At 45.2% G+C, this 64368-nt stretch overlaps 1 protein-coding gene across 1 annotated transcript; it reads right to left on the bottom strand.

Annotated features, from left to right (window-relative positions):
• Window positions 1–8977: 8977 nt before the first annotated feature.
• Window positions 8978–49289, bottom strand: Kcnk1 (potassium two pore domain channel subfamily K member 1). Its single transcript, XM_004640830.2, has 3 exons — window positions 48695–49289; window positions 12893–13288; window positions 8978–9377 (listed from the first exon to the last, which is right to left on the bottom strand). Exons 1-3 carry the CDS (start codon window positions 49047–49049, stop codon window positions 9118–9120), a joined length of 1011 nt encoding a protein of 336 aa, XP_004640887.1. The 5' UTR covers window positions 49050–49289; the 3' UTR covers window positions 8978–9117.
• Window positions 49290–64368: the final 15079 nt, after the last annotated feature.

The raw sequence follows: 64368 nt of genomic DNA, 5'->3' as shown, positions 1-64368 counted from the left end.
ACCTCCTATTTCACTAGTGATCATGTGCTCTTGTATTGAGGGAGGAGACTAGGACTGGGAAAAACTGGACAACCAATTGCACTGTCACAAACACCTATGCCTAACAGGTTGAGAGAGGACATGTTCACAACACCCAAGCCAAACATGACTCCAGGGTTCCTGGGCACTGTACAGGGAGTCAATTAGAAAGTAATATTGTTGATCTTTTATTTGAAATTGGCACTGCTCAAAGGACAGATTGGAAAATGCTCCTTTCAATCCCTCATTTGCACATGGGCATAACCAATCAAAAGCACTGAATGTTATCCTTTTTTTACCTTTGGCAAAAGTTAAATGGGCCTTTCCACAGGACCCTTTAAGTCTGCCTGGAGGCCAAGTGAGTTCTAAAGCCTTATTCGCCTGAAGGGGAAGCCAACCTGGGACTTTGGGATACAAAAGCCCTCTTCCTTCTTATCATCAAATTGCCGTGAGCCTTTCCATCCACCCATTTGCCTTGTAGAGAATAGCTCTTTTCATTTCCAATAAATGTATATACTACATTCACTTACCTTTTTCTTGTCCAATTCTTTGTTCAGGAAACCAAGAATCTAGAAAGAAACCCAGGGGACCCTATAATCGTGCTATGTACTAAGGGAAATAAGTGCCAAAAATCTGAACATTTTATGATGTGTGTAAGAGCTAATTTGTAGTTACATGACCAGGCACTTACCATAGAATCATAAAATACCTCTTTCTACCATAGATATAGTCATGAAAGTGAGAGATTTGTAGACTTAAGCACAGTACTCACCTGGAGAAAGACCTAGGAGTCTGGGTTACTTTGCTATCTCCCTCGACTTCTCTCATGGTGATCTATAAAGTGTTCTGAGTGGGACCCCTGGGGGCAGGACACCAACAGGGGCCATGCAGTGTCAGCACCTGACACTGTTTCACTGCCCCACAATAGAGGACTGAGGTCACCTTCAGCTTCTCTCTAAATTCATGGGGAAAAATGCTAGACCAACAAAAAGACAGCCTATTTTACCTTGTGACAGATTGCTGTTAGCTCTAGCTCAAACCATAAATCATACTGACCTTTAAATCTGGCTTGGCCACTGCAGAATGAATGGGTGGGAATGGGCTTAGTGCCAGAGTTTAGGGTCACACTGTCCTAAAAGACAATGCATCTCACCTAGCACTAAGTTGGTAACGACTGCTTAGAGGAAGGCCTTTGTTATGGACGTGAGCACGTGCAGCAGGGCACTTCATCCAAATGTAAGAACAATCCAAACAAAGGACAAGTGTAGAGTGAGGGCAGAGGGAGGCAGTTCACAGAGATGGCAGTGGCTTCCAGCCCCAGAACACCTTGCAAAACCTGAATCTCTGTTGGCTAAGGGCTCCATTTTGTGGTTGCAGCTGAGAAAGGAAAATTAAATGCTGATTACCTATGTGAAACAGATTTGTTCATATCTATCTATCTATCTATCTATCTATCTATCTATCTATCTATCTCTATCTATCTATCTATCTATCTATCTATCTATCTATCTATCTATATATCAGATGTAATACAAACACAGAGAGGAACCTTCAAAACTCAGTTAATTTCTTTATCTAAACTATGTATTTTATTACTTAGAGTTTGGTAGTCATTCATGTGTTTTTCACAAGTAAATAATATCTTGAAATATAAGCACTTTAATATGAGAAGCAGAGCCTCAGGGAACTTTCTAGAAAATGTCAATTACCATGCAAAAAGCAAGCCTTCCCACCTTACATTTTAATTCTTTTGTGGGGTACTGGAGTCTGCCCTTCGCTCCAGCTGCGCTTCCTGTGGTTTCAGTGATGTGTGATCAACAACCGTCTGAACATATCAAATGGAAAATTCCAGCTTTAAAAAAATGCATAGGTTTTAATGACTTTCATTGAGGCATATTGTCAAACTTGCTCTAGCTTATTCTTACAGTTGTCATTCTTAATGTCTTATTGTGCTTAACTTAGACATTAAACTTCATCAGAGGTATGTAAGTGCAAGCAGTGATCTATGAATGTTTAAAGTGTTTAAAAATGTATTGCAGTAAAGGACACATCGCCACTAATCCCCTTCAGAATACACCCCTCACTTGGAACACACCATTGTTCTTTCTAAAGCAGTTCTGCAATTTTTTTTTTCACACAGCTGTACTTGGTGGGATCAAAAATATGGTGACTGCGGCCGCCTGAGCGCCACCCGATGGAGAAGCGGCTCATAAAAACATACTTTGTTCACTGCTTCTGGCACTGTGGAATGTCTCCCCTTTCCCAAACTCAAAATGGCCATGAAAGGAAAACACTTTGAGTTGATTTAGGATATTGAGGCAGCCATAACAATGCAACTAAAGACACTCATGAAAGAGGACTTCCAGAACTGCTTCAGAAAATGGTAAGAATAACGGGATACACATGTTTGGAATAAGGGGGAGCATTGTGAGGGGGACTAATGATAATTTGCTGTAATTTTTTTTTCAATTCCAACATTTGCCATAGTCTCAATTACATAATGTACATTAGGGCTTGGCACTATCCAGGGTTTTAGGCATCCTCTAGGGTTCTTGGAATGTGTTTTCAGGTCAGGAGAGCTGTGATACACACTGGGTTTATAGCAGCTCCTTAAACAGTGCACGTAAACACAGTTTAACACCACTATGGAAATTGTGCTATTGAAATGACATCCAAAGAAATGTGTTTGCTGTGGGGCCACTCCTGGAAGCATTCTGCATCTTTTCCAGCAGGCTCTCTGGAAACTTCCCACCCTTCTGCCTGTTCCAGCAATCAGTGTGCTTCTCCACAGGGGTGGCAGAGGTCACTCAGATCTTGTAGACCACACAGCGGGCCAGAACAATTTACCAGGAGGAGAAGTCCATTATTGCCGCCAGTAATTATTCCTCTGCGTGCAACTGTAAATTGACGGGGTCTGTCCCACATGACTTAGGATGAACAAAACCTGCTGCAAGGGGCAGGTAGGTTGTCACATCCCTGGAGAGCAGGGTCATTGCTCCTTGTTGGTGCAGGAAGGGGTGTGAGGATGCTTTCCTGGGGTTCTAGTGCCACCAGACGCCAAGGAGATGCAGGAACATCTGCTGCTGCTACTTGTGCTGAGCGCAGGGGCACGCAGAGCTATCTCAGGGTCGCCCGAGCACCTGCCCAGAGCTACTGGCACTTTGCATCTTAAGACTTTCTTTTTCTTTTTCTTTTTTTTTTTTATTGTGCTCACTAATAACTATAACCTGAAAAACATGCTAACACAGAATGCCAGGATTCTTTTTTGTTTGTTTGTTTTAGATAGGATCTCACTATGCAGCTCAGGCTGGCTTTGAGCTCACTGTGTAGCCCAGGCTGGTGTTGAACTTGCAGTGACCCTCCTGCTTCAGCCTCCCCAGTGCGGGCATTACAGTCATGTGCCACCATCCCCAGCAAAACTCCAGAATTCTCTACGAGCATCTTTCCCCTTTATCTTCTGTGAGCTGGGAAATGAGAGGGAAGATTTTATCATCACTGCAGGCAAGTAAGTGAAAGCTCTGCGTGAAGCAGAGGGTGCACATACTTCCTAGCTGGTGTGCTTCACTGCTGTGCCATAAAAATATGATCTAAAAGTTCCTATTCACATCTGTGTTCTGCATTCTTTACTGCATTTTTGAAAACTATCTTCTCCTGACAGTACTTCCTAGATCAGTAATATGAAATGTCTTTAGGAATCTCATGGTTTGAATCACACAAAACACCAGGATAGAGCAAATTCCTACTAAGTAAAATGCTTACAGAATTAAATTTGCCATAGGGAAACCTTTAAGTGCCTTATGAAATATTTACAACCTTAGTAGGCATAGTCAAATAAAGGAATTAGCAAACACGGTGTCATTTTAATTTCAGCTATAAGTTTCCTTTCCTTCCTTTTTTTTGTATTTTTTAGTACAGGGCCTACAGGGTCTCACCACCCAGATGGACTCGTAGTGATCCTCCTGTTTTCAGCCTCCCAAGTGCTGGGATTACAATCACTCCCAATCTCAATCTCCATATCAGCATGCCCCGAGGGTGGGGCCAGCATGGCAGGCCGAGGATTGAACCTTGGTCCCTGTGTCTGCCGAGGCAGGTGCTTTAGTTCGCTGAGCTATCTGACAGGCCCTCAGTGGTAAATTTCTAATAATCTTTCATTTCTTAATCTGCCTCACATAATTCTGAAGTACAGTCTACATTGAGGACGTGTCTTTCACAGCTCTTCCCAAGCTGCTCAGCCTAGACTGTCGAGAACAAGGGACCCCAGGGCACCACAAATCCAAGCCACCTTCCAATGCATGCTCAGGTCAACTTAACATGAATTTTATCTGAAGCAAATATCAACTTGTTTAAAGGCAACGTTCCACCCTAACTTTAAAGGATACAGCACATTCATATTAACTCAATTATCTCTTGATTTACAAACACCTCCTCATTGTCCTAAAGGCTCATAATATACATTTCAAAAGATTTGTATAAAATATGAACACGACAGCTTTTGGGGAAGGGGGAAATGATTCTATAGCTTGATATTCGAATCATTCCCAGGTGTTTTTTCCTAAAGTCATTTGGTACTTACTTGTTCAGAAAGGTCCTGCTTTTTCATTTTGGTACCAAGAATTGAACCCACAACCTTGTGCTGCTGAGCTTCATCCCCAGGCCCTCATCTTCCTCTTGACCTCTGCATAGTTTCTTTCAAGCATGTCTCAGGCCTGGTGACTGGAGAGAAGCCAGTGCTGGGTCTGCACGTGGCCTCACCTCTGAGGGCTCACAGCGGGGGAGTGTGGTGCTTCTACTGCTATGGCTTGTGTCCAGATGCCTCCCCCCCCCCACTGCCTCGTGCAGTCAGGTGAGCCTTTTTCAGAGGTGGCTGGCTCTAGAGTGTGGGACCCTGGGGGTGCTTCATGGTGTAATGTAGGCTCAAGGGCACTCAGATCAAGGGTGTGAGCGATACCCTCTCTGACTAGCCTGGATAAAAGGGGAAAAAGACACTGGTAAGTTCCCTCTGTTGCTTTTGCTGTCTTGTGGGTGCCATAAACTGTTTCCTGTGATGCTCCTCTGCCAAGCCACCCTGCTTTGCAGCCAGCCGACTATGAGCTGAAACCCCTACAGTGAGCTAAACAACCCTCTCCTCCTTTTACTTTGGGTGTTGTTGGATATTGTGTCTTGGCCACAGAGAAGCTGCCTATGACATCCACCTACCCCGTTTTCCCTCTTCCAAGGCTCCCCTGCCAGGACCCTGCATCATGCTGTCTGGATCATGCAGGCAAATAATCCCAAGCCCCAACCTTGCACGTCTTGATACGGCAACATGAAACACATGAAGACGCTCTGCCTTCTGCAGCGATCTGGGCCAAGCCCCTCCCCTTCCCGCCCCGTGAAACTCTTCTCAGATCCTTGCAGACGGTAACCTCTCGTACTGTATTCCCATGCGTTTTTGGAGACTGAGACTCCCACTCTGATGTACCCCCTTCTCTCCTACCTGAGCATAACTGCTACTTTGAAATTCACGTGTAATCTTTGGATTCGCTCTGCAGCATCCTCTCCTTGAGGACAGTGGACCCACCACTCCATCCTCAGGGCAAGATGCGGGACTCCAGAACTCAGTCAGGACACTGGCGCTTGGCAGGGGGATCCTGACTCGAGCTCATCCTCACCATTCAGAGTGCCCCATCCCCATATTTAACTCGCACTCTACAACTCACCTCCAATCCCGGTCCCGTGTCAATTACGCAGCTGCGCTCTGACACTGCCCGCTCCTGCTTATGCCTCAGTGCTTCAGTGCTGGCTTCTGTTCTAGGAGAGGCAGGCCAGATCTTCTGCTTGATCCATCTTGTCTCTCCCTCAGGACCACAGGGCAGCATGTGTCTGGCCAGGAAGACATCTCTGAAGCATCTACTGTCTGACAGTCATGAGACAAACCTTGCCAATGTATATCTCACCCTTCACATTAAAAAGTCTGAAGGGCATTACGGTACTGTATAGCCTGCAGAATCGTGCCAACTTCTAAAGTCAAGTACCAGATTCTGGGGCTGCAGAGGCCTGGGTGCCAGGCCTTGCCCAAGATGGACAGCTGGATTCCTTATACTACCCAGTGGCTTTCCTGCTTGCCTATGAGAATTCCACAATATTCCACCCAGACTACAATGAGTTGACCCGGTTTCTACCCCAAATTGTTACACGTAAGAAGCCTCTTGGAGCTCCGATTTAACATGGGATTTAACATGCAGGAGAAAAGGCTTCCCAGCTAGGCACCTTCATTTCCAAGGTGATTCCTGATTCTGAGGTACATCGAGCAGGACTTCAGGAACAGGACCAAGGTCTGGCTGTGAATGCTGTGGATTTCCAAGATACTGAGCCCAGCCAGACTGCTGAGATCCTGAAGACAGCCCGTGAAATCAGCATGCGTGTGTGCTTCTTTCCCTACAATTATCGCCAAAGAGAGAAGACTGTAATCAGTCTGAAACTAGAGTTTCAGCTCGCTAACCAGGTGCAGCACCAGCTGGCTGGGCCCCAAGAAAGCCATGTGGGGAATTCTCTTCTCAGCCCCTTTCTGGCACAACGGGTGGGGAGGACGCAGAGACATGACAACCAAGCGTGTTACCCACACTGCACTGCCTTTGCAGTTCCCCAGTTTTCTAGATGAGCTTCATTGCCTGAAAGGAGAAGGATGATGAGGGCGAGGATAAGCCTAGCCTGTAGAGAACCCGCTAGAAAAGGTAACTGGCATTTACTAGCTACCACAGGCTAGGTGCTTACCCACGTTAACATTTTGATTATAGGAAAAAAAATGAATCTTCTATCTGATTTTCCAGCCATCTCATCCCATCCTTCTATAAGTTTCGTATATACTTTGGGGACTCCAATGACACACTTATTTTTGTCCCTTCTCTGTCCTTTCCCCTCACAAATTAAACACAACCTGAAATAAACATTGTGAATTTTCAAGAATTGAACATAAAATGCTCTTGAGGCAAGAAAAACTCTTCCAAAGAGAAAAGTCAGTGGGAAAAATAGCAGCACCTTACGATTTGTGTCAGATGTCCCCTGAGCCCTCGTGCAGCATGGGCCTTTTCACAGGTGGCAGAATCTGGAGTGTATGACGCTGGGATTAAGGGTATGTAATTAGTAAATCAGCCCACGGATTTCTTTGGCATAATTCCAGCTAGAACTAAGAGGGTGAGTGCTACACCGGCCCTGTGGCAGGTAGACTACATACAATATAAGGGACAGAAAGGGACTTGTCCCTTCCTCCCTTGTTGTTTTGCCACCTTCTGGCTACCATGAAAAGCTCCCTCTTTCTACTTTTGCTGTCTTCCACCATGCCATGAACCGTTGCCCCTCTGCCAATGTGCCACCCTGCCTTTTGCAGCCAGCCAATTATGGAATGGATCCTCTATAAACTGAGCTAAATCAACTTTTATTTTGTAAAAAAGAAATAATAAAATTAAATCAGGTACCACACAATCACTTATTAATGACAAAGATTGTCCTCTGTGTGCTTCCTCATTTAGTGGACTTTGTCCTCCTGTCCCTTACTACAGCCCAGCAGCTGTGGGAAGCCAGTCCTTTCCTCCCGAGTTGCACGAAAGGCAAGGGCCCTCTCCAAGTGAGACCCCTTTATAACCTGGTTTATGTTCCTTAGCCCCTGCTTTCACCACACCACACCAGCTACTAGGATCTGCAGTGCAGACCTGGCTGGGTCCACTGGTGCACGTCTGTTTCACATGGAGTCCTTGCTTGCCTCGGAGAACAGGCTTTCACAGTAGAGGTGAGCCCAGCACAGCCCAGGGGCTGCAGAATCAAGAGGACTCCTTCTCATGCTGCCCCCAAATAGGTTGCTTGGTTGCTCTGAGACAGGACAAGATTCTGTGCAACAAAGTCCAGGGACGCACTGCCTGATGGGTAACATGGGGTGAGCGGGGCAGGGTTGCAGTGCCTAGCAGAAGGCAGAGGGCCACTTCCGCAGTGCCTGCCAAGGGGAAGTTGCCCTGGATCTGAGTGGCCAGCTCCTCCTCAGGGCCTCAGGGACCAATCCCCAGGTGGTGTGAAAGGTCTTCCTAATGCTTCTTTCTGTCCCACATACATCAACTAAATGTTACCTTTTTGATTTCTATAAAGAAGTGCAACATATATATCCCCCCCCAAAATATTTGATATATTAATGCACAGGATTACAACCAACCATGATTTTTATTTATTTTAGCTTCTAATTTGGGGTTTTTAGATTAATGGAGCATAGTCTGTTCATTTGGGGCTCTTATGTCCAAGGTCTGTGCTTTAGTACTAAGTAGGTGTAATCACAATGTACTTTCTAAATAAAGTAGCTCAACATTTTTACAAATCCTGCTAATTCTTGCTTGTCCTCTTCCAAACCAAACTTTACAGATAGTTTAGACATCTGATATCATACTACTGCAAGAAGATAGAAATATTTATTGTACTAGAATACTATCGTTATTTACTCTTAAATTTATGATTCCCCTCCTTACTGTAGCAATTCTGGATTCCTTAGTAAAAAGAGAAATCAAAAGCAAAGATATCTACAATTTTGGGTTAAGAAGTACAGCCAGGTCTGGTAACCTAAACCATATGTACAGGATATAAACATATTTATACTTTATATACACATAGTTAATGGTAACCTATCCATTATAAATAGTAGGTTTAACTTAGATTCTACAAAAATAATCATTTTGAATGGGTACATGCAAACCAATACACATAAATCTATTTATAAAATACCATTTCAATTTTTTTTTGCTTTTAAATATAAATGTTCCTATTTAGCCATTAGCTAAATGATTTTAATGCAAACCCCAGCATCCCCAGGTAAAAATACAAAATCTGTTTCCATCCACCTGAGCACACGGCTGCAGGTGTGCTCCTCCTCCGAGCCCAGGTCATTGTATCACGTGTGAGTCACAGACACAGATCCCATCTCCCCAGACATCAGACATCCTTCCAAAGTCAATGATTCCTTTATTCAACTTTTAAAAATAATGTAAATAGTAGATATTTCTCAAAATAGCATCAGCCTGTCTTCTACATTCCTGTATAAATGGACACAGTGAGCCTGTTCCTCGCGCGGCAGCAAGCCCAGGCTCAGTGGCCGGCAGAGCCGTCCGCATAGGCAGCCCCCTGCGCAGCCACGAAGGGCTCGCTCTGCTTCTGCTCCTCCTTCACGCCAGCCGCCTGGTCTGTGATGGAGGAGAAGGATAGCTGGTCGTGTTCCACAATGTGCACCTGGTCTTCGTCCTTGTCCTTCTTCACGTAGAACATCTTCCGGAACTTCTTCAGCTCGTGGAGCTCACAGAAGGTCTCCAGAACGACCAGCATGGCAATGAGGCCCAGCAGCAGGTAACCTGTGTGAAGACACCACAGCATCTCAGCGCCATCATCGAAGTCACACAGGAGACTAATGAGCAGGCTTGACAGCCACCTTCCTAATTTCCAGGGAAGTCCAAAGGCCACAGGAAAGTCTACTGCCCCGAGAAAGACCATGAACAATGGCTTCATCCCCAGTGAACCTGGATGATTTACAACCACAGCTACACTGTGGTAAGCAAAGGAAAAAGCTTGGTGTGAGTGCCGCGCGGCCTGACTTGGCACAGAGCTCTCACGCAAGTGAGACTCACATCTGGAGGGCGTCTCACCTGGGCCTGAGGGCCCGGGGCTCGTGAAGAGCCAGCGACGTTGTGACACTGTGGGGAAGTCTTCAATTTATCATGGGCACCTTCCAAGCACTCTGTATTTTTATTGTTATTTCTGATTCAGAACAATAAGTTCAGTAACAGAAATTATAGTTTAAACTACATTAAAATTCCTTTAGGAATTGATGAGACTATTAAACGGGTCTTGGTGTACGACTGTTTACATTGTACCTAAATTCAGCAGCAAGAAGAAATGATAGTTTTTGGACACATGGGTCATTCACTGGCTAATTCTCCAATTTTTTTTTTTTTTTTTTTTTTAAATTCTGAAAAGACAACAGTGTTATTTCTTGGACTTTTTAAATGAGAAAATGGTGATTTTTTTTTTAACATAGTTCCAATATTTTAAAATCAATTTGAGGGGGGACAGTAATCATTATGAAAAGAAACAAAAAAAGTGAAAGTGAAACCCTCCACATAATAAAAATGTCAGTTCATGCTCTATCACTAAAAATGTTTCAGAAGACTTTCAGACCAGGCATGGACCACAAGAGCTAGCACAGGCAGTATAAGGGAGGAACAATTACCCTGAAGAATGCAAAGCTCTGAAACATTCAGAATTGGACTACAAGCTCTGCTAATCATACACCACACGCAACGTGCTCTCTTGAGTTTTAGAAGTGACAATGACACTCTGAGTCAGATTAATTGGTGAAGGTGCTACATGCCTTGATTATTAGTCAAACTCTTGAATGCTGACAGGAATAACCAATTTTCAGAATTTTATCCAACCTACAGTTAAAATACCTTTAGAACTTTCATTTGTTTGATACGCAAGTGCTTAACACTCAGAATATGAACTAGCCCTGGATAGACCAAATAAAAGAATGCATGATCTACATTGTATGAAGTGATGTTATTATGCAAGAATTTGGTATTATATGAAAAGCTCAGTAAGCTAAATTACTAGATAAAATAGAATAAAAATTGGCACAAACAAACAGTATCACCAGCAAACGTAACTACAGAAACATTTACTTCCCTAAGTCATGAAAAATTAAACTTTGGTACTATCCACTTATGAAGAGTTTAAATAATTTTTTTGTTATCAAATCCATACACAGAAAAAAAAAGGCTATAATTCTCGTAGCCAGCAGCACACAGGAGAACTAGTGGCCTGCTCAGGGCACACTGCTGGCCCTGCAGGCTCTGGACACCACAAGCGCTCTGGGCAATGTGGCCTGTGGATCACAGAGAGGCATGTTCACCTTGGACCAGCAAGTGTACTTCTTAGAAAAATACTAAAGTATAAAAAATATAAATACATAAGGGCCAGCCAGATAGCTCAGCAGCCTGAAGTGCCTCTTAGGCAGGCTCAGGGACCAGGGTTCGATCCCCGGCCTGCCATGCTGACCCTGACCCCAGGGCACACTGAGACAGCAATTGAGACTGGGCATAGTGGTGTGCGCCTGTAATCCCAGCTCTTAGGAGGCTGAAAACAGGAGGATCACTATGAGTCTGATCTAGTAGTGAAACCCTGTAGACCCTATACTAAAAATATTTAAAAAATACATATATATGTTATCCACTATAATATTATTTATAACACGCCCTAATTCGAAACCACCTAAATAATCATAGAGAGGCAGGTAGGGGTGGATAATGTGTAGCTATCTGGTAAAATATGACTAAAAATAATACTTAGGAACTATGGCGAATGTCCAGGGAACTTGTAGGTGAGCCAGGCACGGCTGAAAGCACTGGGGATTTAGGAGTGAAGGCTCTGCTCTTGGTAAGTCCTCAGTTTAATGAAAATGTTGGGCTGGGGAGATAGTTCAATAGAATAAGTGCTTGCCTAGCAAGCACAGGGTCCTGAGTTCAATCCCCAGTACTGAAAAAAAAAAAAAAAAAAAAGAAAAAAAAAAGAGAGAAAGAAAGAAAGAAAGAAAGAAAGAAAGAAAGAAGAAAATTAAAAAAAGAGAAAAAGAAAATGTTCAACTGGGCATTGGATGGGATTAAGATAACAACACAGGGCGAGCACTAAGCACCTGTCTGCCTGGGTGTCTACTCGGATTTCCTAGAAGATACTGAACTCTTCTCGGGACAGCAGACTAGAAACTGCATGTATATTATGACAGAGCACCAAAATCTGCAAAACAGGGGAGACTCCCTTGAAAATAAGTGTTTTCTAGAAAATGAAAGGCTAAGATTTTTCAGTAATTATACTGAATTTAAAATAAACATTCTTTGTAAATTAGATATGATTGGCCATCTGATTTTTAAATCCTATTTTATTTTCTGCATATAAAATTCTGAAAATATTGAATCTCTTCTTAAAAAAGAACGATATGCACTAAATTAAACCTCTTCTCCTTAAAAAGAAGAAAAGAAAAAAGGAAAAGAACCAGATGGACAAGTGAGATACAAGTCTGCTTTTTTTCCCTCTTGGTACCAGAAATCAAGCTCAGGACCCTGCACTTGCCAGGCAGGCACTGTGCCACTGAGGTACATCCCTGGCACAAGACTGTTTCAAGAATTTTCTGGTTAATTAAAAAACATAATTGTTAGTTATAGAATCTATGTCTGAGACCTCACTTTCTTACATTTATAATATTTAATAGAATGGAAACAATTTACTTTATTAAAAGTTTGTCATCAGGTACATCCTCCATAGCCTATTTCTATACTGTAATAGAATGCCTATTACATCATTAGTAAGAAACTTATCAGTAGTTTCCAGGCAGGGCTGGAGAGATGGCTCAGTGGTCTAAGGCACCTACTTAGAACAAGCTTAGCAAAGCATCAGGGACCGCGGTTCAATCCCCCAGCACCACATGCCAGCCAGCCCCGCCCCCTGGTGGGCTGAGCTGGCCACACACACACACCACTCTCTCTCTCTCTCTCTCTCTCTCTCTCTCTCTCTCTCTCTCTCTCTCAAATAAATAAAAAAAACAATTAAAAAAAAAAAGTAGTTTCCAGGCACCTCGGAAAAATAACTGGGTACTAAGGTTTCCGCATAAAGATTTTTGATGGGAATCAGGAAACCAAATAGCTGTGAGCAGGTGGCAAAACCAAAAGGCTTTAGTGGCAAGGACAAAAGGCTTTCATGGCAAGGACAAAAGGCTTGCGTGGCAAAGGCAACCAGGATGTCTATGCCTCCTTACTCTTCAGAATGCAAAGTACAGCAAGCAGCCACACAAGTGGGGCCCGAGGGCCCAGATACTCACATGTGATCCCGATCTTGTAGAGCTCTCTGAATTTTTGATTGTAGCCTTCCCCAGGAACATAATCCCCCAGGCCAATGGTGCTCAGGGAGATAAAACAAAAGTAAAAGGATTCGAGGAAGTTCCAGTCATCCTCCAGGACTGAGAACACAGCAGCTGGGATGAAGAAGAAGCAGGACACGGTGACAAACCCGAGGACAACGGCGTGGACAATGGCCACCATCTGCTTGGAGAAGCCCCAGCGGATGTGGAAGTAGAGGACTGGTCTGCGGGTGACATGCACGGTGATGCGCTGGACCACGGCGGTCAGGAACAGGAGGGTGAAGGGGATGCCAATGACCGAGTAGATGATGCAGAAGGCCTTGCCTCCATCCGAGAGGGGCACGGTGTGGCCATAACCTGCAAGGACAGGAGGCTGACTGAGAGAGGAGTGCTAGGGACAAAGACACGAACAAGCTTTTAAGCCAAGTAAGTCAGCCGGCTGCCTGTATTACTCTCGAACTGCATGAGACTTCAGCTCTGACCTTTAAGAAGAATCCAGCATGTGGTTGCACTGGTAAAACTCACCTGTAGATGCCACGCATTGGAAGGCCACCAGTCTACAAAATCTGACGAGCTCTAGTTCTCACACAACGTGCTCTAGTTTAAGAGCTACCTTCAAGCTGAGCAGGAAGAAGTTCTGTGGGTTACAGTGCTGGCCCGTATCACCTCAGACCAAGAAGAAAAGCCTACGATGGGACAAGTGCCTGTCAGAGCTGACACATGGCATCCAGGAGGGTCTAAACACAGCTACGCCCCCAGTCAAAACAGACTAACAGAATGTTTTAACCTCAGTATCTGACAAATAAAGGTGTGTGAACAGAAACAAGCTCCTAAAGGGAACTGGGAGGTTGGAGTGGCATCATTTAAGATGTAGACAGCAAATGGGAGGATAAGAAATGAGCCAAAGTTGGGAGTGGCAGTGCCTTTAATCCCAGCACTCAGGAGACTGAGGCAGGAGGATCACTCTGAGTTCGAGACAGCCCGGGCTACAAAGTGAGCTCAAGGCCAGCCTGAACTACATAGAGAGATCCTGTCTCAACAAAATAAAACAAAATAAGAGTCAGAAGCTTATTAACTCCAAGACTGCCCAAGTCTTTTACCCAATTATTGTATTCAGTGGAATGACACATTAAAAAAAAACCAAACCTATACGTTTCACCCCTTGTCTTTCAAATATTCAAGGATGCCATAAATTCCCCCCCAAAACACTGAAATAATTACATTAGGACCAGTGGTTACAACACATTACTTTCCACAAGATTTGAGTCATTTGCAAATTGCCAAACCAGGACAAATGCCAGCTTGAGGACCCAGTTAGGTAGGAGGACTGCTAGGTGACTTAAAAACATCTCAGGAGTCCTTTATCCCCAAAGGGTATGCAGGTCTGAACAGGTCAGTTCAAGGAAAAGCCAACTAAGCTCACTTTAAATTGGTCAGACCTCAAAAAACAGATTCTTGCATATAACTGAAAAGCATAACTCCTTCTAAGAAGCCCTCAGTTACAGATTCGAATTCTCTTCTTCACACTGAAGGCCCAGGGCTGTGAGTTAGAACAGAGCTTCCTCGGCTGTCCTTAGCTTGCCGTCCCAGGAGGCAGACGGCTGATGAATGAGCTACAGCACATCCCAGGAGTGCCCCGAAGTCATACGCAAATGCTCACATCCACTCACATATGTCTGGGTAGGTGGAGCTTCCGGAGTATTGGTTCTCCTAGCAGTGCATGCTCCCATGGGGCTGAGAACCATGCTCTGAGAGTCAGTTCCGGAATGCATCTGGTCCCCGTGTACCCAGCAGCTCCCAGGATGCAGTAGAGTTAATCTAAAGAGGGACATGGGCAGGTTGGAGCACTCACAAGTGACAAAGGATGGTGACAGTGTACACCGAGCAGTGTTCACGCGGCATGTGGAAGTGAGAAGGCTGAGATGTTTATTTTTATTTATTTATTTATTTATTTATTTATTTATTTTAGATTTTTATTTATTTATTTATTATTTATTTATTTAGTGTGTGTGTGGCCAGCTCAGCCCACCAGGGGGGAGGGCTGGCTGGCATGTGGTGCTGGGGGATTGAACCAAGGTCCCTGTGTTTTGCTTAGCTTAGCTTGTTCTAAGTAGGTGCCTTAGACCACTGAGCCATCTCACCAGCCCCCAAGATGTTTATTTTTGAGGGAAAAGAGTAGGACCTGTTGGAAGAAAAGCTACCTGTGTCATAAAAGCACAGGGACCGATGGCAGCTACACTTTTAGTCAGGCATGAGGAAGAGTATTCTGATAATCAGAGATACCTGGATATAAGCCCTAAGCATGAAATTTTACTTAACCAAAACAAAGCCAGATTTAGAATTTAGTTACAAGGCTATGTCTAAAGGCACTCAGGGAGGCAGAGATGGCAAGGTGTGGATCAACTTTCACAGGATCATGCTGAGGAAATACACATCAGTCAAGCCTGCTGCAAAAGCTGTAAATCCATAATTTCCTTTTTGGGGGGATATCTTAAAAACAGCTTTCTTAAAAGTGTGACACACCTATCCCACAGCCTATATTAGAGTGTTAAGTAAATTTCATGTTATCTTTGAGCAATAATCATTACAAGATCCTAAAATCTCATCATAAATGGTATTTTCATGGCAGCAAGAATCCCACTGAGGTAAAAAACCTCCAGCTCGTAGATTCTTACTGATAGCCATTAGTTTTCTTCTTTTGATGTTTACATAAATAATGTTAGTGGAAAGCAAATGTAAAATGTGGATCTCATCTGTATCCCTCACACACTCAGTGCGTGGCTCCCGAGGAAGTCATCCCCAGCAATCCTCCTGCAACCCACAGCTTCACACATCTGCGAGAGCTTTCAGCCCTGCTGAACACTAATGAGATGACCAAGAACTGGTCAGGTTCAATCCCCTCAGCCTCCAGACAAATCAAAAAATAAAACTCACATTTCCAAGCATGAAACAAAACTCGTATGAACATTCACTATAAATAATGACAAACTTAGCAAAACTCAGTGCAGTTAGCACATGTGGAGCCCTTTCCATTTTTCCTGAGTCTATTCACATACTGTAAGGCCCAGAAAGGCTGAGCTTATATACAAAACTGACTCCACTGGGATAAAACCACCTGCTCGCTGCTGCTGCGTTCCCTCTTGCAGCTCTCCCCTGCGGGCAGTGTAGGACGACGGCTAATCGGGTGGACGGCAGGCAGTCTGTTAGGAAATGCAGCTTCCCAGGTAGCTGCTCCACCTGCAGTGGCTGCAGCAGTGTGCTTACTAACAGCCACTTGGGCTACGCCACATTACACATGGGCCTTTAGGCTTTCTTGCAATTTAAATCCTCCTGAATGAGGTCTAAGACAGAGAAACTTTGGAGGCTACCTTGTGTATCAGAGCAAGTCATCACTGCCCCCCAAAACTTCTTCATTGGTACCTGATGCTTTTCAGAGAGCTACAGTCAGCCATGAACACACATTATAATCCTACCCTTATATAAAAAAAAGCATTCTCATTTACCTGCATTAATTAGTATGACATGGAACAATGTAGCTATGCTTCACTGATACAGGATTTTTAAAAAGACTACAAAACAGTCTTGGCCTCTGACATCAATCCCAGTGGAAACCTGTTACTCCCTGCAGTGTTTGGGGGCCTGGCCCTAGCTCAGTTCTTTAAGTGGCTGCTTCCACAGAGCTGTCAGCCTCAGGTGGTTGTAGTTCGATCCCCACAACCCTGCAGCCAGCCAAAAGTGCCCTGAAGGCATTTGAGGAGGAGGAGAAAAAAAAAAAATCCTTATTCCCTGCAGTGTTTCCTCTTATGAGAGTCCAACTTTCCTTCCCAGCCCTGGATTTCACCTTACTCATCAATTCTTTCTCAATGGACTGTGTGTCCTGGGAGGGAAGACCAGGTCCTCCTGCACTTTAAAGCCATCCAGCTCCCAAACCACAGCAAGCAGTACCCTGGAGCTACAGGTCCTGGAATCCAAAGGCCCAAAAACACTGAGCTCTGATGTCCAAGGGCGGGGGACAATGGACTTCCCAGCTCCTAGCTGGGCCCTAAAGAGAGCGATGCTGCTCGGGCACTCCAGAGAGGGGTCTCTTCTTACCAAGCCCTGTGCTGTCTTCTGGAAACGCCCTCCCAGACACATGCAGAAATAATCAACAGTCTGGGCATCCCTGACCTCAAGCAATAAAAATGAACGGAAAAAATAAAATGAACCATTACCATTGGGGAAAGCGTTATAACGTGTAGATTCTACTGTTATCCAGGTACAGTGAGGCCCACAGATCAGGAGATGACTGGGCCTGGAATGACAGCTTGTTACAGGTGCCAAGAGTAGGGACACATCCCACTAGGGGAGATGGAACGGGGCCATCCCAAGGTGATTAGGAGACAAAGGAAGGAAGGGCCCCTGCTGTGGCCTCTGCAAGGACAGGGCAAAGCAGGGCACATGGCACTGGGATTGGCTAGTTTGAACAGTTTCTGTTAACTTGGAAGTGCAGGGATGTCTGCAGTCACCTGGTGTCTGCACTGGGGTGGCTACAGCAGAGCGACAACTGCCCCATGGTGAGAGCCTGAGAAAAGGGGTGGGACAGCGTGGTCTGGATGGTGTGATTGTGTCTACTTAACTTAGACAGCTAAGTTAGGTAGGAGTATTAGAGGCAGTCAGACAGGGCTAGGCCTTCAAAGGAGCCAAGGTAGACCAGATAGGATAGAACTGAGGTGGGGGGCAGGAGAGACACCTTAGCTGTGGACCAGACCTCAAGGCAAAAGATAAAACAAATGCACCCATTTACTTATCCTAAGGATAAACAACAATGATTCAAGTTCTAAGTAGGTATCAACCACCCTGAGGAAACCAACTAGAGCCACTGACCTTCTATCTTTGGGACAGAGGTTTTCTTCCCCCAATAAATATATTCTGCTCTTAACCTCTGTTGTTCCTAAAATTCATTCTTTGATTTTAGTGAAAATGAACTTGTACCAGATCTAGCAAGTGGGGAGTTTGTTTCTCCATATCAATGTGTGTGTGCAAAGCACACTCAAATGTGAATCCACTACTGTCCAGGACTGGGTAGCCCTGGGAGGGGCAGATCATTCTGGTCTCTCAAGCTCCAGGATGCCAACAAATCAAAACAACAAGACAGACTTTGCACCTATAATTGGTGGTACTGGGCCCAAGAGCTTGCTCTAGTAGCCAAGCCAGGGAGATTCCAGCAGAATAGAGGAACGGGAATAGGGAGGACACACTGGACAGTGCTGAAGAGAAGGTCAGGAAATCAGGCCCGTGAAGAGTATCATGTCCGTAGCTTGTTAATCCATGCTGAGGCTCCCAGGGCTAGGACAGCATTTGGATGAGAAAACGAAGGTGGTGCACTCATACATGAAGATCGAGGAATGGTGCTGTGGGCCATCTAAATCCCAGCATCGGCTCTTTGAGTTGGGCTGCCTGTCCCAACTACGTTGACGAAAGGACACAATTCTTTGGAGACCCAACAACAAGTGCAGGACAGAGCAAAACTGGAGTCATGTTTATCAGCCTTTCAAATCTGGCCAGGGAGAGGGGTGAAGTGTGGTGAAGAACAAATACAAAAATAAAAGAGGGTGATGGCCAACTTCACAGAAAATAAACTTATGTACTGCCACTGCAAAATGGAACTTTAACACTCAGATCTTCTTCTTTTAGAGATTAGCAAGTTCTGCAAATTTCCTCCTTCTGAGCACTTAACACCCCCCTACAGAGAGAGAGAGAGAGAGAGAGAGAGAGAGAGAGAGAGAGAGAGAAGCGACAGAGTATGCAGACACCTGCTCCAGGAGAAGAGGGGGGCAGCTACAGATGGCTGGAAGCTGAAGCAAGTGTGGAAGTCTATACCCTTGCTCTGTGCACCTCTCTGCTCTGCTCTAGACCCTTACAGCTGTCTGTAAATGGAAGACGGGGATTTGAGGCCAAGGGGCCACTTCTCTTCAGAGCACCCAAATAAATCTTTTTTGCTTTTTATCAAAATATATGGCCTCCTTTGATGTGGATGGGGGCAAGCAAAGAAACGTTAGCATATGAGCTTAAGTGATCAGAAACAATTACAGAAATCCCTGCATGTTTCCAGAATAAAGATATTCTGAGATGATCAGATGTAACACAATAACCAAACAGACTCAGCTAACCCAAACCTAGAGTAAAAGGTAGTTAGTGCTCAGCTTATAAGAGGCAGAAAGTCAGGGACAAGGCCTAAGATAGGGTCAGCTGGTTACAAATAAAACAGCATAGTAAGCTGCGTAGCTAGTTAAGCCTAGAAATGTGAAAACAGACACAGGAAAAAGGGTAAAGAATTAAGATAAAAACCCTAACTCTCAGGAAAAAAAAATTCTTAGGCAGTAGTTGGCTAACAACTCCTTCCTACCTCTGGGCTGGCCATGGAAGAACCTAGAAATACAGAGAACGCTTTTTCATAGAACTCAATTTTCTTTGAAGTCAGACAACTCAGTAACCCGATTTTCTTTAAATTCTGCATTACAAAGCACCAACTCCAACTGCTTATTCTAAACCTTCAGAGCCACCAGAGCCACCACTGTTAGGTTACCCACGGATCCGGACACAAGTTCCTGTGTTCTGCTTGTCCATAAAAGACAAAGACAACACCTGGGCACTCCACTTTCTGGACTCCTCCCGGCTGTTGCGAACCTTTTTGCTTCTTATATTTCCAATAAATACTTCCCCATTAACCTCCTTTCTGCCCACAGTTCCATTCTTTGCCTTGTGAGACAAAAGGCTCAATGTGGTGATAGCTATTTCACTAGGGCCCTGCCTGCCCCAGGCTTCTGGTTCTTGGTCCTTGCCAAGGACCCACCTACACTGCCAGAACACTGGCACATCCTGCCTTCACCAGACTGGAGTCAGAAGTCCTGAAGCCCAAACTGCTACCAACTCACTAAGGCCTTCACCTTGAGGTTATTCCCAGGATTGCTGTTCACCCTTTACCTAACCTGGAAAAGTATCCAGAACATCTCTGGCTCACTGATCCAAGCTCCATGACAATAGGATTTTTTTAAAAAAGAGTATGGAATCTGCTTAAGCTCAACAAATTCCACTTCACCTCTGTCATTTCTACACGGTGAAGGGGCTGTGAAGGTGCATGCATGAACCAAGCTACTCCCAGATCCTCCAGTCCTGAAGGTGAGACAGTCTCTGATTGCCTGCCAACAATCCTCTTACCAGATTTTATCTGCAGCCCAATCAGCCAACAGGTTTCAATAAGACCCAAACTCAGACCGCCTCTGTTCTGGGCTCCTTGAGAGGCCCTCTCCCCTGTCCTTTGTTGAATCACGCCTGTGTCACTCTAGGTGGCACATGATCTTCCTTACTGAGTAAGTACTTCTTTTACATGTAGTGTCATGATTCTTGGCATTAGACAAGGGTTTCCACCTCTTGGTTGAAATCCACATAAACCTTCTTTAGGCACTGGCAGCCTGGTGCAGAGACGATACTTTTCACACCAGTTACTGTCACCATCCATGAGCAGCACACAAGGCTCTTCTGGGGTCTTGTCATTGTCACACTTGGCCTATGCTCCATCTGTGTTTGTCACTTTCTTCCCTGGTCATGGGAAGTTAGGACTTGTCCCCAGGACTAATTCCTGCAGAAGACTGCAGAGCTGAGGAGGAACCATACTGCAAGGTCCAGTATTGTGTGCCCTTTTCTTATTTTTAAGAACATTTCACCCTCTTGTTCTTGACCATGTAGAAATGTTAGTACAGGAAAACAATGAAGAGATGAGTACTCAAGAAGCCCATAGAGACAGCAGATCAAGTTTCTCCTAAGGCTGCAAGATCTTGAAGTAGGCATTATGTCCTCTACCTGCCACTTTCCCTATTAGCCTTCAGATTTGATATAAGTACCCTGCAGCTATCACCACTCCTAGGTTTTATTCCATTGTAAATGCTTCCTTTGACAGCAGGCATTTACAATTTGTGCTGTAGGCATTTCCTCTAGGCATGGGTGCCGGGCAGACAAGTCAAGATTTCAACTCCTCTTTCTGCCCTGAGTCCTGAAGCCTGGCTCCTAAGATGCTGAATGACTTGGTGCTGAATTTGCAACACGCTCCCTACCCACAAATAATCAATATAGCTCTTGCTTGGTCTGTGTGTTCAACTGCAGACTAGAAAGCAGAGTGGTCCCCAGCCCTCAAGATGTGTGAAGGTGGAAGAGCAGTCTTGGCTCTAGCATTTTGTTTTATGCTGCCCTACTCAAGATCAGAGCTGCACTGTAAAACTGGCCCAATGAAAGCATTCTTTGTTTTGCCTTTTGCTCAGCACGACAGCTTCTGCAGAACCCTTTTAAATGGCTGGGATATTAACTACCAAAGCCAACTCTTCCAAGAAAAGGGTAAAATTTTATAATATTTGTCCCTAAGCCTCTACATTGGTAATCTTTCTTTAGTTTTTCTAATTAAAAGAACAATGTTTACTTTACATGAAAAATAGTGTATTTATCTAAAGAACTGGCCCAGAAGAATAGGGACAAATTATAATCACAGAAATAGTCCCATGCAAGAGAAGGGAAAGCATACAGAGTTCAAGTCCAAGGGCAGACATGCCACTTGCTGCACAGCTCTCGGGGTCTCTCTGGGCTCTAGCCCACCACTCTCCTTTCTTCCTCATAAGAACACAACCACATACACAAATTCTTTGAAAATGGTCATTATGAAAATTGGGCCATTTGCCCAATCAGCTTGCCTATCATAATGAAACCCGATTTCCTTCCCATCACATGTCTCTGGATATTGGCTGTCAAACATCGAGCAGAACCAGACTGCAATCAAGGTCGTCAGGGTTCCACTGAATCAAACCACAACCACACTCCTCCATTCACAGAGATGCAAAATAGTCACCTGTGAAGGTATCTGGTAACCCTGGGAAGAAAACGCAGCATCTACTGCACCTCGCTGGGACTCTGTATGTTTTAGAGGCAAATATTCACGTAATAAAGTATAATTTCTTTCTTTTCCATTAGTTTAAAAACTTTGGTAAGGGAATAAGCTGATGATAAAGGTCAAACTTGAGCACATTTAAATTTGAAAGAACTTATTTGGACACACAGCAATAAGTGAATCTGGGCAGCACCAGACAGCACAAGGGGAGACACCAGAGAAAACATATTTTGCAGAACCAAGACAAGGGAAACGACTTGAATTGGTTGGAGTAGAAAGTCTGTAGTTGGAGGCTAGTTGGTGGCATAAGAGGTAGTTTATTTTGTTCAAGTGGGCAGTTAACAAGGGACAGCATCTAAGATGGGGTCAGCGTGGTCAGTCTTACAAGAGAACAGCACAGAAACAGGGTTAATGCAAGCCATATAGATTACTAAGCACAGGAATATAAAAGCACACACATACAAGACACCACTATGACTGAGCCCTTTCTCCTTTGACTTTGTTCTCCCTAATTACATAGTAAGATTCCTAACTGGCTGAAGAGTGCTTGTTTATGGGTCAGAATTCCATTACCAAATTCTTTAGTCTAAGCACAACTTGACCTGTTATGGCCAGGGACTTGGCTACCTAGATATAAAAGATCCTAGTAAAGAACCCACTCTGGTGACTCTTTCTTGGACCCCTCCCAACTACTGGAGGCTTTCTTTCTTCTCATACTTTCAATATTCACTCCTCTTCTTCCTTTATCTGATTTTATTCTTTGACTTCATGAGACACCAGCCTAACAGCTGTTCCTAATTAGTATAGTTTCTCAGTTTGATTTACTCTTTACACTAAGCTTTCATTTGTTCAAGAAAGAATTTAAAGTGTTACAGCCACCCCAGTTTAATGGTTCCATGGTCAGTCACTAGCCTATCACCGTGATGAAGTACCCAAGAAGGATAACTTCAAAGAAGTATTTATTTTGGCGGAAGGTTTCAGCACTTACAGTCCATGGTCTGCTGCTGTTAGGCATGTAGCAAGGTGAAAAATTAACGGCAGAAAGAAACAGTGGAGAAAGTTGTTCACGACAGCCAAGGGGCAGAGGAAAAGCAAAGAGCACATGCTTCCTTGTGCCACTTTTGTCCAATTCAGGTCTCCAGCCAGTAGGCCAGTGACACCACATTCAAGGCAGTTCTCTCAGCTTGTTGTGCCACAGACCAGCTATCTCTGGAAACACCTGGACACACCCAGAAGTGTGCTTTACTAACACTAGTTCTAGGTGTTTCTCAGTCTATTCCAGTTGACAGTCAAGAGTAACTATTGTATCTCTCAAACAGAATTTGGAACAGTGAGGACTCTATTTCCTGACTTTCAGTTCTGGTTCTTCTTCTTAGTAGCTGTGTGGGGCTCTGGGCCCTAGTTTCACTGTCTGTCAAGATGAATACTACGTCTACCTCACACAGATGGAATCAGGACTAAGTAAAATGATCCGTGCACTACAATGCATGCAAATACAGCACATAAGAAACTCCAGAATGGTGAACTCTGCCACTGACATCAAAAGAAAAGACTCAGTGAATGACACCCACAATATATATGTTCTGTCAGCTGGACCATAGTTCCTAGCCTGACTAGTTAGAAATTATCTGCATGTTCCACTCTGTTTTCAGCAAGCAGTTTAACTGTTCCAAATCCTTCAAGATATCTTCTTCTATACCAATGACTGTATGTTATTAAAACAGTCTCTAATAACAGTGCTGAAAAATTCTGTAAAGCCCTAAATTTAATTACAAAGGCTGGAAAAGATAAAGGAAGTTAATCAGTCAGCTGCAGGTAAACCAATACAAGTGCTTACGTTGAAATCTTGACATAAATCCTCCTGCACCTGCCAGGATCATGCATGCTGCTTTGTTGTTTTAGATAAAAAAAACTTTCAGAGCTATCAACCCCAACCAATCCAGAAACAGTAATTCCCATTCTCCTTACAGACCCAGTTCTCTTACTCCAGAAGTTTCACTATTTTGTATTATTCTGTTCACCTTACTGGATCTGTAGCCAAATTAGACTGCACTTCTTTCTTTCCCCCAAGTATATAAAAATACTCTTTGCTCTGGTCTGGGGAAACTTTTCTAGCCGCTGCCTGGTCTTTTTGCCAGTAGCTAGGGAACTTTAAAGGACCTGGTCTTTTCTTTCTTATTACCACTTGTAATGGTTTCATAAAATTTCTTTAAGAGTTCCCTTGATCTTTAAAGTTTTGATTTAACACTACTAAAGACCTAAAACAGTGTTTAGGGAGCAAGTTGATCTATAGGAACTTGGAAGCTGCTCTGTATTTTGGGAAGGCATCAGTGATCTTCCACACAAACCCCCTGAAGTTCTTGCTCCCCCACTGCAAATGCACGCAATAAGCCTATTGTTATCCAGCACAATGAACAGCAACTCAAGGCAGGTGAGAACTTTAAGTCTCTTCTGACACTTCTCCAGTACTATAGGTGGTATAGAATGGGGATTGGGGTATCAATGGACCTATTTGTAAACTTTTATATATCAACACTCTTAGGTGCCTGAACAGTAGTTACGGAAAAAACTGTAGCACAGTATTAGCAGTTGGATTCAACAAACTTCTGGGCAACTAAGGAGACAAAATTCTAAGGATCTTTTCTGGCAGAGCACATAAAATGGTGGCATCTCAGACCTAGAATCCTGTTCTGAAGATGTCAGTCTGCTAAGTTTTCAAAGCTTGGGTATCCTTTCATGCAAGGGTAGATGAACAGTATCTCTAGCCAGTCTTATCTTCCCTGATTAAAAACCACTCGTTTTACCAGTGAAAAATAACTTCTAGCATTCCTTCTGGTAATTAATGGACTCTCTAGTCTAAATACTTAAGCATTTAAGTGCTTAAGAATAACTTCCAAATAACAACTCACTTCTCCTGGGGTGTATATTCCTAATTAGGAAATTCAGGTATTAATTTCTTTGTCACCTAGGGTGTAGATTAATTGATAGGGAAGGCTATCATGCCTACTTTAAAAAAAAATCCTAGATGGCAGACCTTTCTTCTTAAAATCTGGCTTCTCTTGGCTCTAGTCTAGTTTATAGTCCAATGCTTGGGAAATCTTTCAGTGAATGCATGACAGAGGATTGGGCCAAGTGGATATCAGGGAGGAGGTTGGGGGTTTTCTCAGTAGCATTCTTGGGGATTTAAACTAAGCCAACCACCGACCCTGTGTAACACCTCAGGAGCTGAGCTCTGGAAGGAGCCCAGGCCATCTGTTGGGCTGGAGGCCAGGGAATGAATGCTGGTCTTACAAATCCATCAGAGGCCTGCAGGGTTCCAGGAAATGCTCTTGCCCTGCACAGGCATGCACAGCCTCCCATGCATGCCCAGTTTAACTTCCACCAGCCTACAGACTGCTACTGCATACAAGGATCCTTCCAGAGCAGAAGCCATCAGGATGGCACCCAGGATTGAAGTAACAATGAACAAGTGACCACAGTGGGGGCCTTCACAGGCAGGAGCTCCGAGCTGTGTTCGTGGCTTGGGGAAAGGTCCCAGAGGACCTGGAAATACTCGCCTCCTCCTTCCTGGGGCTGCAGTGGTGCCCAGCACAGGGCTTCCTTTGCCCTAAGACTCAGCTTGTGCTTGCTGAGCCTGACTGTGCACCAAGCCATGAGATCTGACACTGCCAAGCACCACTGTGAATGATGCATTCATTAGGTGAGCAGAGCCTCTCCCAAGACAAACAACTCACAGAGACCACACAATGGCACACGCCCAGGGAAATACCAGGAGGGTTTCATCTGTGGCAAAGTTGTACTAGAGAGCAGATGTCAGTGAAAGGAGCAAGGCACAGTCCACGTACCATTCAGAAGGGACACTGGGTCCCCATTTTGGAAGATTAAATATTTGGTTCAACAAAGTCATCCTGAATAAAAATCTTATTAACACATGAAAATGCTGGTGCACAAGGGGGAAGCAGAGGGAAGTAATGGAAGAGACCACTCTCCCTGCTGCAGGGTAGGAGGAAGACTTCTGGATTCTAGGCACACACACTCCCGGCAGCCGGCTGAACCTGAGCTTCTATGGCTCTGTCTCACCACGCCCCCAATTACTTCTGTCCTTATCTTTCTCAGCTTCTAACTCCATTTACTACACAGCTTCCCTCTTTTCCTTGAAATAGCTTTTTCCTCAGCTTCACAGGTGTCCTTCTCACTGACGCCTGCCAGGTCATGGATCTCCATCCTCCTTGCCCTGCCAGCTACACTGGAGTCCTGCAGGCCATGGTCCCCTATCCTCTACTCCATTCGTATTCACTGTCCCAAAGGGTTTCCTGTCTCTTTTACCTCATGATCTACAGAATATGCCAACATAAAAACCAAGAGCTCCTGAGAGCCGAGGGTGGCCCTGGTACCTACTGTCCTACCTGTGACCCAGTATAAGGTAGTTTGGCTATTTAGCTTATAAGAAGGCAGACACACCACTGTCCCTCTATCTGTCCCTCTACCCACCATAGCTGCTTCCCTTCACCCCTGCTCCAGGCCAGAGAGAGGCTCAGCTATCCATCAGAGCTCCCGAGGGCCAACCCTGACTCCACTGCACCCCTAAGGCTGACACACAAGAGCTAGCTGGCAGAATCCGATAGCTCCCTGCTTTTTGTTTCTTAGCACTGCTGGGTCCCAGGTCAGCCTTTTCCCCTGCCTTATCTGTCTCTTGGGCTACATCTCCTACACTGGGGGTTACAGTAGAGCCCTCCGGCACAGGCCCATTGTGCTTCCGAGCTCACTCCTCACCTGGATCTTGATCACAGGGAGCCAGGTCTCAGACTTGGGACACTCTGGCCCTTTCTCACTTGCATGGCTCTACCATGTCGTGACTGTCACCCTTCTGACCCAGCTCCAAGCTTTTCGGGGTCCTCAATGCCCACAGCAAGCACATGGAACTCTTCTCTCTGCCTTTCCCCACCCCCAGGCCACATTGTTCCTTTCTACCTCTCCTGAGCCGGGAGTGACCACAGGACAGCTCCGAAGCCTTGATTTCTTCCCATCGTTATCACAAGCAAGGTATCCTGCAAAGCTGGAGTCCTCTGAGGCAGAAGGAGGAGTGAGGAGGAAGCCAGTGTGCAGAGCCAGAAAGGCAAGAAATGTTCTGTCTCAACAAGAGAACTGCTTGGCACCAGATCCCCCGATGTGAGAAAGGGGACATGCTGCTCCTGCAGTTCATGCCATTTAAGTTAGTACTTTTGTTTCTTGCAAGTAAAAACCATGTTAATTGGTGGGGCCACTTGTGTTATAGCTGCCAGTTTACATCTCTGTAAGATACTGGCTAATGATTACTCGGACTGCATCGGAAACTCAGAAGCCTCACAGTAGGGCTTTCCACCCAGTATGCTCTCAGAGGCCTGTGCAGACTCAAATCATCTTAAAGATGGCACTTTTTTTTTTTTAAATCTTTTGATACTGGGAATTGAATTCAGGGCCTTAATGCTGAGTTATATCTCCAGCCTATTAAAAAAAATCTTTTATTTTGAGGGCAGGCTCTCATCAAGTTGTTGAGATATTCAGGCCGGGCTCAAACTTCCGATGCACCTGCCTCAGCCTGCCAGGGTGCTGACGTTACAGGCGTGCACTGTCACCCCCCACATCAAAGGCAACACTGACCGAAGATGGCCTGTCCTGGCTGAGTCTCCACCCGACTGCTGTTCCCACCACCTGGGGCAGGAGTGAGCACACCTGGCTGGCACCAGACTCGACCCTTAACACTTGCAAGTGTCCTGGGATATCTCTGCCTGAGTATGCCTGTCAGTGCCACCCCCTCCTGGGATAAACTCACTGGATTCCAATGTGCTCGCCAGTTTAGACAGAACTGAGCCTGGAATCACAAGCTTCTCTAGCTCAGCACCTTCGCCATCATCTCTGAGGAAGACAGCTGTAAGTCAGACACAGGCGGACCTGGCCTCCACTTTCAGCATTTTCCCAGAAAACAGCTTCCTAGGGAGCAACTTGCAGGGGCACCTATTTGAGAAGTAAATATTCAAATGAGGGAAATCTTTCATGAAACTTGAAAATGACATTTGAAGTCGAATGAGTTTATCACTGACACCTACCTATTAATTCCTTCCAAGCCCACTGCATCTTTCTTTCCCTGGAGAGGAAACAGGCCCATGACCATCGGCTGAGCACAAGCTAATCACCAGGTCAGACGCACGGTTGGGCATCATGACGCACCTTCTGTGTTCAGCAATAAAAACCTGTTTCTTCCTTTATTACCTGTGCAGCCACCCGGCAATAAATCAGGCGCAAAGTTAAACACACGCTGACATCAGTGTGGTGGGACTACTGCTCCCAGGCCTTTTAGAAATGACACACATCTCCAAAGAGCTATTTTTCAGGCTGAGGAATATGTTTTGAACTTATTCAAATGCTACCAAGAACATCTAATTCTTCAGAGCAGGCTCATCTGCTTCCTCCTGCTGCTGCTCCCCATGAGCCTGGGAGAGTCCAGGCTGGAGAGAGGAGCACTCACCATGGATTCTGCTTTGGCTGGAATACTTACTCTCCTTTGGAAGAGAATGCTCTCTCTCTCTCTCTCTCTCTCTCTCTCTCTCTCTCTCTCTCTCTCTCTCTCTCTCTCTCTCTCTCTCTCTCTCTCTCTCTCTCTCTTTGTTCTTTGGGCAAAGATCCTGCTAACTTTCCTGGTCTTGCCCCAAACTTGCCATCCTCCCTTGCCTCATTTTCCTGAGGAGCTGGGATTCCAGGTCAGCATGGTCACACCTGGCCTAGTGTTTACTTTGTAATCAGTTTCTTTTTCATTCACCCCAAAGCTCCAGGTTAGCAACTGCCCAAAGCAAGATGGAGGAGGTGGGAGCTGGGCCCTGATCTGGCATACCCAGATGGATGAGGAGACCACTGCTCCGGATGACCCTTCAGGGAGAACTGCCAACACAAACCCATGAAGAGCCACCACAATGCCACATCCCTGCAAACATGGCCTCAAGGCTGAACTTTAAATAAATGGACAACTTTTAAAAACATCCAGCATGCTCAGTTCCTCATACTGGGCCGAAGACGCCCATACCATGTTTTCTGCTGTGCACCTCAGTGGCTGGGCTGGGCAAAGAGAGGAAGGAGTCTTTGTGTTCACTCACTGGGTATGACAAACAGCGAGGTATACCTGTGTGTCAAAGTGTAAATGGGTGAGTTTTATCTAATTATGCACCTTGATACATTTCTGTGTGCTTTATAGTTTTTAATTAAATGTTTTCTTTTGATTTTTCTCATAGAATTAGCCCAACTCAGTACAGTGCCACATGAAAATTCCCTTTTACACCTTTGGGAGGAGGTGATTATCAGGTGACTCGGCTACCAGTGACCCAGATCATGTAAGTCAAAGTGAGCAACATAGGACAGGTGGAGATGGGGCAAGCAGAGACAGAATGAAGACCTGGATCCAGGCGAGGAGGAGCACAGTAACAGATAAATATTTCTCTGCCAAAATGTTACAAAATGATCAGCACACCTGAATAAGCCGTGTTAGAACTAGGTCAGGAAATGTTACTAGGTTCATTTTTTTTTTTTTTTTTTTTTTTTTTGGCGGAACTGGGGATTGAACTCAGGCCCTTGCGCTTGACAGGGAAGCATTTATTCCACTGAGCCATCTCCCCGGCCCCTCCCCTGTTACTAGGTTCTTGCCTGAGGAAAAGCTTTTTTTTTTTTCCATAATTTTATTGAGAAACAAATAGCAATGAGACAGTTTCAAATCAAATTGGTAGGACAGTTCCAATAATTAACACATTGCATACATTCTTCCTAGTGGTTAATTGCTGTACAAGATGCAGACATAATATGCTATTTACAAACACCATTAGAACAAATCCCCCTGTTCATTAAGAGAATGTAACTATATATCTATCCTAACCACTTTGGATACACAGATACAAAATGGACATTCATCTGTATCCCCTTTTTTGTTTAGTTCCGTCATTTGAATATTATGGTGTGTTAACTCAGCAAAATATTCTAAGAGTCCAGTAGTCCATAACAGTATTGGGTCTTCCGCTTGACTGGCAGTGTCAGAAGTTGTTGACCTGAGTCCCCTACAGCTCAACATAACACCATGGTTTTACTTCTTATACTTCATTTTTATACTTTTCTGCTGGATGGTTAAGACTAAGGTAAAGCAAGACCTATGCAACAAGAGTTGTAGCTTTTGAGTCTGATAAGGTCAGTAAAATCCCCTCAGGATTTATCTTGAGATCCTGTACCTCAGATTGTAGAACCTTTGTCAGTGTCAGCCCTGTGGATGAGTCACAGCCATTGCTTGGCCAATGTGCTCTCTGTGAAAGCCTGAGAGAATGTTTTCTCTCCATGTGACTCTCTTTAGGCACACTCTACATCATCGATCACTTTCCTCTTTGGCCCCATAATCTCCTTGATCAGAAAATTTGGGACACTACCGAGTTACATGATGTTACAGTACAAGTTCTCATATGTCCTGAGTCATAATTGACCTTGGAAGGCTAGGGCCAAAATGCTGGCTTTCCTTGCGGCCCTCCTCTTTCTCTAATTTTGGTCTGCAAACTTAGGTTGTTAACCCTCCAGAAGACAAGCTTATTGTTACTACCATACAACCTAGGGGAGAAGCCTATTGAATGGAATGCAAATATTGCTGTTCAAGGTTGGACATTGTTTGTAAGGGACAATATGCTACAAGATGTTGTGAAATACTTAAAAATATACTTACCATGACACCTCACAATCTGAACTGAAACCTTTCCTGCAGGACTTTATTGTTGCATTCATGCTAATGAGTATCTAAAGGATTTTTGAGATCTTTAGAATAATAATGACCCTCAAGAGATTTGGTTTCCTTCAAAATTCCCCATTTGACAATAAAAAGACCCGCCAAGAAAGAAAAATGAATCCAACAATTAGGCTACTATTCGCTCATTTACTGAGAACTTCATTTTGATCTGTCAGGCAATTTAAATACCACCTAACTACAGGATAGGTGACAACTTGCATCGTTTTGTGTTTGTTGAAGCTTTCAGCAATATATGGTATAAAATATATTTGGCAAGTAAACCTGCCAAATATGGTATAAAAATATATGCCCTGGTAGATGTGAAGACATTCTACAACTTGAATTTAGAAATTTATCTGAGAACTCAGCCACCTGGTCTTTCTTTGTGCACTGTGATAACTCTGTAAACAGACTTACTCCACCTGTTTAAAAAACAGTAACCCAAATGTCACACTCAACAATTGCTTCATTAGTTTCACCCATTGGTGTGACATTTGCTAAAAAAAAAAAAAAAAGAGAAAGAAAAAAGAAAAGTTGACCAGCACATGAACTAATTGCAAGAACAAAGTGCAGATTCATTAAAAAAAAACATGTTGCAAGTCCACTACAGAGAAATGGATTGGATTTGAGAAAGGCCTAACATTGGCCTCCTCAGTGGTGAAGGAAAGCAAGGCAGCACTGACACTGTCAGTGTTACACCGTGATGGTGAGACTGAAGTGCAGCTTGGTGGGCAATGTACCCTACAATCCCAACCTTTGGGAGGCTGAAGTAGGAGGTTTCTGGAAATTCAAAGTTAGTCTGTGTTACACAGTGAGTTCAAGGCTACCTTGAGCTACATAGTTTAACAAACAGGATGTATAGTGGATCCTCAACACAAATGAAGCCAGAAATGATCACATTTCACAACAAAACAAAAGGTGGAACAGATACAGTTGATGAGTTATGCTCAAAACACCAAGTGTGGGCCAGTGGTTGTGTTTCACTCTGTCTTCAACATGTCAGGCACCAACAGTCTCAGAGTTTTCAAAGAAAATAACAAGCACAAAATAGCACAGAGAAATTTTCTTCGAGGATCAGAAGTGGAATTGATATATGACCAATTTACGACAAAGGAAGAACCACATGCACCTGCCCAAAGAACTGTGTGAGCACCTCAGACTGGTGAACTGACAGGTGAGACATCACAAGAACCTCCTAAGAAAACAAGACCAGCAAGATGTCAAGCATGTTCTACTGAAGAAGACAGGAAAGCAAAATACATGCTATCGGTGTAAGAAGTGTTTGCAGGGAACACGCTGTTCCTGTGTGAAAACTGCCTTAGGTGTGATAACTGAAGTGAAGCTTTACTTTTGTGGTAGAATTTTATTTGTGTTCCCATTGTAGTTCACATACGAATTTAATTCTGCTGTTATTTTCTTGCTTTAGTAAATGAACAGTTGGTGTAGAAAATGTTGACGTTTACTGTAAACACTCAGTATATATTTGACACTTTATTTTATTGATATTTCCCTTTCCTGCTGGTGGACACTGCATAATGTAACAGAAGCTCCTGACAAGAGAGGGGACAATTGTGGCCCGCCGAACAGGCCAGGAAAGCTAAGCACACTGCTGGCAGCATAAAGGAGACTTGTGCATGGTGCATGCTGTTGTCCTGTGTGAAGACTATGTCAAGTATGACAAGAGGAGCAAAGATTCTTTTGTGGAAGAATCATATTTGTATTTTTATTGTAGTTCATATAAGAATTTATTCCTGATATTATTTTTTAGATCTTGTAAATAAACAGTTGATGTTGAAAATGTTGATGCTTATTCTATACACTCATTACACAGTAATTTTTTTTTCTATTGACAGTTCATTTTCCTATTAAGTGTGCATTGTTAATAAAATAAAATTCATAAAATTAAAACTAATAATGCATCAATAGAAATACTTCTAAAAATGAACGCGGGGGTTACACATCTTCCTAATGTGTCTTTTCTAAAAATTTCCCCGGGGGCCGGGGAGATAGCTCAGTAGAATAAGCACTTCCCTGGCAAGTGCAAGGGCCTGAGTTCAATCCCCAGTTCTGCCAAGAAAATAGATAAATAAATAAATAAAAATTTCCCATGATGCCCATGGGGCCACTACAGACACACACAGACTGTTCAGTGCTTTGTGAGACCTTCAGGTTCTTTTACTGTACACACCCTCAGCACATAATGAAGAAGAAGCTTGTAGGGCATGGGAAAGTGCATCTTCTGTGAGAACATGACATTCAGCCAAGCAAAGTAGGCCAGAAACCCACCCTCCTGGCTCTCATCACCCCAACACAGTTTTGATGTTCGGGATGCCCTACTCTGGAAATGCAGCAGACTCCATAGTGAAATATTGGACCAGGCTCATACTCTTGTTGGGTGAAAAATCAAGTATGGAAGCAGAGCAGAGAGCATTCTAAAATGCAAATATTAGCCAGGCATGGCTTCACACATCTGTAAGCCCACCATGTGGGAGGCTGAGGCAAGAGAACCTCAGACAGGGCCAGGGGCTGGGCCCACTTTTAGGCACCTCAAAACAAATACGCATGCACTTTGCTTGACCACTTAAGATCTGTGTGCTTACAGTAGTGACATTCACAGCAGAATTTCATTAATAATTTTACTAGCATTTTACAGTTTACCAGTTGACAATTAATTACTAATAATTTTAAGCAACCTACTAATGTCCCCTTTGGATAAACAACACAACAAGAAAAATGCAGCACAAGACAGTAAGGGTGTGCTTTTGGTGGGGATAACCCTGTATCTTCATCTTTCCACAGCTAAGGCCATTGAGTCAAACATTAATTTTTATAATTTGCACAGTAAACAATGAATGCAAAATACAAAATTTAGAGTTCAAACTGCACTCTTCTCCCTCACAGCCACTCTGAATCTCTGATCTTTTAGAGACTGTAACTATTAAGGTTGATCAGTTTGAAGGAACTGTGTGGACTGAGTTTTTTGCTTCTTTGATGACCGAGTTGGACCTGCTCTTAATCTAGAGGCTGCCCAGGCTGCGCAGCATTCTGGCCACTCCACTGTGCCAGACAGCAGATTTCTTGTTGTGTAGGCTTGGAAAGAAACTGCTACAGCTCAGACTTTAAGGATTGGGGCCTAGTGGGAGGTCTTAGGTTAGCAGGGACACAAGAGCTGGGATTACAGGTGCGCGCCACCACACCCAGTCTCAATTGCCATCTCAGTGCGCCCCGAGGTTGGGGCATGGCGTGGCAGGTGTGGCGGGGTGGGGCAGGGCGGGGCTTGGCAGGATGTGTCTAGAACTTTCAAAACCATCACAGTGTCTCTGCCGGCCCCGCCCCCTGGGTGCGCTGAGACAGTGACTTAGATTGGACGTGGTGGTGCGCGCCTGTGATCCCAGTGCTTGGGAGGCTGAAAACTGGAGGATCACTGCGAGTCTGATCTGGGTAGTGAGACCCTGTACTAAATAAATAAAAAAGCAAAATACTCAAAACCATGAGCAGAAATGAAACTTTCCTCTTGGAAAGTTTAGTATCACAAATATTGTGTAACAGTAAAAACTCACACAGAAACCAATTTCTCTCCAAAATATGCACAATCCTTGAGCTGGAGACAACTGAATTTAGTGGAGCTCTTTTCTTCCAAAGTTGCCTAAAAAAACCTAGAGACAAATGCAAAAGGGCTTTCTAAGCCAACCATGGTGGCTGGCACTCAGAAGGCTGAAGCAAGAGGTTCGAGGCCAGCCCAAGGTACACAGTACGTACAAGCCCAGCTTGAACTACATAGGGAAATCTTGCCTCCAAATCAATCAATCAATCAATCAATCAATCAATCAATCAACCTTCCCCCTTCCCTTCTGGACTAACGACTAGATCAGAACTCTGGTGCAGTGCTTACCTCTCAGCTCAGACATGGGATCACAGGATCTCCAAACAGCCTTTTCCCATAAATTTACCTTTCCACAGCTCTCTGCACTCCACAGCCTGGAACATCTTTGTCTTAATCCTGTCACTTCCCTAAAATGTATCGTTCTTCGCTGAACTACTATTAAAGGTAGAGTCTCTGCGCCACAGCGTGGAGTGACTTCTGTGAGATGTGCATGCACACTCAGTAACCTTGGCGTCTTCTTCACTCGTCCATTGTTATAGAAATCTGTCAAAGCTACCAGCTTAGGATGGTTGTGGAAAAAAACATCATCCTTTCCTTTTTTCTGGAGACTCAGGTGGAACTTTCTGAAATAATTCCACTTGCTCTGGGACCTACGGTGGCTTCAGAAGCGCTAGGACAGACATTCTCCTGGGCCTCCTTCCAGTCAGCCTCATTGCCTGTGATGGTCCTTCCTTAATCATGCAGGTGGCTGGCTCACTTACCAACTGTAAATCTTGATGCAAACACCATCTACATGGAGAAGCTCACCTATGTCACCTTCTGTGAAATACCTAGCCTTCCCTCCATGTAAACGGTATGTCATCCTGCATTACTACTTTGTATTTCCTTAAGCACTTACTTTACAATTTTTTTTAATTTTACCTACTTAAAAGTGATTATGATCATTCCTTTCTTCTAGAATATATTTTCCGTGGCAGGAATTTTAGTCTATATTGCTCTCTTGACGCTTCTCAGCACCTGAAAACATGCCTGGCACACACGAGTGCCAAAGGGTACTTTATGCAAGGACAAACAAATAAACAAAATCAGAAAACAAATGGATGAGCTTTATTTAGTAAAAGCAAATCTTACCACTTTGATTATATATGTTATTCACCAGTCATATGCAAAATATCCCAACATCAAATAAAAGATAAACAGTTGTGATAGATATCCTCTTGTCTTCAATCTTTCATTTTTCAGTTAACTATTCAAAAATATGAAAAGCAACAAAATGTGATAGCCTTGGGGGCAGCCTCCATGTTTCTGCTGTACAAAGGCGAGTCTGCCATTTATTCCTTTACTTCATGCCGAGCTGAGACTAGCTCACGGAGAAAATCAAAATACATGCAGCCTGAATAAACACTACATATGGCTTTTGTTTTACAATCAAACATCATTCCTCAGCCACATGTGGTGGTGCACACCAGTAATCGAGCTCTCAGGAGGCTGAGGCAGGGGGATGCAGGGAGTTCAAGGCCAAAACCTAGGCTACAAATTTTTTAGTGTGTTCAAGCCCAGCCTGGGCTACACATATATAACAGGACACTGTCTCATAGAACAAAATATCACTCCTCACTGAGTGTAGGGTAAATATGCCCTTATCACTCGGCAGGGCACACTGGCAAACTGGGCAGCTCACCCAGCACCCGCCTGCTCCCGAGCGGTGATCCTAGCTTCCTTCTACTTCTCATTTATGATGCTAAGGAAGTGTCGCACATGGTCCCATGACGGGCACCTCCCTGGTAAGCACCTCCTAGAGTCACTATTTGCAGTGACCTGTAGAGATAGCATTCCTTCGCCTCCTGCTTCTACTTTGCCTCTGCCACGTGTTAGCTGGTTTCTTGCCACTTTAAAAAATACCTGAAATCATCAACTTATGGAGAAGAAAGGTTTCGTTTGGTACAGTTTGGAAAGTGTCACTCCCTGGCGGGTTGGCCCTGTTGCAGCAAATTATGGCGGGAACTGTGGCAGAGCAAACTGCTTGCCTCCCGGCTGGGAAGCAAAAGGAGAAAAGAGACCAGGCAAGGCCCCTACACTAGCCCCCTCCAAGGTTACTCCATCAGAAACCTGAAGACCCCCCACTAGGCCCACCGCAAGAGGCTGGGCACCATGCCTTCAACACACAGGCTTTAGGGGGTGCTCCAGATCAAACCATGGTGCCCATCAAGCTCCGCTGACTGGAAAAGTGATCAGCCTGTTTGACCGACCTTGTGGGTTTGAGTCCTCAAACTGCTGCCAACAACTGCTTCACATTAAAAGAAACATCTATATTTTCCTGCCTCATTTCACAGGGGCCCAGCGGGGATAATGAACGTCTGTCTTGCTATCCATGTTAGCAACCCGAGGAAATAATGTTAGTCTGGACACCTGAAAAGCCGCAGCCAAATGCAAATGTTCTTATGATGTCTACTTCTTCTTGTCCCCTCATCTTATTCACCATCATTACCAACCACCTGTCTTCACAATACTCGCACCCAGTTAATAATTAATGAAATAAATGGACCAACCGCTTCTTTGCAGTCTAGAAGTACACTAACTACCTGTTCCTTACACTGAAGACTAAGTGGTTCTCCCCGGCTCCAACCATGAGCAAGGTACAGCATTTCCTTCTTAGGTCATGTGTGTTTCTTATCACCTTGTTTAAAATCTCCAGCCCCCAAAAGAAACAAAACAGTGAAAAACTTTATATATTAAATAAAATATATAAAGGTCCCTCTTTGAAAGGCCTCAGAGGCAGTCCTAGCAGGCAGCCCCAAAACTCAAGACTTAGGAAACAAGTCTCATCATCTCTGATGATGGAGATTTGCTCCCCTAACAAAGGTCTCTAAGAGAGGGCCGGCCAAATAGCTCAGTGGATTAAAGCATCTGCTGAGACACAGGGACCAGTGGTTCCATCCCCAGGTCTGCTGTACCAGCCCCACCCCTGGGGTGCTCTGAGAGGGCAACTGAGACTAGGCATGGTGGTGCGCGCCTATAATCCCAGCACTTGGGAGGCTGTAAACAGGAGGATCACTACGAGTCCGATCTATGCAGTGAGACCCTGTACACCCTGTCCTAAAAAAAAAGTTCCTAAGAGGCAATGGCTTTAGCCATGGGAAGCTACCAAAACTCCGTGCTGACAGCTGAACTGTGAGCAGGCCTAGAAGGGTGAGCAAGCCTAGAAGGAAGAAAAACTTGAAGGGGAGAAAAGCAAAGCTGTGGTTTGGGCCCTTGAAAAGAAGCACAAAGCCCACCGCAATCCCTAAGAATGACCAAGGCCTGCAAGACCAGGGCACAGACGGCAGAAGTCCCCACAGACATGGATGACAAAAGACTCCACGGAGGAACCACTGTGGCTCCCACTGCTGTAGCCCCATGACAATTGTGGTCTCTGAGGCCAACCTGTCACTGCCTGCAGACAGCTCATCTCCCTCTGGGTGTCTGCACTCAGCAGATGTCCCTGTCCTAACAGCCCTCTTCCCTTGAGCCATGCCACACAACTGCACTGCGCTGTTTGATTGACCTACACTCACCACCTCCGTGATGCTGCCTGGCCCCTTCCATCCATGTTACTGCCCCTGAGTCCCGCTGATACGGCTGGGGACCCACCAACTCCTCACTGAGGTCTCTCACCTTTCTCTGCGGCTGAGTCTCCTATTGTTCTGAGTCTCTCCAGCTGCGTTTAGGCTTTCTGATCACCCTGTGCAGCACTGTCTCATGCACCCAGTCATGTGGGTAACAGAGCAGGGCCACAGAACGGAAACATTCTAAAGAACAAGGTCACAGAACGTTAGGGCTGATGAGGACATAATCTGTCCCCTGCTTGCTCTGGAGTAAGCCATAACAGAGGCAGACAAGGAACTTTGGAAGAGGACATCAGCCCTGATCTCCAGTTCAGTGCTCATGATCTCTTGTTCAGGACTCACCAGCCATGGCAACATTTACTCATCTGGTGTACGTAAAGTCACTATTAGGGCTTAGATCTAGAGCGTCCCCCAAAAGTCTCACGTGTTCGGAAGTGGGCTTTTAGAAGGTAGCTGGGTCATGGGGCAATTCTCATCAGTTGCCAGATTCACTGAAGGGTTCTTAGCTAAATGTGCTGTCAGCTGGGGCCAGGTGGAAGGACGCAGGTCACTGGGGCTGTGCCTGTGGCAGGGGAACCTCCCTCCCTGGTCCTCCCTTCTTCCCTGCCTCCTGATGTCATGGGATGAGCAGCTTTCATCTGCCACGCTGGTCCACAATGATGTACCTGCCTTGGAGCCAGCCAACCAGGACTAAGTGCCCTGAACCACAAGCCACATTAAACCACTCCTCCTTCAATGTGCGGGCATCTGGTATTTCATCCCAACAACAGAAAAGTGAATAATAACAGTTACCACTGTTGAGCAGAAATGCTTCCCCGAGGAATAACCTATGAGTCTCACTTTTTACAACAGCAACCTAGACTTTTTTATTAGTACCTGTTTTTGCAATACATAGTGATTACATTCATCTGAGGAGCTGGTTAGATGTACACCTTACTTCTTTTTATTTCCCCGTCCCTTTCACACTGACCTCCTTCGTGCCAATGTGATTTAACACCACCCTTCTCTGAGTGAGTGACAGCAGGAGGGAGCAGTGTGTGAGGGGCAATGGCCCTTGGTTGGGGATAAGAGGTGGCAGAAGAGACTGCAGACACGTGCTCAACCACCACTCAACTGGATGACTCAGCCAGGGCACTGCGAGAAGCAAGTCACCACACACAAATCGTCATTGTGAAAGGCCAAGGAGAAGGTCTCGCTAGGCCAGTCCGGTGTATCTGCTTGGCCTCCTGCAGGTTCCTGCTACGAGCCATGGGCATCCGGCCCAAGAACCAGCATGGGCTCGGCTTCCCTTCCACACACTGACCTGAAATTTGTTCTCGTCTCTTCCTCCCTTCTTTGTTGTGAAACGTTCATTTCTGACTTTCTTCCTGTCTTTGCTGGCTTGATGTGTAACCATCAGTGGCTTCGCGTTGGCGGGTGACAGCTCACTCACTCACACAGCAGCGCCCTTCCGGGGCTGTGGGGGGTGGTGCCACCTCACCATCCACAGCACACAGCAAGGGGCTTCTGTGGGACCGCACCAGGCTGACTTCCTGGGCAGTGTGTCAGGCCCTGGTGGCTGGAGAGGAGACTCCTCACCAGCTAGGCTTCCCCTGTGAGCCCCTCTGCTCTGCCCCACTCAGAGCAGCCTCCTGGCTTCTTTAATTAACTCAATCCACCCAACCACAGGCTTTAAATAATTGAGTGCCTTGGTAACTGGTGTTCAAACACTTGAAGAATTGCAGTTGCGAGTACATTCTAGCCTTCTAATTCTAATTAAAAACATTCCACTCTCTCCTACAGCTCAAAAGCTGAGGCTACACCAACACGGGTATTGGAGAAAAGCTTAGGTAAGGATGAGAGGGGATCAAATGCACACAGAGCGGATCATTTCAGGCTATCAGCCTGCAAACTGCAAAGCAAAAGGCAGGTGAACGCCCCAAGGTGTCTCCCTGAGAGCCACACAATTTCATCTGCACTGCAAACGTAACCGCTGGAAGCGGCTGCATGGTGCGCGTCCGGATCTTGTACATGAAAAAAGAAAAAAAAAGAAAGAAAGAAAACCTGTACTTGCCTTTCTAAAAACAGAAACCACCTACATTCACTCCAAACTAACTTATTAGCTATTGCTCAAGAATGTGCTAAAGATACTTATTTTTTGTTATTCTTTGATCAAATGCTAAATAGCCTCGAGTTAAATTTACAAAATATAAAATAAATACTTCTGCTCCTTTTTAAAAAAAGTTTTCCCATAATCTTCTATGATATTAAATTAGAAAGCAGCATTATGGTCTAGATGCCCTGTCTTAGCATGAAAGTTGAAATATTTAAAACTATACTTTAAAAAACCCTATTATTAGGCTTTCATTTCCCATTAAATGCTGATCATAATAAAAAAAAATTGAAACATATGCATCGAATAGCAGCTTGGTCCAGAGCACCCATACTCTCAGTGTCAAAGTCCTTTTTCCTACTCACACGTAATCTGAAAACACAGGAAATGTTTAAATTTTAAAAAAGAAAAATGCTGCTCCAGAACCACTTCAGAAAATGGCAAGAGGGAAGGGATAAGTGAGTTTGAAGTGAGGAAATACTCGGAGAGGGGCTAATAGTGTGCTCTTTACTGTGACAACATGTTTTGTTTAAGTTAAACATTCACTGTATTTCCTTATTGTGCTGCATATTTGTCCTCTAAGGCTAAATTCTGACAGCTCTCAAAAGCCTTCAGCCTCTGTAGTGGATAGCTGATGTGGATGATGCACCTTGCACCGCCACCCTGCTCCCAGCGTGGCGTCCCAGCACCTCATCAGAGCAGAGCACATCTGCTGTAACCCCAAGGTCAGCAGGCCCAGGGCCCACCACCAGCCCTGCCATCCATAGCCTGTGCCTACAGGGGAACTGCCCCTGCAGGGGCTCGGGCCAGGAGCCTTGGGGCCTCTCTTGAATATTCGCCTTCCTATACCTCCCATCCAACCCCTCAGCCTGTCAGCTCACACCTGACCACACCTCACAGCCACTGCCCTCGCCACTCTGAACCACCCAGGGCTTTGCCCCTCCTCATTCACCCCCACCCTCAGGCACCTGCCAGCGCTCTCCTCCTTGTTCAGAGCTCAGAGGAAGGGCCCTGCTCTGCAGCGCTCTCTGCCCTCCTGGTCCCACTATGTTCTTGCTCAGTCCCTCGACAGTGGCTTTCTGCCTATGCCGCCAATTTGGGCTCCCCTTCTAAGATAAGTGTGTTGAAGAGGTCCACATGTGCCACTCTCAGGAGGCCAGGAGAGCCTGTTGCAATCCCAGGTGCTAATGTCCCTCTCCCCAGCACCTGTCCCTGCATACAAACCGCACCTTATATACCAGGCGCTCCGCCTGCTCTCTGCTCGTGCCTCCCCTACAGCCCAGCAGACTGCTACATCCAGGGGCAGGTGTCATCTCTTTCATACACTGCCATATCCCCAAGTGCTAAGTGGGAACATAGGAGGGAGCCTGCTCGCCTCTTCGGATGGCAGGGCTATGCCTCAGTGCATGGAACACATGTCACTCTTTCTTATGACCTACTTCGAGTCTTCAGTAATTTGGGCCTCTGTTCTCTCAGCAAGTCAATGAACTGATAAAATAACATCTTTAGGACTATGTTCATGTTACAAAAAGGAGGCAGCCAGATGAGGGAAGAAATGCTCTTGGGCTGCCCTTTTGAACATCCAGTGGGTGCCAAGGATGCTAAATGAGGCTCATTCAGTTCCTCCTCCAGGACAGTCGTGTGTGTGTGTGTGTGTGTGTGTGTGTGTGTGTGTTGGGGGGGTCAGATTACAGCAAGGAGCCTCAGTAAGAGGTGACAAGCACTTAATAGAAGGATGAAACATTTCCACATTCCATGGCATGAAAGATGTTACAGGGAACTGTAGGCAAAGGCTAGACACTTGGGAAAATGAATAGGAAGTGGGGAGGGGCCTCGGTGCTGTTCACACCTGGCTTAGCCTGTCCTTGGGGAGTCTCTCTCCTGAGAGATAGGGCTTCTCCTGACACCTTCCCTCCTCACTCATTAGCACTAACAACCCCCTGCTGGCCACACTGCAGGCCAAACAGTAGACCGCAAGGGAAGGTGTGGGCCTGGGCAAGCGGCTGAGCTGGGGTCCTGAGCCCACCCGAGCATAATGAGGGCAGAGTGCAGCAGCAGAAGCTTCTGATCCTCATCCCAACAGTGCACGCAGACCCCAGAGACCTTCACTGTCTTTCTGTTTCCTCTCACTCTACCTGCCAGCAGTGCCTGGTCACTGGGAGCCCCGGGAGCCTTCCCCCAGAGTCCTTCCTGCACTACTGACCCTTCACAGAGCCCTCAAGGGCAGGCTTTTTTGCACAAGCAAATCAACCCCTCTTGAACAGCTAATGGAGAAAGAGATCAAGCAGACAGTAGCAAATTAAAAATCACTGCTGATGTCTAACATAAGCCAATTAATCTCATCACTGTAACAATTGAGTTTATTTTGCAAATTAAAGAATGAATATGAACATCACTAGAATATAAAACACAAGCTTGTTGGTCTGAATCAAGATCAGGAAACAAATCACAGACGGCACGCCTCAGGACAGCCCCTTACCTGCGGGCGTTCAGGGGTCAGCTCTGAAAATGCTGTTGAAAGAGGCCACCAACTCTGAGGACCATGCACAGACCAAGGGTCCACCCAAAGCAGACAAAGAAAGAGCCACAGAGTCCAAGAGAGGGAAGGGTCGTGAGAGACAAGAAAACACTTCAAAAGCCGCAAGCTTCCTAGGAAAGCAGCGACCTTTATCTCCTTACTTGGGAACCCATGAGAGCACACACCGCTCAGGGAGTTCAGCATGTCCAAATTCCACAGATTTAGCTCTAACTGGCACCTACGAGTGTGCCTTGAAAAGGAAACCCAGCCCAGCATGCCTGAGAGTGTGCCGAAGCCAGCCCTCCGTGTTGATGGCGCACCAGTCCCTGGACGAGCCCTGCAGTAAGGCAGCGCCTCTGAGATTGCACCAGCTGACCGTAGATGGCTCCTCTTCTCTGTGGACCACAGAACGTGCCCACACACCTCGGGGTAGAGAGCAAATATGCTCTGCCCTTCAGAATTCCTGCGCGGTTCATGGCACAAGGAAAGATTCAATCCTCAAAACTTACACTTACGCATGAAAAGCAAAGGCATGGTGTGTTTCCAAGCCTTGCTATCAAAAATACCAGTATTGTGTTCCTGTGCTGTAAAACGGGGAGAACAGGAAACGTGTGGTTTAACAGGAAAATCCAAATTCTTCAAAGTAATAAAGAACTGGTGCTGTATAAAGTAGGCAAGGAGGGCTCACGCGTGCAAACACTAAGTCTCTGCTCGCCTTGCCCACAGCTGGGTGCAAATGCTTCTATAATCGCTTCCTCTCCCTTACCACAGTACTGCTAATGATTCCAGAATATCAACACTTATATTAGGTTCTGTGCTACTCAAGTCCAGGGGATGAGACGTGTTCTTGCAATAGTAAAATGCTGAAACTTTCTGTTTCTTAAGCTCCAGTAGCTGCCCTTTTTCTCCATACCACTTTTAAAAAAATTTACTGAGTAGCGCTTGCTTCCTTTGCTAGAGCCCCTGAAACAACACACCAGATCACTCACAGTACAAATCTTTGTTTTCTTATTGTGCTGTAGGCTAGAGGTCTAAGATCAAGGTGTTGACAGTTTAGTTCTTCAGAGGCTTCTCTCAGACCTGAAGGTGGCCACCTTCATGTGTGGGTTGGGGTGGTACTAGGACTGAACCCAGGGCTCTCACACTCAGCTACATCTCTAGCCCTATTTTTTAATGTGTTATATACATTTATGAGACACAGCCTCTCTATGTTGGCCAGATGGGCTCCAATTTGCAATCCTTTTGTTTTAACCTCCCAATTGAATCTCCTCTTTATAAAGTCTTTTTCTCCAAATACAGCCACAGTGCAAGGTACTGAGAATAGAACTCCAATATAGTAACCGTTGGGATAGAATTCAGCTTCTCACAACATTTTGCACCGAGGCACACCATAAAGTTTGGGCCCTTAGGTAAAATGCACTGGTGTCAGGCCCAAGCATTGTCCTGGCCAGCTCTGTGACTTAAGCAGAAGCCATCCAGTCTGGATCTGCTTCCACCTGTGAGGCAAGGATGGTGGTAGCTGTACCTCACCAGCTGCTTGCATACCTGGACAACAGTGTGAGTGCAGACAGTCTGCACAGGAAAAGGGGCCAGGAGGTATGCTTGTAACTTTCATTTTAGTGTACACCTATAATCCCAGCCCTCTGGGAGACTGAGGCAGGAGAGTTCCAAATTCAAGCTCTGCCTAAGCAATTTAGCCACTTCGCAAGACTGTCTCAAAATGAAACATAAAGAAGGGCTGGGAATGTAGCTCAGTGTAAAGACTGTGGGTTCAATCCACCAAACCACACACACAAAAATGGTATCATTTTAATTTTGTGGCTTTTCAGCTGTCTTTTCACCATCTATGACTTTTGCTGAAAACAGTATTGTTAGTCTGCTGTAGGTTCAAAAACCAAGTAATTCAATTTATGGAAGGATATGTAAATACTCAGAATAGAGACCAAAGGCCTGGGGAGAAAGTGCACATATTCAGCATGAGCTCTCTTTTGGCACAGATAGACTTTGCCAATTTATTTTTGCTGTTATTTCTAGTTCAAATATAATGGTCATTGTGCATTTGAGGGGAATCCCAATGTCCACACTAGCTTTGGCACTTCAGATAAAATTATAAGCAGTATCATAGATTTGCCTGGAAATTAATGACATCCTTTAAAAACCACCCAGTTATTGGAAGTGGAGCGTGGGGGGAGGAATTCCAGTATGGTACCCACATAAGCAACAACACAAGGAAGTCTGAGGCTGAGCTATCTCACGAGAAGTTTGCCAAAGGAGCAGGAACACGAGAGACTACTCCCAGTGTTCCTTCTAAGCACCGTTCTAAAGCAGGCCTCAGCACGATTCAGAAATAAAGATTTTAAGATTTGTGACCATATTAGTCTCCGTCACAGCTAGTGTATGCAGCTCTTCCACTCACAAAGCAACTATAAATGACACACAAATGGCTTTAGGCCAAAAACCATCTTGTGGACCATGAAATCTGACTGTCATAAAACTTGAACGTGTCAGAATACGCGATTTCCCCCTCAGTCATTTGAAAATATAAAAATAATTGTAGCTCAGGTCACACAATAGAGAGGTGGTGGCCGAATCCGGCCCGGCAGCTGATGTTGCCATTCTAAAAGCTCCATAAACATAGACATGTTGGTGGCAATAGCACTTTCCTCTTCTTAGCAACCACTGCAAAGTCACCATCAGTCCAGCACACACATATTGCTTTTTCTACTTTCTCTTTTTGAAACAAACTACCAGTGTTTCAGTAGCTCCTGACTAGACTAAGTCAAAGACCACCACAAACAACCCCCAACAAGCTCCTTTCCTTGACACTTTAAGGGTTTCTATACATCTCTTATCAAACAGGAAGAAGGCAGCCCCCCTGAAGAAAGGTGCCCTGGCTGCACATGATGAAAACAGAGGAATCAGGAAGATGTCTTACATCCCACATCCACAAAGTAGCAAAATGTGGCACTAACTTATGTATCTCATATGATTCAAACACTGCCTTTATCAGACATCCATGACCATGCTATAACCTTGCATGGAGGTATAAAGGAGACAAACTCACAGGAAACCTCACACCTGGTCCTCAAGAATGAATGACTATAATGAATAGAATGATTTTTTCTAATGGTGTTTGTAAGTAGGATCACAAGTCTGCATCTTGTACAGCAATTAACCACTAAGAAGAATATATGCAGTGTATTATTTGTTGAAACTGTACTTTCGATTTGATTTGAAACTGTCTCATTGCTATATGTTTATCAATAAAACTTTGAAAAGAAAAAAAAAATAAAATGTTAAAAAAAAAAAGAACGAATGACTAGACTCAAAGCTGTAGACAGCTCCTTAAGATAACATTAGTAAAATTACTCTTATTCCTCAAGTGTCACTTAGTTCTTGGTTGAGGGGAAGCCACAATATAAATGCTACACGGGAACTACCATTTCCTCCTTCTACTGTTCTACTGTGTTTCCCTCCGTCCACTCGTCTCCATTCTCACGTGATTCCCATGTGAGGGCCACTATGTCTATCTTGAATCAAGGGTGATGGAGATCAGGACAGGCTAGCTACTCCAAATATGACACCATGACCTTTAAGAACACCACAGAAGCGAGAAAGCCTTTCTTATGCCCTCCTCCTCACTGCTCTTCCCTCAAAGAGGCCATACGTTGTTCTCTGCCTTTCCTTCCAGGAATCCATGTAACACTCAGACGAAAGGAATGTCCTTATCCACTGAAGGCTCCTGTGTCATATAAAACTCATACTAAATAAAAATGTGTCTGCTTTGCTTTTGTCAGCCAGTCTTTTATTATTGGTGACTCAGCCCTGTGCCCCATAATGGGAGAGGCAAAAAAGCTTACTCTCTACCTATAAATGGAAGTAAAAGAGATATTCAATCGTTTCTTAGAAAGAATTGGGAGTTACTGGCAAGTAAAGAATGAAAAGACCATTCCTTCACCAACCAACCTAGGGCTTCTTCCAAAAAGATCACGAAGACTACTGTTCCTTCCAGAAATGGAAACTTGGACTTTTTAGGCTAAGAGTCTGCCACAAATGCTCTCATAGACCTGTTATTACAAGGATGACTGTCAAGAAAAGCATGTATGCGGCGCCCGTCATTGGTGTTCCAGCAGGCCATGGAGTGACTGCACCAGCTGACTACCAATGAACTCGTGACTGCAGTTAACATAGCTAGAAAAGTTAAAAAGACCACACGACTAGTATCTACCTGAAAGAAGAGCAACTTTGATTAGAGTTGTACAGTCCAGAAACTATTTTCCTAGGAATGAACTATCCCAGCTTTAATCTAAAAATTGTCTGCACTTCTGCCACAAAATCAGTTTTGAAGCCACGAGGGATACCAAATGTTCCTAATAATGGCTCAGTGCAATACCAACAGAAGCGTGCCTTTGATTCAGAATGTTTTTTATTCCTAACAGGAGTTCATTGATCTTCTGGTTTCACAAACCAAGAAGCACCTTTTCATTAGGCTTATCCCTAAGTGCCCTTTGCACTGATTTCCTAAATGAACCCTTGTTTCGCATGAATCCAGACTTTCTTAGGAACTACAATGCAATCTGAATACCAATAATAAAACGTCCATCCCTACCACCCTTCTAAAAGGAACTATATTTTTCCTAATTAAGGGGTGGCTCAATTCTTGGATAAACTAGCTTGACATTGAATTAAGTACATAGGACTTTGAGAGTAAACCCCACCTCGAAAAAGCTAACATGTTCTTTTCCTCATGACACCGTTCTGTTCTCATTCCTGGCTTGACTTCTAACAATCAATCGTGAGAGCAATCACCATTCCCCAAAATGTTTCCCCAGACCTGTGGTCCAGCTCTAGCCCAGTGGAAATACTTCTCTGAAGAAAAAAATGATCCAGACTTTAGCATAAACATAATCTGAAAAGGAACGCAAGACGACTGCCAGCTAATGAGAAGAACAGAACTAGCCGCACAAGCGGAGGCAGTACTGGCTGAAATAAAAACTAGAGTCAGGATGGCCAGGGAGCAGGTGAAAGTGAGATAACAGGTTTGTCTTGTTTAGGGTTACATTTCATACAGTTTTGTAAAGATCAAAATACAGGCCTGAATTCTACTTCTCTTTGTTTCAGGATAAATTTGCATCAGTTTAGTAATTCACCCCAACCTTTTGTGTGATCTGCTATTACTCACGGTGGGACAACAGCCAGGGCAATCCAGTGACTATGGCTCAAGGAGATGAACAAATAAAGCCTGGGAGGTGCAAGGGTGTGGGGAGGCACAAAACAGTCACACGGGTGGTTGATTCACCTGTGTTGGTGGAGAGCCGGTTACAAAGTGTACCTGGCAGGGAAATCACACGACCCAGTTTCCCAGACTTGTCTGCTAACTAGGAAGTGACCTTGCGCAAGCCAGAATGGATTGCTTCAGAGCCCTGTGTCTCCTGAATAAAAGAAAGGGACTGCGAGTAACATCTTTAGAGATTCTTTCTGTGTCTGAACACCTGTTAATCTCTCTACCCAAGCCTGTTCACCTAAATTAGACACGGGTGGGAAAGTTCGGTCTTCTTTGATCTAATCCACCACGGTGCGGGCACCCAAGCCTCGATCTGATTTCCTTGCACCTGAGGACGCCGTGGGGTTCAGAGCGTTCTGCGGGAGGTGGCACTCCAAAGTTGACCGCTAGCCCTGCATACCTGAACTTGAAATACAGTAACTGCTGAATCAAGGTGCCCCATTTTGACGGATCGCAGGCATTCGGACGCCGCTCACCCCCACCTATTATAAAAAGGAACCTGCACGTTCTGCGGGCTCAGGGGTCACAGAGCGCTGTCACTGAGCGGTTCCCAAACCGCCTTCAAGGTACAAAAGAGCGAAATATCTATGCACGCTCAAAGACACAGTCTGGAAGGTGACCCGGGAAGGTGGCATTACTAGATTCTGCGGTTTCGGCCCGCTGGCTGGATTCGGGAGAAGGTGAGTGCATCCGGAGCCGCGGCTCGTTCCATCACCCCGCGGCCGGCCAGCATGCCACCGATTCTCGGACGGCCTGGCTGAGGGTGTCCGGAACGAGGAACCAGCGGGCGCAGCCCGTGCGACCACTCGAGACCACTCCTCAGGAGTTGCAGGCGGAGACACCCAAGCGGTGCCCGCGGTCACCTCGCCGGTTTCCGGCACCCGCGGTCGCCAGGGAGGGGGAGGGGCGGGGTTCGAGGCCAGGTCCGCGACAGGGGAGGGGGCCCGGTGGAGGGGGTCGGTGGTACCTGTGGTGGAGAGTACGGTGCTGGCGAAGAAGAGCGCCGAGGTGAAGTCCCAGTTCCAGTTGCCCGAGGCGTTGCTGAGCACCGACACGCCGTAGTTGCTGGCCTCCAGCACCCGGCCCAGGAACTGCTCGAGCTGCGGCTCGGACAGGCACTCGTGCTCCTCCAGGAAGCGCCGCTTCAGCTTGCGCAGCTCCTGGCGCAGCAGGTCCTCGTAGGGCAGCTCCACGGAGGAGAAGACCACGGCGCCGAAGACCAGGTAGAGCAGGTAGCCGAGCACCAGCAGGCCGAAGCACCAGGCCGAGCGGTGCCGCTCCACCAGGCGCACGCACGAGCTGCCGGCCAGGGACTGCAGCATCTTCCCGCCGCCGAGGCCCCCAGGCCCGCGCCGCAGACCGCCGAGCGCGGCCCGCCGCCTGCCGCTGCCGCCCGCGATTGGCCCGCGCCCGCGACGCCCTTCGGCCGCTTTTCCTGTTTCCTCGCAATATAAAAGCCCAGATGATGTGGCAGTGACGTGGTCGCCGGCTCAGGTAACCGAGAGCCGAGCCGGCGGAGAGCGCGCACAAACTTGACGGAGCGCGCAGGGGGCTGGGCTGGCCCGGGCTGGGCTGGGCTGGGCGGCCCGCGACGCCCCCGCCCTCAGCGTTCCCTCCCGGCTCCCTCGCCCCTCCGGGCGGCCCGGGCGCGCGCTCTCTAGTGTCCCTCGTGCGCGCGCAGGGGTGTGCGCGGAGCCGTGCGCGCGCGGTGGGGGCCATAGTGGGCGGCCGCCGCAGCCCCCCGGCAGCTTTACTCGCTCCCTATTTCCGCCGAATAAAGCCCCTGTCACAAAATCCTGACCCAGTCTTCTGCCTGCCAGGGGTCACGGTGAAAATACCAGAACCTCTGGCACTGAAAGGCACCTTGCAGTTTCCTCTAATCGCCACCCTCCCCCTAGGACGTGGACGTCACGGAGAGTTGTAGAGAGATTCTGTTTCTGACTGCTAATTTTGTGTTGTTTTGTTTTTAACGTGACGTCAGGTTTTAAGTCCAAGTCCCAACATGCGGTTACCAAAAGAAGCAGCTTTGCTATGTACTGCTTTGGTAATGCCAAGGAGGGGCCCCAGCCACCTAGTATGCACGGAGGGTAAAAATTAGCGCGCTGTTTTTGCAAAGTAACTTGACCAAATCTTGAAAGGTGAAGTGTCACTATTTAGAGTAAGGGGATCAGGGAGAAGGAGAAGAGATGGTAATGATGTGGATGTGATGGGAGTGGAGATACATGTATAAATATGCCACAGTGAATCTCATTCCATGGAATTAATATGCTCTACTAAAACGTGCTCTGACCCAGTTATTTCTCCTAGGGAAAAAATACTGAGAGGCAGAGATTAGTGCATGAGGCTGCATACATACCTCTATCGCATACATGCAGACATCTAAACATATATGTATGGTCTATTTATTTATCCATTTAAATTATGGGGGTTACCAGGAGTTGAACTCAGGACCTCACACTTGTCAGGTACTGTGCCACTGAGCTATATCTCTGGCTGAATGTATGTATCCATGTATGTATGATATATATGTATCAGGAAAATAATCAGGAGCATCTTAAGTGTTCCAAAACAGTGGACGGGCTAAATAAGTTACGATCTCAACATCTTGGATGGCCCATAGCCTTTAAAGTTGGGCTTGAAGCAAAGCTGCATAGTATCTCAAGTGTGTAAGATACTTGTATTTTGTGTTGTAAAACAGAATTGTAGCTGTATAAGAGGTTGACTGCATGGACATAAAACCAGCCCCTAGCAGTACACTGTGGGTGACTATAGAGTCTATAGGTGACTTTCATTTCTTCTATGTTTTCATATTTTTCAAATTTTCTACTATAGCCATATTTTTGTAATCATTTTGAAATGCATTAAAATAAAATTGAGGAGTACTATTATTTTTTAGAACAATAGCTTGGGTAACATTTGCCTACAGAGTGAAGTTCAAAAAGCATATTTTGTATTTTCACAGAATTCTCATAAAATGTCTAGCATACTTATCAGTGCCCTCCACCCCAAGTCCTGAGGGTAGAACCTAGGACCTTCCAAATTCTAAGCCCAGTGCTACTACATTCCCAGCCCCCTTTCCACCCACTTTAAGACAGAGACTTCCTAAATTATCCCAGCTGGCCTCTAACTTGCCTGCTTCAGCTTCCAGAATTCCTACAATCATCAGTGGTTTCTAAATTTCAGCAAATAATCTCACCTCTTACCGTACTCAGAAGACAAGCCATCGCTCCACCTTAGCTCCCAGTGATACCGCATGATAATGCTGGATGCGGAAATGGGAGGGACTTGTCAATCACAAGATCCCAGGATAACTCAAGGACCCCATATATAGAACTTCCCAGGAGCTCCCACAAGAATGTGCACTGCATAAAAAGAGCTGACAGGGAGTTGGGGAGATAGCTCAGTAGAAATAAGCACTTGGCTGGCAAGCACAAGGGCCTGAGTTCAATCCCCAGCCCAGCATTTGGGAAAGCTACACTCATGCACGAGTTTGGTGTGCTTTTACTCTTTTTCTCTTTATTCAGCCCAAGTTCCTGCTATAGAGATCTTCCCTCAGGCAACCACAGGTCTCCATCTTACACCATCCTCATGATTGACAGACAAGTCCCTCCCATTTCCGCAGCTATTTTACACCGTCCTCTGGCACCGTCCTCTGGGGATATCTTTAAACCATGCTTGCCTACTCCACCCTGCCCCCATCTTTTCTGATGTGACCTTCCAGGCCCTCTGTTCCTGAGGCCACCTGTCAGGGTCCACGTTGTCAGTACACAATTACTTCTGTGTCTGCTCACAGGCTCCTACTGCTCCACAACCACCTGCATCTGCATCTCAGTGTAGATTCTGTCCTCAGCACTGGCTGCATGCCAGCCTTATCCAGGAAGCCTCCAATACTCATGAAGATGGCATTTCTGCTTGCTCCCCATCACAGTCTGGGTGTGACACAGTCTGGGGGCTCTCAGTTGTCTGCATGTACAAGTTCGGTGAGTCACCACACACTCAGGTGGACATACATGCACATGGTAGCTTTTGAAACTTGGCTCTTGCTGCTCCTCTCATTAGAAGGCAGGGTTTGTGTTCCCTATCTTTGAAACCGAGTAACTTGTGTCTATTTCAACCCACAGAGCAAGTGAGAGATGACACTAGGTTGTGTCTAAAGCTCAGTTGTAAAAAAGACTATGGCTGCCTACCTTGGTCACAGGAACACTCCTGTTGTGGAGCCCAGAGCCTTATGAAAGGCCATGTGTATGTGTTTCAGGTAACAGTCCGATTGAGGCCAACCTGGGGGGACTATCCTCACTGAAATAGCAGAGACAGCAGTGTTGGGGCCACCAGGTACCCATCTCTGCCCATGCCCCCCTGAGCTAGACACATCTCCCATCAGAGCTCTACCTACATCTGATTTTTGTTTTCAGTCAGTAAATTTGAGATTAGCTTGTTCCACAATGATAGACAAGTAGAACAACACACATCTAGACTCTGCTGACCTTCAGAAATCATCATTGCGAGTTATTCTAGGATATATTTGCCATTCTTTCCCATTTCTCTCTGGCTGAGACTGTGCTCCAGTTCTATATTACAGCTGGGCCAAGGAGATTGGATACTTTCACAACATATCGTACCCCAAAACTATAAGCAGAAACTGGAAACCTCCTGGGGGTGATCTGTCGGTGCCTGGGTCTGCCCTTCAGGTGAAATCCTTTGAGCAGACCTGGTGTAATGTGGAAATGAGGGGCAGGAAGACTTCCCGGCTCTAGGTATTGGAGCTGCATGTGTCCCAGTGAGGGAGATGGGCTGTTGCCCTTGTCCTGGCCTACTGCTCTGCATAGATCCCTGTCTTCAAGGAAGTTAGCATCCTCAGGATTGAGGATTTTTTTTCTTCTTTCCACTGAAACATCTATACCAGTGGTTTGTATATGCCTTACTAGCTACTTTCTTTCTGTCCTCTTTCCATGAAGATAAGTGGCCACATAGATTGGCATCTCTGTTTCTTGGCCCTGTCTTAACAGTTCTTAGAAGAGAGTGGACTACAGAAGGAAGCTCAGAAGAGGGCTGAGATTCCTCAGAGGACAGTGAGCATGGGTGGGGAGCATAAAAAGGAGAGAGAAAGTGGGGTGGGGAGTCTCTGTCCCCTGATGGGCACAACATGTGAACACATAACCTTGCTCCCTGAGGAGCAAGCCTGGTCCTTGGATTCAGAATCCAAATGTCACTATTCTGTTCTATGATGACTGGGCACAATGGGCTTCTTAATCTTACGCTTGGTAAAGATGGTAATTCTTTAAGCAAGTCTTTCACTTGGGGTCAAAATAGAGAAGACTAAGAATACAAAACAGGCAAAGGAGGAGGGGGAAGTTGAAGGGGAGTAGGAGAAAAAAGAAAAGAGACTAAAACTCCAAACCCATGAAAGATCTTCTGGGCATGGTGCTGCATGCCTGGGATCCCAGCACTCCATAGGCTGAGGCAGGAAGATCACTGAGAGTTCAAGAATACCTGGGCTGCATAGTGAGGATGAGGCCAGTCTGGGCTCCACAGTGAGACCCTGTTTCAAAACAAGCAAGTGAAAAAGACCCCCAGTTCCCAACTGTATCACACCTCATTTCTCTGAGCACCCACACTCCATTCTTTGAGAGTGTTCTATATTGTGCATACCTCTATCTCTCCTGTCCCTTTTACTGACAGGTCCTGAGAATTCTTTTCCTTATAGGGAATCAGTGAACCTGCAAACTTACTTTAACAGAATGGGTTAAATTCCTTATTTCAGCTTTGGGGACCACCAGACCCTGCCCAGTGACAAAATCAGGCAGGCACAAAGAGGTAGATACTCTGTGATCTTCATATAGAGGAATGAAAGGTACCTGGGACAAGTTCCTTTCTCTAAAACCGAAGAATGAATTTTAGGAACAAATAGAAGTTAAGAGCAGAATATTTACTGGGGAAAGAAAGTTTCTATCCAAGAGAGGGACAGAGGGGGACCTGAGTAAGTTATATAGGAAGCAGTCTCTTCCGGGTATTTTTATAGAATAAAACCATGTGGTGAGGTGGGTCTAAGGTAGAGAACATGGGAACTTGCTTCGGTGGGCATGAGGTGGGACACAACTGTGGTCAACCAGTGAGGTTACAAGCACAATTGCTTAGGTAAAATTGATTAAATCCAGAACAAAATAGGGAAGCAAGTCACATAGCAAGGAATATAGAACAGGAGTTCATCTGGTAGCCAGTAGTAGTTGGACTAGTGACTCTTCCTGGCTTCCTCAAGGTGATGATCATTCCTGGATGCTTATCTTTATGGAGATAAACATTTGTTCCATCTTTGGGCTTTAGGTCTAGCCCACAGCAGGAGTGTCCATCTTTCTCACAGTTGCAAGCTATCTTCTCCTCCATGCTGTCTCCTTGAGGGCCTGGCCCTATCTGATTGCCTATAATATTTCTACCAAATTCAGCTGCCTACAGCAATCTCACTTGCATTAGCTAGAGGGAACAGTCAGATTCATGGAGGTGGAAATGAGAATGCTGGTTGCCAGAGACCAGGGCATCTGGAGACACTGGCTTCCTCTGAGGAGGAAGTAGGGCACCAACTGCCAAACACTGGGAAGGTAGGAGAGAAAATATCAATCTTCTGGCATTTAAGAATCTTTCAAAGCTGAGATTTTTATGGAACCTGCATTTACAAGGTCGGGGTAGGGGAGGAAATGTGAGGAGCAAGTGGAGCACAAAGCTGCCCCAGGGTCCCCTGAAAGGGATGGCTTCCCCAGCCCTATGCTGTGCCTGCAAAGCAATGTCTCTGTCACCTTTGTTGCAGTGAGAGTTAGCTACCCTCTGAGGAGTATGACTTGGGGCTAGGGCAGCGGGAAAGCAGTGAGCGACAGGTGGAGGCTTCTGGACCCTCCAACAGAACAGGTCCTGGCAGGGGGTCCATGCGTGGCCTGAGCAGTGCTCAGCCTTCCAGGGCCAATGTCCCTGGCTCTTAACCATGGCTCCTTGCCAATGCAATTTGCCTCTGAATGTTAGAACATAATTCTCTACTCTAACCTCTCACTTCTATGCACCCTCCATGTATTCAAGAGACAAGAAGGGAAAAGAAAAGAAGGACATGCTTTGTGAATGCAAGTGAGAAAAGGTGAGAGAATAGAGATCAGATATAGAGGGAGATGCTGAGTATTCTGAGGTGCCCACTGCGCTGTCCTGCCAAGCCCATTTGAATGGAAACCCTACCCTGGCCGCACACTTTCATCAGCTTCAGGGCTGATGTGTTATGGTGACAGCAAAACTGTGGTCCCCTCTCCGTGGATTCAGTAGTCTCATCACTTTCTCCAGAACTGACCATGTGTCTTGGTAGCTTGAGGAGGACTCCCTTGGGCTTGGTTATTCCCTGATTTCAGATCGTAGTGCAGGGGTTGTGGCTTTGTTGTGGGAACATGGAAAGAAAGCCAGAAGGAATGCTATCATTTTTGTCTCCTGCAGCAGTCTGGCCCTCACTGCTGGTCATCACTGTGCTTTCAAGTCACATCCGTATCTAGAGGGCAGCATCCCTCTTGGATGATACGGGATGGTACCCACCATCAACTACCACGCAAGCTCATGGCAACAGCTCAGCAGTGTGGCCTCAGGGCTGCTAATGACCTCTGGAAGTCTCCTAGTTGACAGTGACTCAATGCTAAAGGTTAGAGTGTCACCTTTCCAAAAGCCTTTCTGCTTGGAGAGGCAATGATCCCATTCAGGGACCCTAATGTTTCCCAGGTATCCCTACCAACTCAGGCCGGCTCTGGGCTCCAAGTGCATTCTGTAATGAGACAGTTCTGAGTTTGCCACTTTGTTATGTCCCCTGGGTCCTTAATGATTTTGCTCCCTTCCTGTCCTGTGTTACTTTCACTTGTCCATTTCAGTCTTGCAGGATCCCACACACATCTTCCTGGCAGGTGGATTTCCTACCTACTCCCACAGGAAGCCCTCACTCTTCCCTCTGAATTTGGACTACCTGCAGTGTATGTTTCCATTTTAGGTCCAAACATACACCTTCAAGTGTTGTTGTTATTTCGTGGTGCTAAGTTATAACCCCAGCATGCATATGCTTTTTTTTTTTTTTTTCAGCTGAGATCTTGCTAAATCACTAAGTTGCTCAGGCTAGGCTCAAACTTGCCATCTTCCTCCCAGAGTACTCCCAGAGTCCTGGGTGGGCATGTGCCACAACATCCGACTTAGGACTTAGTGCCAAAACCTTTACAAGTGCATGGTTTGCTTCCTTCTAGACCAGCGATGGTGAACCTTTTAGAGATTTCAATGATACAAACAGATCACCATGGCACATGTATCATAAGGTCATTGCGGCTCTCTAGACTGTGCTCTTAGGAGGACACCTGGTGCCTCTCAGTGCTTTGTTTTCTAAAGCATTCTTTCACATACTATTTGTACTCCAAATATCTTTGACCATGAGTTTAGTAAGTGAAAAGGCAGAAGGCTGATCAGAGAGATGTGAAGCATGACTCAGGTCTCAGGCAAGGGCTCAGCCCTGGGTGCCTGTCTAAGAGGATGACTGTCACAGTTGAATGAGCCAAAAATAGTCCAGAATGAGGACTATAGCCTAGAACGAGGAAAGAATTACCAAGCATACATACCATAGTGTCTTGTAAGTAGCTATGTTTTTTGAAGATCATCGAGCAGTAGCAGCAGGAACAGGTAAGAGGGAAAGGGAAAAAAGGAAGACTGGATAACTCAGGCTTCCAGCATTTAAAGGGTCAGACACAGGGTCGGACTTATCTGACTCTAGGGGTCTCCCACTGCATCTCTCTCTCTGTCGGTGTTTGGCCTCCTCAGGCACTGTGAGCTTTTATTTTGTACTTCCTCTAGGACAATGGATAAACCTTAAGGTGGTGTTTACAGTTGAATGGAGGGAAAGAAATGACTCACTCAGCCTTAAGTTAAGTAGATCTAGACCTAGCATGGAGTGGACTCAGGAGAAGGCCTTTATCTCCTGAGAGGCCCGATTGGGCAGGTTGCTGAGGACCTATGCTATGAAAAGGAGGAGCTGACCAGAGGGAGTCCTATGTAGCTTGAGCGACTGAGAGACATGGCTTTTTGGGCACAGATCAACCCTCTGGTAGGGGCCATGAAGGCTCAGGCTTAACTATAACACACCTCTCACCATTTTGACCATAATTGTAAGACCCATGTGTGTAAACATCGTATTGTCTCCCTGGTATAAGAACCTGAAAGAGTAAATAAAATTTGAAAAATTAACAATAGATATTGTGAAAGGGAAAGAAACTGTTCAAAGGGAAGGAACAATTGGAATGAGGGAAAGGAGAAAAGAAAGAAGAAAGGGAAAAAGAAATATGTATGTATATACACAGGATAGCGTGAGTCATTGTACTGCTGATTTGTGCTGGTCTATTGAAAGAAACAATTAATGCTTTTTTTTTCTCTCTCTCCCTTTTAAGTTTTTATAATTTTTAACCCATTTTGCATGTTTATATCTGGTCATCTGAGCAACTAATTTGAAGACAGCAATATGCAATACAACAGCCTGTTGGATTCCTGTAATTTTGCTTAGTAAAATTTTGTATAATTTCTAATGTTTTTTTTCACTATTTTTAAATTCTCTTTAAAAAATAAAATTAAAAAAAAGATATAACTGTAATATGACATTATACTTTGGGCTGCTAAGGGGTGGTCACATCTCATTTTCTCCAAGTGGAGAGATACAGAAGCCACTTGTTATTACACAGAAATACTAGTGTTAGGTCCTCACAGCTAAGCCCTCCCAACCTGAAGAGGAGAAACTTCAACAGGCCAGTCTGTTCCAACAAGAAAGTCTGCTTCACTCAACCTGAGAAACAAAAGTAAGTCTGTTTATCAGGATAGCTCCCAGGCCTGGTTCTCAGGCTTTAGGGAAACCTTGTAAATCTACAGACTGGCACACTGTAAAAATCAGCAGAACACCACTGTCATCCTGTATCCTCCCCATCCCAAAGAAGCACCAGACCTACTCATGACCCCTGAGAAACTTAAAATTTGCCATTTTCCTCAGTGAGCTTCCCACTCCCATAACTTAGGCTAGTGTATATAGCTCACTCTCTTTCTTTGTTTATGGTCAAGAGCCTTCTTGCCCTTGAGCAGGTTGCATGCAGCCTGCAATAAAGACGTCACTGTTTGCTTCAGTCATGCCTGTCCTAGTGGTCTTGGTTGCTCCTTGGGGTCTAGGCTGACCAGGAGATCATCTCTTTGAAGGGTCTTAGTGTGAAACCATCCCAATGGTTAAGAAGACATCTGAGCAAGAACTTGGATAAGAACTATAGATAAGAGGAATAAAAATTAGGGTCTAGGGTTCTATCTGACCTGTCCCTGGGTCAGTTCCCCCTAGTGGGGACTTGACAAGGCCTCTCCTGTGAGTCTGAGCTTTTCAGGCTTAACTTGTTAATAAGCTCCTCCAGGCATTTAACCTGGCAATGACAGATTTCTTGGGACAGGTTGTCTCCAGCCATAAGTAACCACCAGTGTTACTTCCTCAGGATTGACTGGATTCTCCCTATAAACACAATTCATCTTCTGGTTGAAAATCCGAGAAGTGGGATGCCTTACTGGCTGGATATCCCTTAGCCAATTAAACAGTGAACAACACCCATCACTAGAGAAAACTCAGTTTGCTAGATCAAACAATAGAATATATATACACCTAGTGACAGAATCTCAAAGTCAGGCTCTGCAGGAATTCGATCAGCACATACAGGTTACACATGCTTTCAGACAATGGCATGAACATATAACCACAGTTATCACAACAAAAGCAAAACAAGTACAAAGAGAGCAAACAAGTATCAGCAAACTACTCCAAGAAGCAGCAGTTCTGTGCGGGCAGGCTTTGGGACCCAGAAGTGAGTCAGCTTGTCTGTTTGGCTGCCTGCTGCAGGCCTGTGAGTGGGGAAACACTGGCAGGAAGTTTAAATAGACCAATGTTTCTCTTCCTGTGCAGGAAGACATTGTACCTCTGTTTTTTGTGTGTTTTTGTTTTTGTTGTTGAGTTATCCAGAATCAACAACTCTGATAGCTGAAAGCCCAAGGACAAGAGGAGATCAGAAAAAGAAAGAAATTTACTAAAACCTGTGGAAAAAAAAAAAAAGCCCTCCAAGTGATTTCATGACCCATGAGGAAGCACAAATAACCTTAATACTAGACACAAAGATGCCCAAGTTAAGGGCAGGGAACCAAGTCCTCCACAGAGTCATACATATACTCTAGATCCAGCCACTTCTGAAAAAGCCTCATGGATGTCTGAATGAAGCTTTGGGGGGACATCTAAACTCAAGCTGTAGCAAGAGGTACTAAAGCAGAATGAAACACTTGCTCCCAGTCAGGAGCCCCTGCCCTTCAGTAAGCCCTTTGTCCTCCCATAAGTTTCTGTGTCCCAGAATGGTGCAACCTTCTTCCCACTGTATGTAAAATAGGTGAACCAGGAATGTAACCTTTGACCCATCATGTATCACTAGCTTGTCCTGCGATATGCAAAGGAAGAGAAACTCAGTGTAACTTTCTGTCCAATCCACTAACAGTAAGAGCTCACTTCTGTACTTCTGGTTAACTTATAAGCCCTATAAAAGTTTCCTCACACAGAGAATTTGGGGCCTGACTCTTTGGGAGCTATCCCGGTCAGGATCGTAGTGTCAATAAAGCTGTATGCTTGCCTCCAAACGTTGGGTGCTGTAGCCCTTGCTGTGAGCTGTAGCCCTTGCTGTAACAGTGCAAGAACTTTTTGTTGGACTGCAACTGGTAATAGTGCAGTTAGAAGTAATGGAACTATGGAAGACATTCCCTTCCACCATTTTGTCTCTTTCTTCTTTCTTTCTTAATACCTTCCTTCCTCGCTTGCTTTTGAGACACGGCCTCAATCTGTAGTTCAGGCTGGCCTCACACTTGTGGCTATCCTCTTGCCTCAGCCTCCCAAGTGTTGGGATTATAGACATATGCTACAATAACTGGCTTCCACCCACTTAATTTTTTTCTTTTTCTTTTTTACTGGGAATTGAACTCAAGGCCTCATGCTTGACAGGCAGGCACTGAGTGTATCTCCAGTCCCCTACCCATTTAATTATAAACAGCATTCCAGGGCCATTCTTCTACTGTCCAAAGAGAGGCATACATGATAAAAACCAAGTAAGTCTCTGATCCTCTCAGAGAGAGCGCATGAATACTGGATCTCCCAGTCTGTCAGATATCTTCACTCTATTCCAACCTTATTAAATGTTCACGAACAGGCTTTACATGTCATGCACGTAATGAGATCAGAGTGAATTCTGGAATAGGCAATGCATGTTGACAGCCCATGACTCAATGTCCTGTCAATCATACCAATAGAGGGACTAAAGAACATGTCCTTTAAATTCTGAAAACCTGATTTATCTGGGGTTTCTGCTGTGTGCTGTGATCTTTGTGCAGTGTCTTTGCTTTCCTATCACCCAGCACTAGTCTGTCTGTGCCATATCTTTTGCTGACATGGACTTTCCTTGAATACAGCTTTCCATGATCTTCAATAAGTGTGTGTGTGTGTGTGTGTGTGTGTGTGTGTGTGTGTGTGTTAGGGAAGGGTCTGCAGGGTGTTCAGGGTCTCACTACTAGATTGGACTCATAGTGATCCACCTGTTTGGTGCATGCCACCTCATCCAGTCTTAATTACTGTCTCAGCGCAACCCGGGGACAGCATTGGTACGGGGATCAAACCCCTGGCCCCTGTGCCTGTTACAGGCACTTTAATCCACTGAGCTATTTGGCCAGCCCTCAATCTTCAATAAATGTTGCTGCTTTTCACTTGCCACTGGGTGTACCCTTGGCAATTTTTCCTTCATTGTACCCAAGAGCCTGAGTTGTAGCTAAGTTCATTGCTCAGTAACAGCAGTGCTCCAAAACTTTAAGCAAATGTATTGAGTGAAGTAAATGTACTTCCCAATATCCCAGTAGGTCCCATCTGTTGAAGGGCTCATTTCCAATTGGGTCTATCCTAGCGTGGAAACAATGGAATTGGTCTGAGGGTTCATCATCCCAGGCTTTGTTCCTAACTGCATATTGGCTCAGGTTACTACATTACTGAAACAGTCACTTAGCTTCTTGATCCTGACTTTATCACACATTAAATGAGTACTTATTGTCCTGTTACCCATGGTTCTACAATCTTCGTATGCTGGCGTTCTTCCTCCCTGACTCTTTCACTCCATTTAGTTGTGGTCTATGTAGAAACTTGTGAAAAGAAAGAAAAGGAAAATCCTGGCTTTCTCTGGCTCATTCTTTTCTCTTAGGCACTTAATGATTCCCACATACATAGAATGGAGATATGTAAAAATTCTATAGCTAACATTGAAGGAAAAGGATTGATAAAGGGATTTAAACAAACAAGATCTAGATACTTATGAATCAATTTCAGTCTGATATATAGCAGAAAAGTTGAAACAGCAGAAAGAAAAGAGGAGGAAGAAGAAGGCTGTAAAACATGTGGAAAAATATTAACTTGAATCTTTGCAAATTCTTAAGAATTGTCCACCTGAGAAGAAATACCTGCTCTTTACAGAATAATTGGAAAGTACAGTCCTAGAAACCCCAAAAGCTCTGCCAATTTAAGATATGTAAATAAATAGAGAATCATACCTAGGCACATCACTATTAAACTGAAGAAAACCAAGAACAGAGAGAACCATGTGGAGCAGGGCCCAGACATGATGAGAAAAACACAAGCTGCCAACCTAGACTTTCCTATCCAATGGAAACATTTCTAAGGGGGAGGTGTGTGAAAAAAGGACATGATTGATGGAAGCCAAGAGAATGCATTACAACAGAACTGAAGGGTCTTGTAGGAAGTTCAGTCAACATGATGTGCCACATATCTTTAATGTACAGGGGAGGAGAATCAGGTAGTGAAAGGCTAGCAAGCCAGAAGGGCATGGGAGTAGTGAGCCATCTTCCTTTCTAGGAGGAGAGAGACTAGTTAGGCTTGGCATGGCAGAGTGAGGGGTAAAAGGAGATGGAGTGGTAGCCACAGAGAGGTTATTCCAGAAGAGTGTAATGAGTTTGGAGTGATAGCAGTGCCTAGGATTCCGCCCCTACCAAGGACAGTGAGTCTAGGGCAGTGCAGGCAAACCTATGGTGTGTATGCCGCAGCAGGCTGTGTGCACCATTGAATGCATTAAAGGTTTGCCACCCTGGTCTATGGCTATGCATATTGACACCAGAGATACCAGGTGGTACTAAAGCTGGGATAGAAAGGGGCCACTGTGCCTGGGTAGGAACCTTTAGTGGTGAGGGGATAAATGAGAGGTGAGGGAGCTAGGAGCTGATGGCTGAAGGAAGGACTCCACTGGAGGAGTCCTGTGGCTTCAGATATGGTTTATCCCCACCCAAACTCAAGTTGATTCTTGGCTTCAGTGGAACAGCATTGAGAGGTGGTAGGGCTGCTAGGAGGCATAATAAGAAATCTGCCTTCATAAGAGAGGGTTAATGAATGAGTTTAGTTCTCTTTGGTGAGGTTGTTGCAGAACAAGCCTGGCCCTCAAGCTAACTCACTAGTACTTATGCCCCTCTAGCACACTCTGGCTTCTCTTCAGTTTTTGTTGTTGTTGTTGTTGTTGTTGTTGTTGTTGTTGTTGTTGATTTGTTTTATCACAAGGCCTTCGCCAGAAAGGAAGTGGATGCAGGTGCCATGTGCTTGGACTTCTATAACTGTGAGCTAAGTAAACCTCTTTCTTTATGAATATGTAAGCCTCTAGTACTTTCTTACAGCAACAAAAAAGGCTAAGAAGATGATCCTTTTAGTGAAAAGAGGAAAAACAATTATTTAGACATTGATTCTGGGATTTGAAGAGAAGGCTAAGTTCTTCCTCAGTCCTGAAATGTAGTAAAATGAACAGCAGCCACCAAGGGAAGCCAGGAATGTGCCAGGAGGACAAGGCTTGGAGAACGCAAAGAGGCAGGGTGTGCTGTGTCTGGAATAAAGAATCATGTGGTTAGGCTCTAACCAGGGATCCCAGAGGGTGGGAGGAAAAGTTTTCAAAGGAGAAGAGTAACGGAAAAAAGAAGCCATGGAGAAACTGCAGCTGGGAGTGGAGGAGAGAAAGCATAGACTGAGAAGCTTGCACTTTGCTTGCTGAGCCAAAGCGGTGGTGTGGGAAGAACCAGCCAGGCTCAAGGTTTCCAAGCAAGTGGAGATGCAAAGCTGCATGGTGCAGGAGTAGCAAAGTCTCTGACATTCTGACATCTGTGGCCCACCTGGCTAGCAGATAATGAGTCTGCTCCTGCTGCCCTCCCCACTGTCCTCTGGCTCTTCCCAGGCTGGCTCAACTCCTACTCCTCATGGATACGCGAACACAGTCACTTTCAACTGCAAAACCATTGTCACTGACCTTCTCAGACCAAAAAGCTACAACTGTTATTGCACAGGTCCTGCTTTACCTTGGTCTTAACCATCCAGTAGAAAAGTATGAAGACGAAATATAGGAAATAAAGCCATGCTGTTATGTTGAGCTGTGGGGAACTCAGGTCAATAATTTCTGACATTGCCAGTTAAACAGAAGACCCAATGCTATTATGGGCTACTGGACTCTTTTAGAATATTTTGCTGAGTTTACACACCTATAATATTCAATAACGGAACTTAGAAAAAATGGGGTATACCGATGAATGTCCATTTTGTATCTGTGTATTCAAAGTGGTTATGATAGATATATAGTTGCATTCTCTTAATGAATAGAATGATTTGTTCTAATGGTGTTTGTAAATAGGATCTCAAGTCCGCATCTTGTACAGCAATTAACCACTAAGAACAATATATGCAGTGTGTTATTTGTTGAAACTGTACTTCCGATTTGATTAGAAACTGTCTCATTGCTGTTTATCAATAAAATTTTGAAAAAAAAAAAAACCATTGTCACAGGAGACCAAACACCTGCCTCAGCTTCTCTTTGTCATTGTCTGAGTGTGTGTGTGTGTGTGTGTGTGTGTGTGTGTGTGCACGTGCGCTACAAGTTCATAAATGAGGAATTCACTGAATTTCGGAAAACTTCTTTTAAGTAGTATGCTTGCTTTCCCCTCTGCTTTTCTCCCTTAGTAACTTCCCTTTCACTTGGTGCTTTGGTAGATCATTTCCACATAACTCATTCATTAGTTCAATTCATTAGAGTAATTTCATTACAATCACTGTGGAAATAGGCCAGGCATCATTATCATCCAATTTCTACACATGAATGAACTAAGAACTTGGGAAATATTTGTCAGGGCACCCTGGTTCAGTGCTCTGTCTCTGTCCCATCAGGACCTGTCCTTCAAACTGCAAAGTCACAGAGCACACTGACAGGCTGCCTGAAGCATACTTACAAAACAATTATGATGTACTTGACAGCAGAGTTAGAAATGAGACCCAAGGGCTGGCTGATAACAGTTTCCTGTCACTATTACATCGTCATCTTTCAAGGACTTTTACATCAGTGAGAGCTACATTTGTTTTTTGTAAAAACCACTCACGTGTAGATGAAATCTAAAGGTAATTGATAATGAGAGTCGTTGAGAGTTGTGGCTGCATTTGGAAGCCTGAGTGTGCTTGGTGTGACTTCAAGAACACACTAGAGCCCTCACTGAACACTAAGACTTGGTGGACCTCAGCTAGTGGGCTTA

The sequence above is a fragment of the Octodon degus genome, unplaced genomic scaffold, assembly GCF_000260255.1.
Source record: "Octodon degus isolate 3935 unplaced genomic scaffold, OctDeg1.0 scaffold00127, whole genome shotgun sequence".
Lineage (NCBI taxonomy): Eukaryota > Metazoa > Chordata > Mammalia > Rodentia > Octodontidae > Octodon > Octodon degus.
The sequence above is the reverse complement of the archived record's forward strand: the minus strand, read 5'-3'. Positions and strand labels throughout refer to the sequence as shown.

Bases quoted from the DNA above. Each gene is read 5' to 3' on its own strand.
- Kcnk1 (XM_004640830.2), bottom strand. From the start codon at position 49,049: ATGCTGCAGTCCCTGGCCGGCAGCTCGTGCGTGCGCCTGGTGGAGCGG. The intron at 13,289-48,694 runs GTACCACCGACC...CTGTCCTTGCAG, and splicing joins CACCGTACTCTCCACCACAG to GTTATGGCCACACCGTGCCC. The intron at 9,378-12,892 runs GTGAGTATCTGG...GTCTTCACACAG, and splicing joins CTACAAGATCGGGATCACAT to GTTACCTGCTGCTGGGCCTC.